A 72,089-nucleotide genomic window follows, 5' to 3' on the forward strand; every position below is an offset into this window, starting at 1 on the left:
ACTTTCTTCGCACCAGTCAAGATTTTGTAGACCTCTATATCTACTCAGGACACTCCCTACACTAACACCGGAACAAATCAACATACCCTTAGAGCCCCGACCAGGGTTATTCTATCTACTACCCAAGATCCACAAACCCGGAAATCCTGGACGCCCCATCATCTCGGGCATTGGCACTCTCACTGAAGGACTGTCTGGATATATGGACTCTCTACTCAGACCCTATGCCACCAGCACTCCCAGCTATCTCTGTGACACCACTGATTTCCTGAGGAAACTACAATGCATTGGTGACCTTCCAGAAAACACCATCCTAGCCACCATGGATGTAGACGCTCTCTACACAAACATCCCACACACAGATGGAATACAAGCTGTCAGGAACAGTATCCCTGATCATGCCACAGCACAACTGGTTGCTGAGCTCTGTGCCTTTATCCTCACACACAACTATTTCAAATTTGATGACAATATATATCTCCAGATCAGTGGCACCACTATGGGCACCCGCATGGCCCCACAATATGCCAATATTTTTATGGCCGACCTAGAACAACGCTTCCTCAGCTCCCGTCCACTCACGCCCCTTCTCTACCTACGCTACATTGATGACATCTTCATCATCTGGACCATGGGAAGGAGACTCTGGAAAAATTCCACCAAGATTTCAACAGCTTCCACCCCACCATCAACCTCAGGCTGGACCAATCTATATGGGAGGTCCACTTTCTAGACACCATGGTGCAAATAAGTGATGGTCACATTAACACCACCCTATACCGAAAACCTACCGACGGCTATGCCTACCTTCATGCCTCCAGCTTCCATCCCGGGCACACCACAAGATCCATTGTCTACAGCCAAGCACTGAGGTACAACCGCATCTGCTCTAACCCCACAGACAGAGACCAACACCTACAAAATCTCCACCAAGCATTCTCACAACTACAGTACCCACATGAGGAAATTAGGAAACAGATCAACAGAGCCAGATGTGTACCCAGAAGCCTCCTACTGCAAGACAAACCCAAGAAAGAAACCAACAGGACTCCACTGGCCATCACATACAGTCCCCAGCTAAAACCCCTCCAACGCATCATCAGGGATCTACAACCCATCCTGGACAATGATCCCACACTTTCACAGGCCTTGGGTGGCAGGCCAGTCCTCGCCCACAGACAACCTGGCAATCTGAAGCATATTCTCACCAGTAACTGCACACCGCACCATAGTAACTCTAGCTCAGGAACCAATCCATGCAACAAACCTCGATGCCAACTCTGCCCACATATTTACACCAGCGACACCATCACAGGACCTAACCAGATCAGCCACACCATCACCTGCACGTCCACCAATGTAATATACGCCATCATATGCCAGCAATGCCCCTCTGCTATGTACATCGGACAAACTGGACAGTCTCTAAGAAAAGGGATAAATGGACACAAATCAGACATTAGGAATGGCAATATACAAAAACCTGTAGGAGAACACTTCAACCTCCCTGGCCACACAATAGCAGATCTTAAGGTGGCCATCCTACAGCAAAAAAACTTCAGGACCAGACTTCAAAGAGAAACTGCTGAGCTTCAATTCATCTGCAAATTTGACACCATCAGCTCAGGATTAAACAAAGACTGTGAATGGCTTGCCAACTACAGAACCAGTTTCTCCTCCCTTGGTTTTCACACCTCTACTGCTAGAACAGGGCCTCATCTTCCCTGATTGAACTAACCTCGTTATCTCTAGCTTGCTTCTTGCTTGCATATATATATATATATATATATATACACACATACCTGCCCCTGGAAATTTCCACTACTTGCATCTGAAGAAGTGGGTATTCACCCACGAAAGCTCATGCTGCAAAACGTCTGTTAGTCTATAAAGTGCCACAGGATTCTTTGCTGCTTTTACAGATCCAGACTAACACGGCTACCCCTCTGATACTAGACCTCTATCATATCCCCATTAGTCATCTCTTTTCTAAGCTGAAAATTCCCAGTCACTTTAATCTCTCCTCCTGTTTCATACCCCTCATCATTTTAGTTGCCCATCTCTGTACCTTTTCCAATTCCAATATATATTTTTTAGGATGGGTGACCAGATCTACACACACTATTCAAGGTGTGCACATACCATGGATTTATATAGAGGCAATATGATATTTTCTGTCTTATTATCTATCCCTTTCTTAATGATTCCCAACATTGTTTGCTTTTGTGACTGTTGCTGCACATGGAGTGGATGTTTTCAGAGATCTATCCACAGTGACTCCAAGATCTCTTCCTTGAGTGTTAACAGCTATTTCAGATGCCATCATTTTGTATGTATAGTTGAGATTGCTTTCCAATGTGCATTACTTTGCATTTATCAACATTGAATTTAATTTGCCATTTTGTTGCCCAGTCACCCAGTTTTGTGAGATCCCTTTGTAGCTCTTCGCAGTCTGCCTGGGACTTAACTATCTCGAATAGTTTTGTATCATCTGCAAATTTTGCCACCTCACTGTTTACCCATTTTTCCAGATCATTTATGAATATGTTGAACAGCACTGGTCCCAGTACTGACCCCTCAAGGATACCACTATTTATCTCTCTCCATTCTGAAAACGGATAATTTATTCCTACCCTTTGTTTCCCATCTTTTAACCAGTTACTGATCCATGAGAGGACTTTCCTCTTACCCCATGATGGCTTACTTTTCAAAAGTCAATTTAAATTAAATACTTTTTTTTAAATGTATATATTTTTAGAAATCTAGACCTGTTATGTGTTTTGGTGCAACTTGCATTATTCTTACGTTAAATTTGCATAATCCTAACAAAACATTTACTTTATTCATATCTCTTTTATATATCTCATTGGTCCTGACACCCCCCCTGTAAATTCGAACACCCCCCCTAATTTTAATTCCTGGGGAAACCACTGGTGACGGGTTTGGGATGTGAGGATGTGACCGTTCACTTCCCAGCTTATGGCTGCCCCTGCTACTTAGTCAAAGGCCTTAGCCTAAGAACAAGGCCTCAGACTAGCCTAGTGAGAGAGGGCCCAGACACAGGTGGACTGTGATTTTGATTCTTAGCTAGTTACAGGGGTATAAAAACAAAGTGATAAAAATACACCTAAGTTCTTAAAGTACAGGTCTTTGCAGGCAGGCCTGAATATCTATATTCTAGCAGTAAATGCAGCACTAATAGGAGGAACAACCTCTAAATATACCTAGGCTGTGTTTTTCTTGACTTATAAATCCTTCATTTTAATTAAATATCTCCTGAGGAGAGGTTGTTTCAGAAGAGATCCCTGTCTCTGATATTGCATTTACATTCTGGTGTGAATGCGATGCCTATCATCCTTTAAGGGGAAATTAAACTGACTTATTTCTGCCTGCCTGCTAATGCAGTGTGATCCCTCATCCTGTATGAGCACAGAGTTTGTTAGTTTTGTCAGATCCCATGAACACTAGACCTAAAGCTTTTCAGTGCTATTGGAGGAAAGTTGTTTTTTTCCTCACCTTCTGGTTTACCAGATTGTCATTTTACTGCTTAATTTCTCTCTCTCAATAATGACTCTCCCTGGCTACAATACCTTGTTTGGAAGCCGTAGAAACCAAAAGCATCTAGAACTGGTTATTAATAGAATTACTAATTAGTGTTGGCTACTGTAATCTGTTGGATAGTCACAGATCTTTTCTTTCTCTAAATTCTCTTATGTGAATCTGCAGTGCAGCTCTTGAGTTGGTATCACCCAGTGCAGAATATGTTCTCTACAACATATTTCTTAGTGTTTTGTTTTAATTGTCCTAAACCATGAGCCTTCCCCCACCATGTCGCTACTTTCCTGGAGAGACAGCTCCACGGTCTTATAGCCCTTACTGTAGAGAGAGTTTTTCTGGCACTTTGTCTATGTTTTCATTTTAGTCATAGTTCATTCATATCAGCGAAGTCTTCCAAATTCCATCCTTGGATTGATGCTCAAAACTTTCATTGCCTTTTATGGGAGTTGTATGTACATATCTGGAAGGCTGAATTTGGGCCTCGATCATCATTTATTCAAAACCATGTAAAAATCCATTTTTAATGACAATCCAGAGCCTAGAGTTTACTAGAACCACTGTTACTTTCCAGCATTTTCTGAAGTCTGTTGCTGTAGTTGAGCTCTGTCCCCAACGGAGCTTCAAAATCAGGATTCAACTCCAAACTTCCTTTTCTACATTCAGGGGTGTTGGAGGGTGGGCGTTTGGTTGGGGTCCAAGTCAAATTACAAAGGGATTAAATTAAAAAAAATGTAGGCTGAATATCAAGCAAAACTCCCTGTTCCAGTGACATATCTTACTGTGGGATAGTCTTTTAAAGATAGAGGATAGTGAACAGACATCAATTCTCATCTTTCTGGATCTCCATGCAGCATTTGACATTCAACCATGACTGCTGTCTCACCCCAGGAAGGTACCATGGGCCCAGAAGAATGCACTAAAATGGTTTGAGCCCTTTCTAGAGGGATGCACCAAAATATTAGTCAGGGGAAACTGCATCTCTGCCATTAGATCCCTCACTTGTGTGGCTATCCCAAGGATTGATTCTCTCTCCAGTCCTTTTCAGCATTTACATGCAAGCCCTAGGTGACCTGGTGAGATGACATGGACTCTGCAGATGACACATAGCTCTACTTATCCTTCATCACATACGACCACACAACTACCACCAAGATGACCCAATGCTTGGATGAGATCAAGTCATGAATGAAGAACAACTGTCTGAAGCTGAACCTGAGCAAGGCAGAGGTGATGCCAGTGGGCAGAAGAAAATTTTTTGAGGACTATGCAGTCATGGTGCAGTCTCCTTTGCTTGAAGATGAACACCCAACATCGGTCAATTCAGTCCATACTCTGACAGTGGTTCCCAAAGTGGGGTCTCCCACCATGTGTTATATTGGATCTATCCCTTAAGTCAGGGCCATAACATGCCAGAATTGTATTCCAGGACTTTTGGGAACTGAGTCCAGGAAATCCTGAGACCACTAAACTGTGTATGTGTGTATTTTTGGAGGTATCACAACAGCTCCATAGCTAAGATTACTGAAAATAATTTTAGTGAATGAAAATAAGGGTGATGTGACAAAAATGGATCAGTGGTTACAAAATTAAAGCCTTAAAAATAAAAATTTCTCTATTGTTGAAAAAATATGAAATTTGGGCCAACAAGGATCAAAGTAACAACAAAAAAGTGTAGTTAATGATTGGAAATCCTTGATCAATAACTGTCACTGAGGTGAAAGCTAAAAATAGAGAAGGTGACAAACTTAATGAAAGCACAAATAAGAAGAGGAAGTATGATGCGATTTATGTTAAATTTGGCTTTACCTGTGCCATATAAGAAGATATACAGTTGCCACAGTGTGTGTTATGTTACTAAGGCCTGGTCTACATTGCGGGGGGCGGGGTCATCTAAGATACGCAACTTCAGCTACGAGAATAGTGTAGCTGAAGCAGACATATCATAGATCGAATTAAAATTAATTACTTTGCGTCCTTGCAGCGTGCTGCGGCTCCCCCATCGACTTTGCTTCAGCCTCTCACCGAGCTGGAGTTCAGCAGTCGACAAGAGAGTGATTGGGGATCAATTTATCGCGTCTACACTAGACATGATAAATCGATCCCTGATAGATCAATCACTACCCACCGATCCAACGGGTAGTGTAGACGTACCCTAAGTGATTTCTAATGAGTGTTTAAAACCAGGCAAACTCAGCCATCATTTAGTCACAAAGCAGGTTCTGTATAAAAACAAGCCTGTATAAATTTTCAAATGAAAATTAAGTGCATTGAAGGCTGGAACACAGTGTGTTATAAACACAACCCATGTCAATAGTAAAGCTCTCAAGGCTTCATCTAAAGTTAGCTATAGAATTGCTAAGGCTGGAAAACTACATACAATTGCTGAAGAACTAATACTTATAGCAGTAAAGGACATGGTAAACAATGTTAGGAGAAAAGCAAGGAAAGCAATTAGATACTATTTCCCTGCCAAACAATATGATATCTAGTAGAATACATGACATGAGTGATAATGTGAAAAAACAACTGGTGTCATGCTTGCAGCTGAGTCGGTATCTTGCCTTGCAAATTGACAGATGTTGCTAGTGTGGCTAATCTTCCTATCATATTTAACACTCTTTTCAGTGATATGGAACACTCAACATTACTTCTACACACACAAGTCCATTGGTGATCCCGGGTGAAGGTGTTGGAAGAAAATGGCCAATTTCAGCCACAGATGATATTATGTAGGGATATTAAAGAAGGTTTATATTAGACATGGTTTATATGAAAAATAACTTATTGTTGTTTGATGCCTTATAACTAAAGGTTTATGTTAGAAGTAAATGTGATTCCCAACATTTAGCCTCTAACTTGCAAGCCACCAGCTGTGTCTGTGTGAAGCCTGCTCAAAGAAATACTTTGTATAAAACTTGTTAAATGTCAATTGACTCTAAGTACCTGTTCTCTGAATTGGTAACACCCCAAAAGGTAAAGAAACAGCAAAATAGATGTGATTAAGATAGAGAATGTATGTGAATGAGTGCCTAGTTTAAATAATGAATGAATGGTTAGGGAGTTACCAGCCTGAAGAATTCAGTGTCGGCTGAAGAAGGTGTCAAGTGGGATCAACCAGATGACCCCCACCACCTCAAAGGAAGGAAAAACAAGCATCTGACAACATGGAGCCAGCCACCTGCTGATTGATTTAGCAACAGCAGAATGAAGCAACTCTCATGGACTAACATAGGAATAAATTCCTATAAAACTGGACTCTGAAGACTGAGGACTTTGAGTCTATGGTTCTGCTGCCAGCCTCCAGGGAGCATCAGATGCATCTGACACAGACTCGGCTCCATCCTCATGACCAAGATACCTGGCCAGTAACTTGGCATGAGCAACGTCTAGGCTGGTAACTATAACATCTATACAGAACCTGAATGAATGATTGTGTGAATGACTATATGTGTGTGTGTGTGTGTATATAAGAAATAAGTAGTGATAGAAATAAGTAGTAAAACAACGTTGTTTGCTTTTGTCTTTTGTCTTTTGCTTTACTATTATATTTACAATAAATATGGCATCTTTGCCTTATCCCTCTTAATAAGATTCTGCTAGTTTTTATTGGTATAACATTTATCCATTGAAACTGTTTTCTTTTGAACTGTCTTAAAGATGATATTTGGCTATCACAGATGGCCTACTTGGCAGAGTGTATCTTCTTGGTTAAATTCACCAAATTTAGGTCTCCAGAGAATATCAGTAAGCATGTCTGATGTGCAAGACAAAATCAAAGCTGTGATTAAAAAAAAATAAAAATAAATCTGCAATTGTGGTGCCATTGTGTGACAAATGACAATTTCAATTATTTTCCTGTAGTAGATTAATTTTTTTGTGAAAATGATTTGACTCTCAGTGGAAACATAAAAGATAACATTCTTCAGCATTGGGTAAACCTCAAGGACAGTTTTTGAGAATACTTTCCTGTGAAGACTGACACCAACATTTGGATTTGATATCCTTTTGTCTAAGAAGTGAAACCATCAAAGGATTTGAGTATTGAAGAACAGGAGGAACTTATTGAACGGTTGTGTAATGGAGATTCAAAGATGGACTTTAAAAAGCATTCATTGATCCAGTTTTGGCTGCAACTGAAGTCGGAGTATCCGACCTGTGCCATTTTTAATCCCATCGCCACTACCTATTTGTGTCACACAAACTGTGTGGAAGCGGTTTCTTGGCACTCGTCTCACTAAAATCAAAATATAGACACAAAATGGATGTAGAGCAAGATCTTAGCTGGAATTTTCAACTATTGCACCAAATGTGCAAAACTTTGTTCACAAAAGCAAGTCCACCTGTTACATTGAGTAACACAGTACTTTTTTAAAGTTTGTTTTCAATTTAAATAAGTTTTAACCATAGTATTACTTTTTCATATTTTATACTAATTCCTCTGATTTCTTAGTTGTAATAGTATGTTTGATTTATGACTGCATTTTCCATATTGTTCTAATGATAATACCTACCTAGACTTTGATACACAGTTTAATGGTTGCAATAAATAAATAACTTGTAATAATTGCAGACTATTTACTTTTGGTTCCTTTGTGAGTCTTATTTTAATTACAGTTTTTTTAAAAATAAGCTAACCTAACAGAATAACAACAACATGAAACTTATGTATAAAAAATGAAAAGGGTGCAGGAAATTTAGTCAGAAGGGGTCTTTGGCAGAAAAAAGTTTGAGAACCACTGGTCTAGGAGTACTCTTGGATTCCTCACTGATTCTGACCTCTATCATAGCAGCATCCACACGTAATGCTTTCTACTATTTCTGGCTAAGAGACTCCGTCCCGTCCTGGAGGACACTAACCTGGCCTCAGTTATTCACACCTTTGTCGCTTCTCAACTGGACGACAGCAATGCCCTATTCCTGGTTATGAAGACTTTGGCACTTAGGAAACTCCAGCTAGTACAGAACATTGTACTGCATCTCCTCAACACAGGCTATTGCGAGCACTTCAGACCTGTCCTCCGCTCCCTATACTGGCTTCCCATATTATTCTGAATTAAGTTCAAGGTCTCGGTCCCTGTTGTCAAAGAGCTACGTGGCCTGAACCAGGATATCTAAAAGAGCTGAAAGCTCTGGGATGACAGCTGTGGTCAATAGCTCTGCTTCTCTGGCACAGTGGAACTCTCGACAATAAGGATAAAACTCATATGGGTGGGAGACAGAACTTTCTTGAGGGCTGGCTGGTCTGAAACTGTGGCATGAATTCCCTCAGGAACTAAGGGCCATCACAAACCTCACTACCTTCCACTTCATGTACAAGATACATTTCTTTGACCTCCTCTTCTCTACCATAAATACAGAGCAACATATATATTTACCAAATATACCCCAAAAACACCCTGTCAAAACAAAACACTACCCAAGCACACATGACAAGTTGTCTCCCAGATGCTTAATGCACTACTGGAAGGTACTGTACTCAGATACTACAGTGATGAGCACAGTATAAGAACCTGAATATAATAGGGAAGAGATGAAAGCCCCATCACTTAGGACACTTAAAACTCAGCTGTACAAAGAACTGGAGACTGTAGGGAATAATCCTCCTATGGCTCCTAGTAAATGGGACTAGAGCAGTGGCTCTCAAACTTTTGTATTGGTGACCCCTTTCACACAGCAAGCCTCTGAGTACAAGCCCCCCCCCACCCTTATAAATTAAAAACACTTTAAAAAAATATTTAGCACTATTATAAATGCTGGAGGTAAAGTGGGGTTTGGGGTGGAGGTTGACAGCTCACGACCCCCCATGTAATAACCTTGTGACTCCCTGAGAGGTCACGACCCCCAGTTTGAGAACCCCTGGACTAGATGATTTAATAGGTACTTTCCAGCTCTAATTTCTGGTGAGTTAAATTATTTTGAGGTGCCTTGACAAAGAGGGTTTTTTTTAATGGTTGGATTTTCCTTTATTAAAAAAACAACAACAAAACAACCAAAAATCTTAATGTCCAGATCCTCAGCTGGTGCAAATCTGCGTAGCCTCAACAACTCAGTGGAGTTACCCCAGATTGCACCAGCTGAGGCTCTGGTCCAACGCGTTCTATACTGTAAGTAAATAAGGTATCACAGCCTGGATACACATACCATTATAACTAGATGTCAGCTGTTATGTACCACCTCAGCCCCATATCTGCCACATCTCCACCTACCAAACCATCCTGGATGATAATACGTAACCTAGTCATATACCTACCTACACCATATTCATTCAGAGCCATTCTCACATGTTCTAGCTTTTGGGTTGTCTTTCTGGCATCATGTTGATAAAACAAGGCTCCTTCTGCATGAACAGTTTGTAAAAGAAAATTATTCCCTCTGTCTGATTTGGCTCTCTCTCTGCTCTTCCAGCATTCCTTCTGCCTGCTCAGATCATGTAGTTCTGTGGAAGTGTTTAACTTTTTAGGAGCTGCACCACTGCAATATGTAAATTGTGGTTCTAGTCCAAAAAGGAATAATGTAAACATGACACCTCCTTACTCATCCATCCTACTTCCCAATATATTCAGAGCCATATCTGCTGACTTCCCTGATTAAAGCATTAGTCCTGAAATATGATTCATGTGGATGAACCCATGTGCCTGTGTTGAGTCTGATTTCAGTGGCACTCTATACAGGCATAAAGGTCTTCCTGCATGGACCAGATTATACAAGTGGGGGCCACTGAATACTTTCTATTCCTGTTAGCCAGGCAGAGGCAATACAGCTCCGAGTGTCCGAGAGTGAACTGGCTTCTCTTCTGGGTAACTGTCAACAGAACTGTTACTTGAGTTCACGATGCAGAACTTGTATTGCCTGGTGATGAGTATGCCTGAAAGTACCCAGCTTTACTTTGATTCCAGAGTGAATCTGTAGGGCTGGCAGTTCAGAAAAAAAAAAATCTTTTACCTGTAAACTAAGCAAATCTGATACAGACATCAATGAGCAGTGATGGATGTGAGGGAGTGCCACTTTTACAGAGTCAATTTTCAGAATGGACATTTTTTGTGGTTGTTTTTAAATATGGATGGTAAATTGTTACAAAAAACAAGAGTTCAAGACAAACACTCAATGGATTAGCTAATCTATGATGTTTGAAATTAAGGCTTTGACCCGCAGAGGTGGGCCATGTATGCTTTCCTTGAGCTGTGTAACTTGTTGAAGAGAACAGGGCCCAGGCATTTTCTCTGAAGAAATGCTCTGAGATGAATGCAGTTGGACGGGATTCCTGAAGGTTCACAAGCTTTGTGTGTTTGGAAATCAGAGACTTGCCTCATGCATATAAATCCCTACTTTCCCATTTCTTTCTCCCCAAGCCTCTAAGTGGAAGGGATGCCACTATACATATCTGCAGATCGGGGCGGCTCCCGGCACCAGCGCACCAAGCACGTGCCTGGAGCAGCAAGCCGCGGAAGGCGGCAGTCAGGCTGCCTTCGGCGGCATTCCTGAGGGAGGTCCGTCGGTCCCGCGGTAATTTGGCAGCAGGTAGGCGAAGGCGGAGGACCGGCGGATCTCCCGCAGGCGCGCCACCGAAAGCCGCCTGACTGCCATGCTTGGGGCAGCAAAATACATAGAGCCGCCCCTGCTGCAGATCTCAAAGCTCTTTGGTAAACAGAGTTCATTCTGAGTGGCTGCTACTGACCCAGCTGGTGTTGGTCAATGGCACAAGGAAACCCCTCAGTCCCATGCTGTGAATGTCTCTTGGATTTTCACTTGGCCTCTTTCACTGTTTGCCTTCTTGCAGAGGTAGCTGGCTCCTAAACCCAGGAGCATTATCACTGCGCCTGATTCTAGGACGCTCTTCTAAGTCAGTCCCATAAAGATGGCAGGACATTTGACTATATGATGGAAGGTGATTTAAATATAGAGCATATTACATATGTTACGGCAAAATGTTGCTTTCCTTTTCAGATCTGGCTCACCCATATTACTGCAAGGTAGCAATGCTATTACTTAGCATTTTCAAAGGATGAAGCTCGTGGATGCTGGTAGTAGATCTTTTTCAGTAGTGACCATGAATCTCTAAAATGCACAGGGTGCAGAAACACAAGTATGAACCAGGCTCCTATTTCAAAGAGCTGCCAGTCACACCTGTTTGTCCAGGCTCTCCTATCTGATTATGTCCTGGTTACAAAGACAACTGGTAAAAACTGCAAGCAGCAGGGTCAGCAGATAGATAGGAGAGATCCCAGAGCCTGGAGTTCGTGTTATTATGATGCTCATAACATTCAGACTTGTATATCTACTTCACCACTTGTAAAATGAGAAGCTGGATCAGCTTTAAGCTTTTTAGCAGCTTTTGCCTCCTCTTTCTATGCTCTGTGAACGCCACAACGAAATTCCAAAGTCAAGGGTGTCCTGCCAGTTCCAGTCTGGCAGGACTTGTGAGTGGTTACATCACAAGTTGCTGCTGTTGGGAACGGAGAGCTTGTGAATGGTTTCCTGCTGCTAGCAGAGAGGAAGGGGAGCTGGTGGTGGCTGTTCCACCAGAGGGGAGAGATTAAGCTTTCCTGTGACTTTCCAAGTCTTGAGTGGAGGCCAGTTTTTGATATGAGTGAAGGGTGGTCATTGTTCTCACTGGAGTCAGGAATAAATTATAGCCCCTCCTTCCCTCATGCACAGCATTGTCACTAGGTGGCCAGGAAGCACCAGGGATTGGCCACAGCTGGAAATGAGGCACTGGAAGAGGTGGGCGTGACATGCTGTTCAGGACATCCAGAACTGGGAGCCTCTGTGCTACCCCTCTCAGCCTCGGGAAGTGGGAACTTTGCTGCAGCCAAGCAGTGTGACAACTCCCTGACATACCAGTTTGTCTGCCTCACCAGCAAACTTCTCAGCCCAAAACTTGTCTGGCAGGTAACCATCAGTGAACTCCAGTCCCAGTTCCTCTGAGATGTCTCTCTGTGATGCACAGCCCCTGTCACTGTACATTCCCAGAAGTTATTACGTTTGCTGCTCCTTTAAAGAGACAGAAACAGCAGCTTGCTATCGTGACTAGAGTTACCAATCGTTTCAATTCAATCAAAGCACTGGGCTGGCATCGATTAAAAAGTAAAACGTTTATTTAATCAAAAAGGGAGAGTTCAGGTATGAGGGATAGGCACTGGTTTTCCTTGTCGGCTCAGGTGAAGGATCCCTTAGGGCAGTGGTTCTCAACCAGGGGCCCTGAGCAGGTTTCAGGGGTCTGCCAAGCAGGGCCGGCATTAGACTTGCTGGGGCCCAGGGTGGAAAGCCGAAGCCCCACCGCATGGGGCTGAAGCCTGGGGTTCCAAGCCCTGCCACCTGGGGCTGAAGCTGAAGCCTGAGCAACTTAGCTCCGCAGGGTCTCCTGTGGTGTGGGTCCCGGCTAATTGCCCTGCTTGCTACCCCATAACGCTGGCCCTGGCTTTTACATGCAGAAAAACAGTTGTTGTGGCACAGGTGGGCCATGGAGATTTTATACCATGTTGCGGGGGCCTCAGAAAGAAAAAGGCAGGGGTTCTCTGCGCCACTCTTTATAATCCAGGAAACCTTTGAAAAGTCTCTCTCTCAAAATTCATTGACCCTGCTTCAAGAGGCAGGAAGGATTCCTAGGGGTGTGGTCACCATCCCACGGTGAGATGGTTAAATGGTCACTTTTTCCCACTTGCTGTCCTGACGGTCTTGTTCGCCTGGCATGCAAATGTGCTTTTCTTTGTCTTTGGTCACACCTTGCTCAATTTACATTGGATACACATTCAAGCAGGTGGAACCACATTCCTTTGTCTGGAAAAAGTTTTTTGAATCAATTCTCCTGGCATGCGGGGTTTAAACACATTTTAGTCATAATTCCAGCACACGTGTATAATCCTTTGTGGCTTGACCGTACATACATGATGTAAGAATATTAATGATCAGTGAGTTGTTTTCCAGTGACGTAACATGCCACCTTTTAGATACAATTTAGCAGACTTTTTTTTTTTCCTGGTGGATGCTCTATCCCCACTCGGCCCCGCTCCTCCTCTTCTCCCGAGGTCTTGCCCTCACTCCACGGCTTTCCGCCCCTGCTCTGCCCCTCCTCTGAGACCCTGCCCTCTCTCAACTTCTTCCTGCCTCCACTCTGCTTCCTGCCCCAAGGCCCTGCTCTCGCTCCGCCTCTTCCTGCCCCGGGGCAGGGGCGGCTCGTTTTTTGCCACCCCAAGCACGGCAGTCAGGCGGCCTTCGGCGGCACGCCTGTGGGGGGTCCGCTGGTCACGCGGATTCGGTAGCGTTTCTGTGGGTGTACCTGCTGCCGAATTGCCGCCAAAGCCGTGGGACCGGCGGCCCTCCCGCAGGCATGCCGCTGAACGCTGCCGGACTGCCGTCCTCACAGTGACTGGCACGCCGCCCCCCGCAGCTTGCCGCCCCAGGCACGCGTTTGCTGCGCTGGTGCCCGGAGCTGCCCCTGCCCTGGGGCCCACCAGACAACTGATCGGCAGCCAGTTCTGGGGCCTGCTGAACAGCGGCCAGCCTCAGGGCCCCAGAACCAGAGCACTGGTGTTGAGCACCTCCTATTTTTTTTTCTGTGCGTGTTTGAGGCCCAGAGCACCCACCCATAGGTCGGTGCCTATGCAGTTTATAACAATAATGAGTTGGGGTGTACTGAGGTGACCACGACAGCTGAGACTGTCTGCTCGATACCAGGGAGCTCCTTGCCTTCCCACACAGGGATGCTCTGATGGTCACAGTAGGTCAGGGCTCTGACGTGGTACAGCAAATCCTCTTTCTTAGATGTCTGACTGGTGTGTTTTGCTCCCAGGCTCAGGGGCCCAGATTTGGGACTGGGAAGGAATTTTCCCCCCAGGCTAGACTGGCAGGGACCTTGGGATTTTTTTTGCCTTCTGCTGCAGTGACGAGGTATCCCAACCCTACACTGGGCAAGGGGTTAAGGAGCTGCTCTGGGCTCAGCCAGCCCTGCCTCACCACACCTGCGAGAGATGCACAGGCTGGAGCGGTAGGTAAAAGGGAGCAGAACAGGTTGCTTGGGTGCAGGCCAGGGAAGAGAAAGGACCTTCACCTTGCAGCTCCTGAGAAAATGCCTGAGGGAAAGGCAGGATCTCTCCCATCCACAACTGCCTAAAGGTCCCTCCCTGAGGGAAGGGAGAACCTGCTTTTGATAGACCCTGAGAAGGAGGCATCTCCCCCTCACATATTAACCAGGTTTGTTTGTGTTTGTGTTTGGTTTATGGCCTACCCCAGAAGGGGAGAGATTCAGAACTGACCTGGCTGGAGGGCCACGGCACAGGAGGAAGCGGCCGTCGCCCAAAGAGGGAGAGAGCTGCCATGCCACATCGGGCTATGAATTGGTGCCATGCGGTGAGCTGCTCCCTTCATGCTTTCCTGTACAGCCTGCAAACCGGGGACAACAGAAGCACAGGTGCTGACTTTATCATTTCCCAGGGGGTGCTTGACCCCTGCTCCACGCCCACTCCACCCCTTCCCGCAAGGCCCCACAAGTCTAGGATTTCCACTAGCAGTGGTGCGAATAGCTTTCACAATGGCAAATACTTTCTCCCTTTACTTATGCTGAGTGACAACACTAGCGATCAAAATTAATTTTTTCTACCCTAAACTATTTCACATTCCAGAGGCATAAGTAGCATTACCTCCCTAGGCAGTGTTGAAGAACAAAGGCTTGACACATGTTCACACCTGGCACAGATACATTCAAGTGGATTCCTCCTCCTGTGAATTTCACTGAGGGCTCCAGCCTGCTGAGAATATAGCAATTTAGCCACAGATATTCAGAGAGCACAAAATCACATTTAGAGCTGGTGTATCATCACTCTGTTGCAACACAATGTGATAAATAATACCTGTCTTTCTAAAAATAAAAAAAATATGGAGATACACCTATCTCCTAGAACTGAAAGGGACCCTGAAAGGTCATTGAGTCCAGCCCCCTGCCTTCACTGATTTTTCCCCAGATCCCTAAGTGGCCCCCTTAAGGATTGAACTCATAACCCTGCATTTAGCAGGCCAATGCTCAAACCACTGAGCTATCCCTCCCGCCTTTAGCACATGCTGACTAAGCAACTTGCAGTTTTTTTTACAATAAATAACACCTAGCCACATTAGTGTTGTAGGTAAACCTTGTTAGGCCGGTTTTAGAAATGAGGAACTGAGGTTAAGTGATTTTCAGTCACACATCAGGTCAGTGGGAGAGCTAGGAATAGGACCCAGGAGTCCTGATGTCCATTCCCCTGCAGTAACCACTTGACCTTGACTTTGTTCCCGCCCCAGAGTTGGGAGTAGAACCCAGGAGTACCTCCAGTTCCTATCATCCAATCTCTTGCTCTAATCACTAGGACCACTCCTTTCCCAAGTCTTGGAATAGAGCCCAGGAGTCGAGGAAAGAGAGATGACTAGTAGCCTCATGACAGATGAGAAGATTATTGTGCCTCTTTTTGGATGATCTATTAACTACTGTCAGAACAGTTCCTTCTCCAGTAGCCTGTTCAGCTTCTGAGGTGAATCCACTACCCAGGGCTTCTTTCCTTGTAGTTGTTCATTATCAGTGTCCACATGGACATGAGTTACATCTGACCACACGGAGCATGGTAATATTCTAGCTGTGCTCAAGGAACAGCCAGTGTCCCCTAGGGCTTTGAATAAATGTATTTTATTCTTCCCAGTGAGACTGACCCCTGGGATGGTTATGACCTAATATCTTTGTGGATGGCATAGCTGTTACTCAAGCAGTTAGACTGAAATTAGCATTGTCTCTCACTTGCAGCAGGAGAGGAACCGTTGCACATTCCTGTTGTAGTATTTCATCTTCCCCAGGTTCCTGGAATGTATCATAGAATTACAGAAATGTAGGGTTGGAAGGGACCTCAAGAGGTCATTAAGTCCAGCTCCCTTTGCAGAGGCAGGACCAAGTGAACTTAGACCATTCCTGACAGGTGTTTGTCCAACCTGTTCTTAAAAATCTCTAATGATGGGAATTTCACAACCTCCCTTGGAAGCTTATTCCAGAGCTTAACCAACCTTATGGTTAGACAGTTTTTCCTAATATCTAACTTAAATATCCCATGCTTGCCGATTAAGCCCATTACTTCTTGTCCTACCTTTGGTGGATATGGAGATCAATTGATCACAGCCCTCTTTATAGCAGCCCTTAACATATTTGAAGACTATCATCAGGTTCCCCCCTCAGTCTTCTTTTCTCAAGACTAAACATGCCCAGGTTTTTTTAACCTTTCCTCATAGGTCAGGTTTTCTAAACCTTTTCTCATTTTTGTTGATCTCCTTCGGACTCTCTCCAATTTGTCCACATCTTTGCTAAAGTGTGGTGCCCAGAACTGGACATAGCACTTTAGCTGATGTATCACCCATGCTGAGCAGAGTGGGACAATTTCCTCCTAGTCTTACATATAATACTTCTGTTAATACACTCCAGAATATTTTTGCAACTGCATCACATTGTTGACTCATATTCAGTTTGTGATCCACTATAACCTCCAGATTCTTTTCAGCAGTACTACCGCCTAGCCAGTTATTCCCCATTTTGTAAAAAGACTAGGAGTCCTTATGGCACCTTAGAGACTAACAAATTTATTTGGGCATAAGCTTTCGGGGGCTAAAACCCACTTCATCAGATATGACCTAAGCTGATAGTCCACAGTGAAAATGCCAAGGTCAGGGCAGGCTGCAAAAAGGAGAGCAGATTCTCCCCAAACTGGTGGTTAACACTGTAGTTAGATTCACCAACCAGTCACAAACTGCTCCTGATCTTCCACACTGGTTATCAAGAAACTTTAAAAAAAAAAAATCACATAACCCCCTTCATTGCATTCCAGTTCTCTGACTCCCAATCAGTACATTTGTCCAGTAAGGTGGGGTGTTATTTAAAACTCTGCTCACTATACAAAGTGTTCTTCTGAGCCCCAAAGGGCCAGCCACATTACCAGGTCAACACTAGTTTGTATCTTAATGTGACGCTCTGTAACTCGGGGGGGACACCCAGCACCCCCCATGTTCATCCTTGTAAAATGGTTGCGTGGTATCCAATCCAAAGTTTGTCAGGTTGGGTGTCTTCGGAAGGCTCACGATGCACTGAGCATTGTTGTTAGAGTGATGTTATAGGTTATAATTTCATGTATATAGTGATGAGGCTGAAAATGTGTCTTCACGGCTTAAAATAAGCCCAGGCAAAAACTCTCCAAGAGCAGAGAGGCAGTTCACACCTCATCAGGTCATGGATGGGACAAGCCCAGCCCAGCCTCACAGGAACAAAGGACTCTGGCCTAGGCAGCAACAAAAGGATCCGTTGGACTCTCCAGTGAGTCACCCCCCTTCCTTTGGTCAGTTTGGGACTATGATGAGGTAATGCTCACCTGACTCTGAAGGGGGGGGAACAAAGACAAGAGGGAAGGAAGAACATGATCTTTCCAGGCGCGCGCTCTCGCTCTCTCTCTTCCACTTACGCCTACAGACACCACACCAAGCGACTGAAGCACTAATCAAAAGGGAGAACCTGGCTGAAGAGCAACCAGCCAGCCTGTGGTGAGAAGCATCTAAATTTGTAAGGGCATTGAAAGGGTTAAGATCAGCTTAAAATGTGTTTTGCTTTTATTTCATCTGACCTGTTATGCTTTGACTTATAATCACTTAAAATTTATCTTTTTATCTTTTAAAATAAATGTTTGTTTATTCTACCTGAAGCAGTGGGTTTGGGTTGAAGCATGTCAGAGACTCCCCTTGGGAGAACAAGCCTGGTACATATCATTTTCTTTGTTAAATTGACAAACTCATATAAGCTTGCAGCATCCAACGGGCGTAACTGGACACTGCAAGACGGAGGTTCCTAGGGTTGTGTCTGGAACCAGAGATACTAGCTAATGTCACTCCATTGCACAATCCAAGGAGCAGCTGTGCGTGAACAGCCCAGGAGCGGGGGCTCTCACAGCAGAGCAAGGTAAGGCTGGCTCCCAGAGTCAAGGATTGGAGAGGCCTAGCAGATCACCGGTCCAGATAACACCAGGGGAACGTCACACTTACCCAAAATACCACGCTGCCAGTCAATCCTCTAGTATCTAAAACTAAAGGTTTTATTATAAAAGAACAAGAAGAGAGTTGTTAAATGGTCAAAGCAATCAGATACCTACATAAGACTTCAGAGTCTATACATCAGGTTCTTAGCAGCACTGGTGAATTTGCTGGCTTGTAAAGTCCCTCTGGAACACTTGGATGGGTTTGTCAGTCCTTTGTTCAAAGCTGCAGTTTGTACAGAAGTTACAGAGGTAAGAAGCAGGATTGAAGACAAAATGGAGAAGATGCAGCGGCCTTTTTATATCTTTTTGCCATGTGGCTTGTACATCCTCTGTCCCAAACACAAGCTCACAGCACAATGAGCATGAGCATACGGGCAGTTAGAGTCCCCTGTGCACAGGCATGTCCCTATGTGTTTTGTTGATTCACAGACGTAGCCTCTGGCTTCTCTCAATGAGTTCATTCTACAGCTGATTGCCCTTGATAGGTCATGAAGCAGGCTGGATTTCTGGGTGCCTCCCAGAAATACAGCACAAGATTGATATACAAATATATCACACATACTTATAACTCACAATACAAAGATGATACATATAAACATGGCTATCATGTTTAGCCAATCATAACTTTTCCACTAATACCTTACATGGCATATCTTGTAAGATTCATTGTAATATTGGTCTCAATAATAATATAAAATGGTCACCCATATGCCATACAGCATCACAGTTCTATTGTCTTAGTCATTGCTTTTGGACGCATATACCACTGGATGATCATCTTGGAGAAGGTCTGCTTCCACCTCATGTTACTCATATCAGTGCTCCTGAGACAAGTTTTTTTTTAATTCACAGAAGCCTTTCTTTTATTGATTATCCTGTTCTTTCAACCCAAAGCTCTTGGTAACTTTTACTCTGTGCGAGGAGGGGTCAGGAAATAAATCAGGGGAGACACGGCCGTCTGACCGATAGATGGCTGGCACCAACAGGACAACACACGAGTGCTTTCACTTAAAGCTAAACTTTACTTAGGCTCAAGCACTTACACACGTCTGCAACAGGTTAGTAAGACACCCCCAACCCTTGATGATTACCGAAGCTGAGTGGCGCTCAAGTGGCACAGCGGCAGCCCGTCTGCCGGTGGGGAACACAAGATGCATCCAGAGGGAGAGTCCCTGAAGAGCCCCTTCTCATTGCTAATAGAACTTTATGCAGCGTGTGTATTTTGGCAGCACAGTGGAATTTATGTGAGTGTGATATGTTATGCAATAATAAATCCCAGCCATTACAAACGTCTAATTCTTAAAGAACAGCAGTTGCATCCTGTTCAGCAGGCCAGTTATACACCCATTTCTGTGAAAGCCTGTGCCCCAGTTTCACCACTTTATTATAGTTATATATTTTGTACAAAGTATGCCTTGGTAGGTAACATTTGAAAACTCATAATCTGCTGAACATTTTATTTTTAAATTGGAGATATACCTATCTCCTAGAACTGGAAGGGACCTTGAAAGGTCATTGAGTCCAGCTGCCTGCCTTCACTAACAGGACCAAGTACTGATTTTTTTGCCCCAGATCCCTAAGTGACCCCCTCAAGGATTGAACTCACAATCCTAGGTTTAACAGACCAATGCTCAAACCACTGAGCTATCCCTCCTCCCAACAGCATTCTCTTGTTAAAATGTGTATAGCAACACTGTGTGTAAACTATGAGATTTTGCTGTATGATTGTTACTGATGTAACCCCTTTGCCAGGCTGAAACGATAGCAGCAAGGGCCAGGTTCAATACCTAGGGGTCCCTTCCCCACAACGTAATGCAAACCAGCTCGAGCCCCCACCCAGTGACCTGGGAAAATCTTACACACACCCCTGGGTGCCTCAAGGAGGCAATACTTCCCCTCTCGCAAGCACAGACTCTTGGTGTAGTAGAAAAGGTTTAATTACATAAGATAAACAACAACAAGCATTAAATTTGGAAAATACCTCAACTAGAGTTCATAGGTCAAGCCGTGAGCAAAGACCCACCCTAGCAACTTGGGTCGTATCCTTCTCTCTGGGCCCTTGAGTCCAGCAACCCCCCAAATCACCCACAGTCCCAAAAGTCCCACAATTCAAAAGTCTCTGTCCCGGGTCAGGCAGCCCCAGAGTTCAAGAGTCTCTTTGCAGAGGTCCCCCTCCCCAGCCTAGGTAGAAAGGGGCACCTTACGTGGTTAGGGCCAACTGCCCTGCCTCTTCGTGGGGTTCTGCTTCCACTAGTTGTCCCCACAAACAGCTCAGCTCCACTTACTCTGTGGGCTGCTCCACTCTGCCAGCTGCTCTGGTCCACCAGCTGTCCTGTGATCCGCTCCAGCCGTCCTCATGAGCTGCTCAGCTCCACTCACCCAGTGGCTGCACAAACTGCTCCACTCTGCTCTGCCAGTATTGCTTCAGGCTCCCCCACTCATTAGCACAGTGCTCTCAGCTCAGCAAGTCCAGCTCTTCAGTGATTTCAGCTCCACTCATTATCCAGCTCTTCAGTGATTTCAGTTCATAGTAGGGGAGCTCCAGTACCAGTGAATTCAGCTCAGTAACCTGCATCTAGATTCTTAAGGGAATCAAAAGTTAACTCTGACATTCCACAGTGGAGAGAAGCATAGGTGGAACTGGTGCTTCTGACTCATACAAGGAGCCTGCACCACCAAGTACAGATACCTGTCCCCAGCCTCTCTCTCTCTCCAATGGGTTTTGGAACCCATGTCCCCCGTCTAGCAAGCGCTATCCTGCTGACAATGAAACCCCCCATCACAAGACAATTTTGTAGTTCCCCATTTACCCAATCAGGGTGACAACATTTCATTGCTCCTGCCCCAATAACAACGAAATTGGGGGTCCCACAGCTGTGAAAATAATCATCCCATGCTGCTTTGCGGTATGCTAAGTGGGGTGGGAGTGCCAATGCAAATAACCAAAACTTCTTTCCGCACTCCCCATAATTTACCACCAGATGTCAGGGTGGGGCTCATCCTGACTTTGCTTACACTGAAATATGTTATAATTCTGGGTAACACCCAAAAAACAATTTCTCAAAGACAAAGACTCCCTAACATGCCAGCAAGCTGCTAAAGCGCCATTACCTGTTTAATTGGCTATTCATCAGCCACGGGGTAATTTCCATTTCATCCCAGAAATGCTTCAAACCTCACATACATGAGAGACCATTTGTCTGCACCCCAGTGTGGGGTAATTCTCAAAGAAAGGAGGAGGGTATAAAAAGAAAAGACAGTGACCTCCACATGACCTCTCCCCCTTCATCACTATTCATGGCAGTGAGATCGTTTGAAAGACAAAAGCAGCATAATTGAACTGGGAGAGTGGTCCTGGCCTGATGTTTTCCAGCCAGTGCAGACTGCTGTAGGCTTTTGGAGAAATAAACCCCTTTTTTGCTTTTAAACCTATTAGCCTTGGTAACGTTGAGGAATGAGCTGCACATTTATTCTTTTATTTCTTTTCTAATCCATTCTGATTTATAGGCATCTAGACTTGTAATTGCTTAAAATCTATCTTTGCCTACTGAATAAACTTGTTTTATTGTTTTATCTAAACCAGTGTGTTTTGGCTGAAGTGTTCTGAGAATCTCTACTTAGGTCAACAAGCCTGGTGCATAATTATTACCTGGTGTTGGAAAGATGAACTGTCTATTTAGCGGGCTACTGAGCAGTACAAGATGAACATTTCTGGGGAGCAAGGCAGGAGCTGAGGTATATGCAGGTGTCACCCGGTCTGTAATTCATGGATGGCTGGGAATAGCATTCATGTATCCAGGTAGGAGTAATTTTACATGCTGGTGGCTGTGTGTGTGCACAGAGCCTGGAGAGGTTGCTGTTCACCAGCAAAGCAGTGTAAAAAGCATCACAGGCTGGAGCGCGAAGGGGACACAGCAGTCCAGCCCTTCAGATAACATCCTGGGGAATATCATAGTCCCATTGGTAATAGGACTGTATGTGGTGCATGTATTTTGGCAGCAAACTGATATTATGTGAATGGGATATACTGTATTATGCCATAATAAATCCCAACCATTAAAAACCTCATTAAATTCTTAAAGAATATCCATTGCAGCCTGTTCAGCAGGGCAGTTATACACCTGTCTCACCACAGGCAAGACTGCAGGCTGTTCTTGAACGTGGATCTCCCTGTTTTTGAAACTCTGAATGGTACCTCTTCCTTTATACAGACATTCCGGTGTGCCTTTGTGTCTGCAGCGTGGCTTAGTTTTCAATTTTAGCAGTGGGTGGGCAACTAATGCTTTTGTAAACACTGGACCCTTATTTCTTGGCCCCAATCATATAGAGTTTAAAGCCAGAAGGGACCACAAGATCAGAGAGTGACCTCCTGTTCATCACAGGCCATCAACAGCACCCAGCACTTGTACATTAAACTCAACAATCAAAATGTGCCACAGGCAGAGAATAGGAGGGACCAAGGTGCACCAGTGCCTCAGGCCTCCACCATCGCAGGAATTAAGTGAGATGTACCCAGATAATCCTGGCAAGTGACCCGGACCCACATGCTGCAGAGGAAGGTGAAAAACCCCCAAGTCATTGCTTCACCTGGTGGAAAATTCCTTCCTAGCCCCACATATGGCAATTGGTAGATCCTGAGGATGTGAGCAAGTATCAGCCAGACAAGCACCTGAGAGAGAGAGAGAATGAGAATGAGAATGTTTGCTGCCACCTCAGAGCCCTTGATGGTCCTGCCAATGTCGCATCTCCAGGCCTGGCCATCCCTGATGTTTCGGATTAGACAATTGCCACAGTATTCTTTTACTTCCTTTTTCATTTGTGGCCACCAGCCGAGCGTTTTGAATCTCTGCATTGTTTGGTCTGTTCCCTGTTTCCTCCTGAAAGTACATTGTGGAGTAAATATATCAGATCCTTCCTGATTCGTTCTGATAAAATACCAGTTTGGATAGTATTGCCTTTGTACCTGAGCAAACAGCTTTCTGTTGCAATGTTGATTCATAAGGTGTTGAGGGTGAATCCCGTGACCATTTTTTTGTATGTGTTTAATCACAGGTCTGATAATGCTGCACTGTGCTTCTGTAGTACTGCAAGTCAACCACTGTCTTTGTAAAAGCAGCAAAGAATCCTGTGGCACCTTTTAGACTAACAGACGTTTTGGAGCATGAGCTTTCGTGGGTGAATACCCACTTCATCGGATAAGTGGGTATTCACCCACGAAAGCTCATGCTCCAAAACATCTGTTAGTCTATAAGGTGCCACAGGATTCTTTGTTGCTTTTACAGATCCAGACTAACACGGCTGCCCCTCTGATACTTGACACTGTCTTTGTGGTGCTGACTGCTGAAACAGACAGGGTTTCTGGAATATTAACTGGAGGTGTCAGGGTGCTCATGATTTTGTGTGAAAAAGTCTAATTTCTCGCCCCCTCGAGCACTCCAATTTTGCAAGAGGATTAGCCACAGAATTGATTTTACTCTGGCTTTTATCATTAAGAACAAAGTGAGGGGAAGGAAAGGGAGCAATGCAAGAAAGGAGAGAGGCATAAGCCAAGGGAGATCCATCAAAGGATATTAAGTTGTGAGAGTGTCAGAAGGAGAAACTCTGGGAGAGCATTCCAGACCCATGTGGAGTTAGGAAGGGCAACTGTAGATTAGTAGAAGCAAAATGTTTCAGTGTACACAACACAGTAGTGAGATTAGCATATTGGTTTGCGTGGCGTGTGCAAGAAAAATAAATTGTGCTCTTTCTTGTGTAGTAACCTGCAAAGAAAAAGGTGTGGTAGGACCAGACCTGCAGCAGAGGTTACAGGTTTTTTCCCAAGACAGTAACTGCCTTTGTGTGTTCCTCTGTTCAGCACTACTGCAATTCCTTCTTCAGAAAGTGGCACAGGGGATCAGAGTTATAGGCAAAGTTAGGTATCAAATGTCTATGGTAGCCAGAAAGGGTTTATAAGGTAGAGACACTGATAGGTAAAAGCAAATGCAAAATCAGGTTTACCTCTTACTGAGATGGTCTCTGTCTTAAGACAAAATAATTTCTTAAAGGAAACAGATTGAGTTACCAGCTGTGCCATGGTTGTGTTACACTTTAGACCAGTTTGTTGTAGTAGCTTTAGAAGCTCAGGTAACAGCTTGAAGTGCTCCTCCTGAGTATATATAGCAAGGCATAAGCTATTAACATATGGGGGGAAAAACCTAGATGGTTTAGAAAATAACAGTGCACGTTTCACTTGTCCAGGGAAGAGAGAATGGTAATTGTGAAACTCTTTGTGGCAGATGTATATAAAGTTGCAACAAGAACCAACATAAAAAACCAAATAATTATGTGATACACACACACACACACACACAACAAGACAAATGTGGTGTTGCATACAAGACAAAACATTACAATTTACATTAATTAAAATAATATTAGGAAACCAAAATTAAACAACAAAAATTAAACAAATTGATTTAGGCAGCTTTCCTTTTATTTAAAACTTTCAGGAAATGTTCAAAAAAGTATTCATTCGTTTGAGACTTTTATGTAGTTATGCTAGGATTACCAAAAAACAAAAAACAACGTTACGATTTTGCTGCTTGAAAATCATATTGCATGTTTGACCTTTGGATTTAAAAATTGTTAATTGTTAGTTTTACTGGACTTATTAAAAAACTTATTTTTAGCATTTTTGGTACTTTGTTTTTGCTTTTACTTGCACCTGATTTAATACTTTTTATGACACTATTTTTAGAAATTAAGTATTCTGTTTTTTACCGTGCTGACTGCCCGACAGAACTTACAATTTATGCTAAAGGAATTTTTTTCATCTCTCCTTCAACTCTTTGCAAAACCAGATGTGTAAGCTTTGCTTTAAAAACAGAGGGAGGGGGAAAAGGTGGGTAGAGACAAGAGAAAGCTTTATCACAAAAACATTCTTATACATTTAAAATATAAATATCCTCTAAATTAACAGTTTCTCTAGTATTTAAGATAACAAGATAAACTAGTAACAAGTTTAATTATTTAGACACAGTGTCAGGATACAAAGAAAAAAACATTTGAAGAACTTCCTCCCTCCCCCATGTACACAAAGACAGTTCAGCTACTATGAAGTGAGCATGCAATACACAGGACAGAGCTGAATATTGATTTAACAAAATTCATAGTTCTTATTACCTCATAAATTTAAACAACAAAACAAAAATTAACCATTTAAAAATACAAAGATTAGTCTTAATTAAAAACCAAAATGGATTCAGCAGCTAATAACTGTTAAATCAGCCTTAACATACACAAATGCAAACACCATTTTCTTACAATTACAGTGCTTCTAACGAAAAACGGATGACAAGGTGTTGGATTTAAATCCTAGATCATAGTTCAATTATGATTTTTCAGATAACATATGACATTGTAAGTCCACTTTCAGGCAACAGAAATAAATGTAAGACAGGAATACATAAGCCAAGCGGGTACTCATTAAAGAAGTTTAGAAAGTTTGGTCATTACACAACCCAGAGAAGAAAAAAAGCAAGCAAGATTAGCATAGAAGGAGCAGCTGCATCAACCACCCACAGCTATAAATACGTTTGAGAGAGGGAAAAGAACAACTTGAAGAAGGATTTAGGGGCTGTTTGTCCTCCGATCATTCTGACTTGTTCCTCCAATATTTTTATTTATTTATTTTACTTTCCAGCCTTGCCATTGCTGTAACTGGACATCGTACTCCCTGTATTGTGTTTATGAGATTCCTAGCCTGGTTTTTCCATGGTGACTTCTCTTAAGCTTTCTGACTAATTTGTTCCTGAACTCCTCCAATTTTATTTCTTGCCTCTTGCAAATTACAAGACAAGGAGGCATTTACTTACACCTTACAATTATTGTTTTAACTTTTTCCTTTGCTCTTTGTTTCTCTTTCTTCTCTATCCTTTGAGTGTTTACGGTGATTTTCTGGCTGCCAGCAAGGAGTTGGTTTTGGGCAGCCTGTTCTCTGCAGCCTGACTTTTTATCTTTGTTCTCCGGTTCTAACATATTCAGACAACAAGCATAACCCCAAGAATTATTTTGACATTTTGCAGCCTGGGCAAATAAAATATTCCCATTGGTAGGACATATTTTTACTGTTTCTCGGTTTCCTTTTTAAACAATTTACAAACATATTTCCAAAGATTGCTTTTATTAATTGCTCTTTAGTGCAAATAAAATGCCGTTAGCCTTCTTGGCAACAAGGGCACACTGTTGACTCATATCCAGCTTCTCGTCTCCCTGTAACCCCTAGATACTTTTCTGCAGAACTGCTGCATAGCCACTCGGTCCCTAGTTTGTACCGGTGCATGGGATTTTTCCATGCTAAGTGCAGGACTCTGCACTTGTCCTTGTTGAACCTCATCAGGTTTCTTTTGGCCCAATCCTCTAATTTGTCTAGGTCCCTCTGTATCCTATCCCTACCCTCCAGCGTATCAACCACTCCTCCCAGTTTAGTGTCATCTGCAAACCTGCTGAGGGTGCAGTCCACACCATCCTCCAGAACATTAATGAAGATATTGAACAAAACCGGCCCCTGGACTGACCCTTGGGGCACTCTCCTTGATACCAGCTGCCAACTAGACATGTAGCCATTGATCATTATCTGTTGAGCCTGACGATCTAGCCAGCTTTCTAGCCACCTTATAGTCCATTCATCCAGCCCATACTTCTTTAACTTGCCGGCAAGAATACTGTGGGAGACGGTATCAAAAGCTTTGCTAAAGTCAAGGAATAACATGTCCACAGCTTTGCCCTCATCCACAGAGCCAGTTATCTCCTCATAGAAGGCAATTATGTTAGTCAGGCATGACTTGCCCTTGGTGAATCTATGCTGATCCTGGTCACTTTCCTCTCCTCTAAGTTCTTCAGCATTGACTCCTTGAGGACCTGCTCCATGATTTTTCCAGGGACTGAGGTGAGGCTGACTGGCCTGTAGTTCCCCAGATCTTCTTCCTTCCCTTTTTTAAAGATGGGCACTACATTAGCCTTTTTCCAGTCATCCAGGGCCTCCCCCGATCGCCATGAGTTTTCAAAGATAATGGCCAACGGCTCTTCAATCACACCTGCCAACTCCTTTAGCTCCCTCAGATGCAGCGCATCCAGCCCCATAGACTTGTGCTTGTCCAGCTTTTCTAAATAGTCCTGAACCACTTCTTTCTCCCCAGAGGGCTGGTCACCTCCCCCGCATACTGTGCTGCTCAGTAGTAACAGCTTTGATTATCTTTCCATTTAATTTAAACTGAATCAACTTTTGACCACTCAACCCAAGGTTATTTCCTACGATCAGCTCTTCTATGATGTCTCTACTATTTAGACAAAACAAATCTAAAATTGCATCACCTCTTGTTCGTTTGGTGACTGATGAAGAAAACTGCCATCTATCACCTCCAGGAACAACTGGGCCCTGCTACTATTAGTAGCATTTGTTTGCTAATCTATATCTGGAAAGTTAAAGTCTTCATTTATGACACAATTCCCAAAAGTATTTTTCTAATAATACAGCAATTTCTATCCATATCTAAGTTTGCCCATGTGGGTCTACAGCAAACCTCTAACACAGGGGTGGGCAAACTTTTTGGCCCGATGTATAGCGGCCCATGAATGCTCACAAAATTGGGGCTGGGGTGTGGGAGGGGGTGCAGGCTCTGGGGTGGGGGTAGGGATGAGGAGTGTGCTCTGGGCTGGGACCAAGGGGGTTGGAGGGCGGGAGGGGGATCAGGGCTGGCACAGAGATGTGGGAAGGGGTGCAGGTTCTGGCTGGGGGTGTGGGCTCTGGGGTGGGGCTGAGAGGTTTGGGGTGCAGGAGCGTGCTCCATGCTGGGATTGAGGGGTTTGGAGAGTGCAAGGGGGATCAGGGCTGGGGCAGGGGGTTGGGGCATGGGGAGAGGATCAGGGGGTGCAGGCTCCGAGTGGCTCTTATCTCAAACGGCTCCCAGAAGCAGTGGCATGTCCCTTCTCTAGCTCCTATGCAGAGGCGTGGCCAGGTGGCTCTGCACATTGCCCCGTCCGCAGGCACCACCCCTACAGCTCCCATTGGAGTGCGTAAGAACTGGAGAGGGGCTATGCCCTGGCATCCAGGAGCCACACGGTGCGGCCCCAACCCAGCGCCCCGGCTGGAGCGCCACAGTGGGGCCGAGCCGCGTGGTCCAGCCCTGACCCAGCGCACTGGCCGGAGTGGGGCTGAGCTGTGCGGTGTGGCCCCCGACCCAGCGCCCTGGCCAGAGCAAGGTGAGGAGCGTGGTTGCGGCTTGCGGCTTGCAGGCCAGCTTAAAACGGCTTGCAGGCTGTAGTTTGCCCACCCCTGCTCTCACACTATCCCAACAGACAGATGCTCTTTTACCGTACTTCCCCAAAGTGATTGTGACCCCCAACAGATTCTGTTTTTGACCATACTACCACTTCTTATTTCTTTTGTTGATGTAAACTGCTACCCTGCCACCTTTCTGTTTATTCCTCTCTCTCCTAAACAGCATATACTTTCAAAAAGCTGTATTCTAGTCCCAGCTGTGTGTCATGGTTAGAACAGGTGAGTAATACCACTGATGGGTACCAGGATCCTCTGTCTCCAGTGACTCCCCCTGCCAAAGTTAAGGGCAGAACCCAGGAGTCCTGGATCTTCCTCATCCCGTGCGCTAGTGACTGCATCACCTGCCTGCCCCACAGGTGAGGAGAAAACCCAGAAGTCCTGGCTCCCCATCACCCTGATCTCTAGCCACCCCCACACTGTCTATCTGCCCCAGCGGTGGGGGCAGAACCCAGGACTCTTGGCTCTTCATCACCCCATGCGCTAGCATGGGCGCCAACTTATATGGGCTCGTGGAGCTAAAGCCCCAGGAATATTCACAATCAGGGGCTCTGCTCCACCAATATTTGGAGCTAGGTTTCGCCCCTTTAAATCCCAGTCGCAGCTGGGAGTCAGAGGGCTCTGGGCTGCCAGCAGCAGCGGGGAGCCCAGAGCCTTTTAAATCCCAGCCGCGGCTGGGAATCAGAGGGCTCTGGGCTGCCCGCTGCGGCGGGGAGCCCAGAGCCCTTTAAATCCCAGCTGCGGCTGGGACTCAGAGGGCTCTGGGCTGCCTGCAACCGCGGGGAGCCCAGAGCCCTTTAAATCCCAGCCGCGGCCGGGAATCAGAGGGCTCTGGGCTGCCCGCTGTGGCAGGGAGCCCAGAGCCCTTTAAATCCCAGCCGCGGCTGGGAATCAGAGGGCTCCGGGCTGCCTGCAACCGCGGGGAGCCCAGAGCCCTTTAAATCCCAGCCGCGGCTGGGAATCAGAGGGCTCCGGGCTGCCTGCAACCGCGGGGAGCCCAGAGCCCTTTAAATCCCAGCCGCGGCTGGGAATCAGAGGGCTCTGGGCTGCCCGCAGGGGCAGAGAGCCCAGAGCCCTTTGAATGCCAGCCGCGGCGGCTGGGATTTAAAGGGCTCAGGGCTCCCCGCGGCTGCCAGCAGCTCAGAGCCCTTTGAATCCCAGCCCCTGGCCGCTGATTGCCCCCTCCCCAGAACCCTGCCCCAACTGCCTCCCAGGACCCCCACCCTCTATCTAAGCACCACTGGTCCTTGTCCCCCGATTACCGACTCCCGAGACAACTGCCCCTAACTGCCCCTTGGGACCCCAGCCCCTATCTAAGCCTCCCTTCTCCTTGTCCCCAACTGCCCCCTCCTGAGACCCCACCCAACTTCCCCCCAGGACCCCACCCCCTACCTGTCCCCTGATAAGCCCCCTGGACTCCCATGCCTATCCAATTGCTGCCTGTCCCCTGACTGCCCCTCTGAACCTCTGCCCCATCCAATCCCCCCTGCTCCTTGTCCCTTGACTGGCCCCTGGAACCCCCTACCCCTTCTCCAACCTTGTAATCTTGTGGCACTGAGGCGTTGTAGCTTCATTTTATATCGGCTTACAGGGCGGGAGCGGGGGGGGCCCACCATTTTGGGCCCCACGAAAAATTATACAAACCTGCCGCCTATGTGCGCTAGCAACCGCACCAGCTGCCTGCCCCACAGGTGGGGACAGAAAAGGACCCAGGAGTCCTGACTCCCCCGGCTCTGCCCCAGACCACGTGCTTCCCATTTCTGCCGCCAAAGCATCTCCCTTCTGGCACAACCTCATCATGGCCCTGTGATGTCATGGCAGGACGTCACCCGATGACATCACCACTCAGCCTTCCCCACTCTCGGCGCGGGGGGGCGAAGCTGAGGCGCAGGGAGAGACTGGCCCTTTCCCGGTACGGCCGGTCTCCACGGTTACTGCGGAGGTGATGGGAGCGCTCTGGCCCCGCCTCCCAACGCATCAGGCCTATCAGGAGGCTCAGGCTCCCAGGTGGGGGCGGGGCTTCAGGGGCCGCGCGAGCCGGTTTGATAAAGGAGCAGCCGCGGCGTGCGCGAGGCTCCGGCCCACGTACCATTGGGCTGCTGCGCGGGGGGTCCAGGCAGCGAGCGGAACCAACCATATTCCTGCTGGAGGGGTCAGTACCGCTGCGGCAGAGGGGCGGGACACGGTGGTCTGGCCCCGGGCAGCTGCCTCTGAATGAATGGGAGGGGGAGGGGCGGGGGGCTGCCGCGGGCGGGCCCCGCCGCTGGTTCTCCTCAGCTCGGGCTCCCCGCGCCCTGGGGTCCGCCCCTCCCCCACCCCAGCGGAGCCGACCCGGCTTTGGGCTGGTCGCCTCCCCCCTCCCAGCCGCCTTCCTGCCCCCCCAGCTCCGGGCGCCCCCGCCCCCCCAGCTCAGCCGAATAGCGGCGGCGGGGGCTGAAACGGGGGGGGGGGTTCCTGTGGCCGGGGGCTGAAACGGGGGGGGGCGGACTGCGGCTGGGCGGGAGGGGGCGCGCTGGGACTGGGGGAGGGGAGAATTGGAGAGACCCTCCCCCTTGCGCGGCCCAGCGCGGGGGTGAGAGCCAGGACTCCTGGGTTCCCTCAATCTGTGCGTGGTCTTGGGGGAATTAACCCCCCCACGTCCTCCCCAGGTGCTGCCACTCCCAGTGAGGGGCGGGGGGATCTGTGTCCCCAGCTCGCTCTGGGAGCCTCCCTGGGATGAAATGGGCTCTAGCAGGAGCCTCCTTTATAAAGTGTGTTGAGAAAAGTGCTACCTAGGCGCTAGGGGTTATAACCTTGTTTCAGAGAAGCAGCCCTGTTAGTCTGTAGCCACAAAAAGAACAGGAGTCCTTGTGGCACCTCAGAGACTAACAAATTTATTTGAGCATAAGCTTTGGTGGGCTACAGCCCACTTCGTGATCCGATGAAGTGGGCTGTAGCCCATGAAAGCTTATGCTCAAATAAATTTGTTAGTCTCTGAGGTGCCACAAGGACTCCTAACCTTTTAAAGGTGTGAGTTGAGGCCAGGCGGTGAGTTGAGGCCACTTTTGCATGGCCCGGACTCTAAGGGTTAAGAGGATGTCTTATTTGTGTTGGCAGGTTGGCCTGGATTGAGGTTCTTGCACCAACCCGTTTGGGTCCTGCAGCAGCTGAAGGGATGAAGCAAGACCTATAAATCAGTGGCTGGGCTGCTGCGTGCCATGCATTGCAGCTTCAGCATAAGCTGGGGCTCTTGCCAAATGCACCTAGTCACGGCTAGTGTTAACTCAGCGTTTGGCTCTTAAGTGCCATGCCAATGCGTTAGAAAGATCAAATTGCTTTAAAAATTAAAGTGAAAAGCTTGCTGTGTCATACTGAGGTAGCAGGCATGGTCTTAACAAGGAAGGTAGCCAAAGAGCTGGAAAAAAGCAGTTAGATTAATTCTGACAGTTACTTGTGTCACTCTAAGTGCCAACACTGGCAGGTTAGAGACTTTGACTTTACAGATAAGTATTATTAATAATACTTAATATTTCTCTAGTGCTTGTCATCCAAGTATCTAAAAGCATTTTACAAAATGGAACCTGCTGGTTAAGACTTCAATACTCCTGGCAGTTACTGCATTTATAGTCTCTGATTATTAAGGTAGTTAGAAGCATCCATTTACTAGAACTTAACCTGGGGGGAAAAATCCTACCTAGTTTAGTGAATCATTGTCTGATGCTGTTTTCTTGTATGGATTAGACTGAAATAATTGAGTTTTTAAAAATACCTGTTTTCTGTAAATTGTCAGTTTAGACCTATCATCATGGCAACAGAAATGAGTTTCTGTTGTTTCTGTCTTCTTTAAGTATCCTGTAATTTCTAAAGCAGACCTTAGTAACAGTGGGGCTTTTATGAAAAACATGGCAAATAGTTACAGCTTTTCTTTTTGCCTTACTGTAACATGTTTTTAAAATCATGCTTCAGTTGGTAACTGAAGGAATCTAGTTTTCCCCCTTGGTTTCAGCAACCAACTTCAGGTTAAGTGCTGCTGTGTTGGGGTGGAGGGCATGAAAGGCACTACTGTAGTTCCTTTCATGCTGAGGGCATGCTGTAGAGAGCCCAAGCAGATGAGCAAAAGACTGCAGAGGAGTAGGCGAAACCATGGTAATCCGCTCTCTCAACTCTCCGATCCTTCCAGAGCAGAAGTACAGTGGGGAGGAAGCAAGGACTGCAGAGGGGCAGGAGAGACCATGGTCCAAGAAGGTCCCAGTGTAGAGATAGGATCTTTCTCATGTCACCTACTTCAAGAGCTTGATATTTTTAGTAACTTGTAACTCAGATATGATCTGTCTTTCTTTGTTTTAAAATACAATTATACTGAACCTCAGTCTCTCTCTCTGGGTGGGGGGAGGGAGGGGGCAGCAGTGTGGCACATTGTCATCCATGGTGGTGCAGACTGATTGGGGCACATAGTGGGAAAAGAAGAGGGGGAATGTGTTTTGGAGAGGCTGATCTAACAGCTGTTACTTTACAGCCCACACGCTAGTTAGAGATAACCAGAGCGCATTGCACTCCTGCTGCTCTTGTCTTCCCTGCCCTGACATGTTCCTTGTGCTGGTGCAGCAAGGAAGGAGGTGTAGGCGCTGGCTACCCCATTTGAGGTTCCTTCACTTGCAGGTGGCTTTTTTCCCCATTCTCCTACCTGGGTTGCACAAATGTTATGATTGTGGTAGATTCTAAAAATCTTGATTGTGGCTTCCTGACCTTTTTGAAATAATGTGATTGGCCTCTGGTGGACAGTGTTGGACACAAGCCTACCATAGTGCAGGCAGGTGCTTTGCAAGCTTCCTCCTCTGGGTCCCCCAGCACACCTTAGTCCAGTAACACCCTTACTGTTCTAGTCTGGAGCTACTCTTGAACAGAGACTGAGGCTTGGTCTACACTAGCAAATTAGGTCAGTTTAATTATGTCAGTCAGAGGTGTGAATCATGCACACCCCTGAGCGGCGTAGTGAAACCAACCTAAGTCCCTGTGTAGACTGCACTAGATTGACAGAAGAATTCTTTGATCAACCTACCACCTCTCAAGGAGGTGGATTACCTGTGCTGACAGGAGAATCCCTCCTGTCGGCATAGGTGGTTTCAATGCTAAAGCGGTACAGTGGCGCAGCTGTGCCACTGTGAGTTTTAACTGTAGACAAGCCCTGACAGTTGAATGGAGTGATAGTGTCATCCTTACCATATAGAATAGAATGAACCCGTCCAACTAATTTCCAGTCTAGCCAGAAGTAGATTTTAGATATGGGTCATTGAAACCCCTTCTATCCGAATGTCCCACCACCCACTCCAGAAACAAACACAAAACCCCCAATAACCTTCACGCAACTTAACAGAGATACTAAAATAGATAGGTAGTTCTCTAGTGAACAAAGCCTAATGCTGTAACTCAAGGCTTATAAATACTAGCTAGCAAAAGAATAATCTCACCAAAAGTAAAGAGACTAAACCAACAATTTCTGAAGAATTTAAACTTTCTTTTAAAATAATTCAGTGTCTAGTCCCTGCAGTTATGAAGGTAATCTTCTTAATGTGACCTAATGCTTCACAGCTATGTTCCAAAGTGTGTAGAAACAATTCTTGTGCCTCTGCAGTTGACAAAGAAAGCTGTAAACTGCAGCATATTTAGAACTGTGATTTCTGTCTTTCACTGCTACTATTCCAAACGCTATGTATAGCACTGAAAATAAAAATCATGTTCATTTCATACTCTTGCTGCAGCAGAAGAGGCAAGCACCAAGGAGCTAGATATGGGAAAGGAGGATTTAAAAAACCATGCTGGGGTGAGGGTAGCAAAATCCCCCTTTTTAGTCTTTCTAGTACCTGACCAGGAGGTTAAAGGAGTAGTGGAGAGCTGCCCCTCTCCTCCCTAGAGATAGACTAGGGGAGTTCACCCACGTACTCCCCACTTTAACACACCACCAGCTCACTTGGTCCTTTTCTCTCCATATATTTGTATTTTCTAATAGTGAAAGCACCCACTCCTCCAATGACACTGTGTATTCTTGGTAAAATGAACATCCTCTAAAATAAATGTATGCATGATTGTAGCTGGGTCACACAACAGCTGTACAGCCTACTGAAGCTACAGCTGAGATTTTATGTTCTGGGATTTGATCTTTCTTTTTATGCCTTGGGGTTGATTTCCAGTTTAATTTATCGCTGAAGCTTGCAAAAACTTTACTTATTACAAATTAAACTCATAAGTTCCCTTATTATCTATCTTAGAGAGCTATAAAAAATCATTAATATCCAAACTAGGGCTGTCAAATAATTAAAAAAATGAATTGTGATTAATACTTTTTAAAAAAATCTTGGTGATTAACAGTGCGATTAAAACTGTGATCAAACAATAATTGAATACCATTTATTTAAATATTTTGGGTGTTTTTCTACATTTTCAAATGTATTGATTTTAATTACAACCCAGAATACAAAGTGTTCAGTGGTCACTTTACTATTTCACTGTGAAAAAGATAAAAGAAATAGTGTTTTTCAATTCACCTCATACAAGTAGTGTAATGCAATCTTTGTGCAATTTACAAATGTAGAATTTTTGCATCACTGCACTCAAAACAATATAAAACTTCAGAGCCTACAAGTCCACATTTGTAAGTTGCACTTTCAGGATAAAGAGATTGCAGTACTGTATTTCTGTGAGGTGAATTGAAAAATACTATTTTTTATCTTTTTTTCCAGTGCAAATACTTGTAATAAAAATAATATAAAGTGAGCACTGTGCACTTTGTATTCTGGGTTGTAATTGAAATCAATATATTTAAAAATGTAGAAAAACATCCAAAATATTGATAGTAAATGTAAATTGGTATTCTATTGTTTAACAGTGCAATTAATAGCAATTAATTTTTTTAATTGAGTTAATTTGTTTTGAGTTAATCGCTTGAGTTAACTGTGCTTTCTTGACAGCCCTAATCCAAACTGATATTGGGGAAAGCAGCCAGCTAACTTATAAACATGTTTTAGTCTTTTATGTCAGCAACAGGTGCTCATGTTACCCTGTTAGCACATGTAAAGTTTGTCAGACTCCAGAAAAAGGATTGCAGACTGAAATATTAACTTGTTAAATTCTTGTCAGTTGTGAGGGTATTACATATTTTTTTCATGATCTTATTAAAAAACTTGGAATTTCCCTGCTATTCAGCACTGAATTGCTGCTTTGCTTTTTAACACAAGCCTGTTCACTTTTTTATTAATGCTTTGCTCTATCAGTTATTTAAAAGCTATTCTCTTTAACTGTTTTTCAGTGATAATCGTATGTTGTATACTCCCTTGAGCTAAGAAATCTTGTTACGTATTTTCAATATTCTCTACCTATCACCTGATGAAACAAGGTGGGTGAGGTAATATCTTTTATTGGATCTACTTCTGTTGGTGAGAGAGATGAGCTTCGAACTTGAAAGCTTGTTTTTCTCACCAAAAGAGGTGGGTCCAGTAAAAGATATTACCTCACCCACATGTTTCTCAAATATCCTGTGGCCAACAAGGCTACAACAACACTGTATGTCATGTGGTGAAGACCTCTTAAATCAAACAAATGTGATTCTTAGGTGTTCCTGGCTGCTGTTGATCTCTCCCTCCCTCTTCCCCTTTCTCTTACGTACAGGCCAACTCCTACTCTTTTTAGGATTTTGATTGGCCTAGCAAAGAGGCAGGGTTCTATAAATTCCACACACACACACACCCCTTTCCCTTCTGCTAAATCACCAAGGGAAAGAAAGAGGTAAGCTCAGATAGAAGCAAAAAATGCTGATTTATTGTATAATCTTAAATGTTTATTTCATTTTATTAAAAATAAATGTTAAAATTCAGTACACACGCTTCTTTGGAGAAACTCTTTGGTTTTATTTAATTAGGATAGTGAACAAATTGATTCTTTTATTTATTTCCCTCACAAGCTAATCTAGTGGATGAGGAGCTTGTCAGAGAATCTAGATGGCAACAGATGTTTGACATTTGAAATGAGACAAGAATATTTTCTCTTTGGGTTGGTCAGAAAAGAGAAGGCTACCTGAAAAAAGGAGTTTGTTACATTCGTAATAATACTTAGCACCTTCCATCTTCAAAACTACTAATTACTTTAAGTGGTAAGGTGATGCAGGTGACTTTAAAATAACAGAATAACAGATTTCAAAATTGCCTTTTCAAATTAAGACCTGGATATTGAGAGAATTGAGTTTGTGCCTCATGCCTCTTTTCTGTTAAGTGATGCTACTAATTTATATTGGAGTCATGATGCAGTTTTTGCTGGAAACTGGTTGTGCTGGAAATGTTTTTAAGACAGGTTTCAGCGTGGTAGCCGTGTTAGTCTGTATTGCTGTCTGAATTTCCAGCAGAAGCCTTTTGTTCCTTACTATGCAACATTAAGAGTTCATATGAGAAGGGGAGAGGAGAAATCCTCTTTAATAGCATCTATAAAACCATCTGTGAGGTTACTCTGAGTCAACCTGTCTGACAGAGAATTGAGATGTGTGGGAGGGAGATGGGAAGGGCTTCAGTGATTGAACTCAACATTTTTCATTAAAACAAAAAAGTATAATTTCAGAATGGATACGTAATGGATACTTGCTGTAGCATGTGTAGGATTTCAAGTAATGCTTAAAGGTGTGGCTTCTGCTGCAATGCAAGTAGTGACCTAGCCTAAGGACCTATATTGAGAGTAAGCATGAGTGGAAAGGCTCAAGTGTAGCTTGACATAAGTAAATGACAGAAGTGACCTTGTGATGTCGCTAGACTGAAGACTGGTGATAAACAAATGAAGTAAATCAGTTAACTAGGATGAAATAAGAAACTGTAAACAAGTTATTGATATTTTAGGGTACTTTTAAGGAGCATATGTAACTGACAGCCATAAATATTAACCACAGTAAAGCCATAGCAGCTAGTGATACAAATGCTAATGATTGTGAAATAGGTGGATAATTAACCTTTGAAAAGTGAGGACCCTAAATAGTGGAGTGTAGAAGTTCAAATAAGGAGAAAAGGGGTGAATTAATTATGAATAAGCATAGGATAAAATGGGTGTTAGTGTAACATGATATATGAGAGGGTGGTACTCAGAACATAGCTGGAAAAAACAGGATGACTAGACCGTAGACACTGGGATGTACCCATTCTTCTGATTGGGGTTTCACCACAAGGGACTGTAATAAAGATTTGGTATTTCTTGGGGGTCTGCCATCTAATAACTTGCATGTTGTGGCTTGTCTAGAGGTGAACGCTAATCAAGTAAATATTAACTATTCAAGTAAATAAAGAAGGCTACAGTGCTCAGTCTCCCTCCCTGTTTCCTCACTAGCTATAGATCTAGATGGAGACAGACACTCTCTCTCTGACTGGCCTCTAATTGAGTATGAACTACATGCACTGTGTGCCATTTTTGTTATGAAACAGTATTTGATTGTAAAGCAATTAGGTTAATTGTGTAGATTAGACTCTATAAATAGGGCTTCTGATTTTTGGCATTAGCCAATAAAGACACAAAATCCTAATAAAAAATAGATTTTTATTAAATACCAGAAAAATACTGGAAATGGTAACTTGTGCCTAAGGACTTGTCTACAGGGAGCAATAATGCAGTCAGGGGGTGGGGGGGGGTTGATATTTAGTTCACTAATGTGTTGCATGTTAATTGGTCTATGTAGATCCTATTAGTGTGCACTAAAGGATCCCTAGTGTGCTTTAACATAGTGTTGTTTGAAACAATATTATGTTTAAGTGTACTAGGGTATGTTACTTATTACCACATATTCAAAGAGGGAGCTCCCTCAAAGCCCCCAATTTTGCACATCTGCATAAAACTAAAAAAATGCTTTAAAAAAAACAACCTGAAAAAAGGGATTTAATAAACCCTGGAAACAGAAACCTTATATATAATAAATCATTCTGCTTTTTGCTTGCTTCTCTGGTTCCATTCATTCTGTAAATAGTGTGTGTTTGGGGACAGTGATGTTCCACAGATGATTTACTCCAGTTTCCACTGATGTTATTGCTTCTTCTTGATGCAATGTTAAGAAAAGCTAGGCCATGAGAATGTTTATGTTGACTTGACTTTAGGTAGTCTCTAGAACAGTGGTCCCCACCTTTTTGTGGCCAGTAGCACATTCATGTTTTCAGAAGAGTGTGGCGGGCACCAACAATTACTCATATACAGGGCCAGCCAGCTCCAGGCACCAGTGGAGCAAGCACGTGCCTGGGGCACCTCGTGCTACGGGGCGGCATTCCATCCATTCTGCAGAGTCGGAGCGTTTGGGGTGGGTTTTTTGGTTTTTGGGCATTACGGAGAGAAGCCGGGAGGACAGAGAACACTGGTTCCTGCAGCTCCAGAGTTCTGTCCCCAGCAGGCACGGGGCCACGGCTTCTCTCCCATGCTGGGCGCGCATAAATGCCCCGGTGGGTGCCATGGTGCCCGTGGGCACGGCATTGGGGACCACTGCTCCAGAATGTATCCATTTAACCCATGTAGTGACAGCTTCCAATCCTAGTAGAGGTACTGTTGCTTTTTGAGCTTGTGCCTCCATTTGCCGTAGGAATCGTGATTTCTGATGCTCACCACAAAAGGGACTGAGGCAGAAAGCTGAAATGACACCACCCTGGGTTCTCACTGTCTGCTACACTGGACTCTTTATACTTGTGAATATTTTCTTCTGCTCATGCTTGTGATGCTACCCTTATTCATTCTATTTCATATGCTGCATTTAGCAGGTCATAGCACTAGTTCAAGTTTCAGTACTTCAGACAGGACTGGGGTTGCATAAAACTTTCCTTAAACACAGACTGTTCTACACCGTTCTAAATGTTGAGAAACTGTTGGTTTTTTTTATAGACTGATTTGTGACTAATACTTTACCTCTTCTCACAGCATATTTAAGACAAAAATGGCAATTGTAAAGAACTTGGGCAGAACCCTTAGTCAGTTGCTACAGAGCCCTGGTTGTGGATGTCAGACTTCCATTGTGCCAGTTAGATGTATTGGTGTCTCACCACGTCAGGTGACCTCAGATGCCAGCTTCCATTCAGTATCTTTTTCAGAGACTGATCATCCTCGGGTATTAATTACAGGTTAGTCATTTAATTACTTCATTCTTATTTTTGTTTCTCAGTTGGCAGTCATTTTTTCTACCGAGGCCTGATCCTGAGAGTTGCTGAGCGTCTACAAATTCCATGTAAACAACCAGGAGTTTTGAGTATTCATATCTCTCTAGATTATTATTATTATTATGTACTATTTTGTATTGCAGACGTACCTGATGCCCCCAGTTAGATTTAGCACTATATTGTGGTCTTTTTGGCCAGTTTATTTTAGTAAAAGCATCCCTTTCTCTTAAAACAGCATATTAAGTTTCTTAGTTCTGTGTAAACAAAACTCTTCTATTTTGGTTCCCATAACAATGTAATTGAAGTATTAAGTTTTGAACTTCTATTGGTCTATAAGGACACATAAGTAGCAGTCAATATTTCAATATCATTATCTTTTCTTTGACTTGGCTTTTGTTTTTACAATCTCTTTTCCTCTTTAGGGGGCCTGGGCCAACTTGGGGTGGGACTCGCTAAACTCTTGAGGTATGTTATGATTTTGTAATTTTATACATAGTAAGAAGTTAAAAACTCCACACTCAAGATTTTCAGAAGTGACTAGTTATGTTGAATGTCTCAAGTTGAGCACCCAAAATCTTATGAAAACTGTAGCTAAGAATCTTAGAATCCTGAATGGGACATTTAAAATTTAAAAGTCCATATTCTAAAATATCCTTAGAACTGCTGCTATTACTTCAGAAAATCCAAGCTGTAACTAAAATTCAAAACCATAATTTTACACCTTTTGTGTTTGTTCTTATACCTTTCACTGAGTTTAGAGCTGAAAAAATGACCAGTCCTCCTTCCTTTTGTTGGTATTTTTGGCCTTAGTCCTGCAAATGTATGTAATTTTGTACATGTCACGTCATTGGGTTCAATGAAACTACTTGGGTGCATAAAGTTAAGCATATATTCTGAGAATCTAAGGCCTTAGCTTGTGGTAAGTTTCCTTTTTTGTTTTTCATTCACTATCACACTGCTGGGTTTGAGTTCCCAATACCTCAGGCAAATGTTTAATTTGTGTATCTCTTTTCATGATCGTTTTTGATTAACAATACTGTTGATATTTATTTTTTTAGAGAACCACTTTGGGTTTTCTAAAACCTGCCAACTTACTAAACACCTAAACTTTTGGACCTTGCCATAACTGATGGTATTTCTTGAAGAGAATTTCAGTGATAGGTTTATTTTTAAGTTACTATCTCTTATAGTGCAGTAGCTGCATCATAGTTAAGGATAACAGGAATGTTAAGATTTTATTTTGCAATTGAATGGGCAAGAAACCATGAGATATAAACTTTGATGATATTTGAATTTTTCATGGTAGTTTGATGTAAAGTGAATTGATGCAGAGAGAATAATAAGAGCATAAAATGATCCATTCTGGCACTTTTTCACTGGATTATCTCACTTTTTTTTCTTTGTATTGCTTTCACAAGAAATCTAAAACACTCTAGGAGCTGTCCATCATCCGTGTTCTTGATCTCATGTGCTAATTCCTAGATATCAGCTATACATAGAGGTCCTGCTCCCACAATGTGGCAATGCTCCCACAAATAGAGGTAGTATTTGTCTATAGAGCATTTTAGCCATAATGGGAGCACCAAAACAAATCCCTCAAAGTCGATGAGGACAGTGTGGTGGTCTGAATGCTGGTGGGTTTTTTTTGGGGGGGGGGGCAGCTTTCACTTCTGTTTTCAACAGATACCAGAAAGCAATATGTATCCCAGCTTTATCAAACTTGCACTCTAACACAAAACCTTAGCAATGACCTCAGCAATGTTCAGGCAGAGTAACTTCCCGAATGTCAGATGTGCCGCTATATTGATATAAAAGCATATGAGGTCACTATTGAGGTTTTGTGTTAGTGGCAGTTTGGTAAAGCAGGATTACATATTGCTTCCTGGTATCTGTTGGAGATGGAAATGCAAACCTTAAGGAGTGTTGGAGTATGATATCAAGAGTGTAATAATAAATAATATATGGAGATATACCTATCTCCTAGAACTGGAAGGGACCTTGAAAGGTCATTGAGTCCAGCCCCCTGCCTTCACTAGCAGGATCAAGTACTGATTTTTTGCCCCAGATCCCTAAGTGACCCTCTCAAGGATTGAACTCACAACCCTGGGTTTAGCAGGCCAATGCTCAAACCACTGAGCCATCCCTCCCCCAATATCATAGGCAATAACAATGTGCAAAAGAATGTACATGTTCCTTAACATCTTACTGGCATTTTTTAACATGGGTGGATGGTGTGTGCTGCTGCAACCTTTAACTGCTACTAAACCTAGTTTTTGTTTGCAAATTTTCTGAGGAGAGAGAAACTTTGACACCAAGTCTGGAGCCTGGTCTACACTTAAAAATTAGATCAACCTAGATGTGTTGCTCAGGGCTGTGAAAAATTTTGGACCTTGTGCAATACACTTAGGCCAACCTATCCTTATGTGTAGGTGTGGCTAGGTCTTCTGTCAACCTAGCTACGATATCGCCTTTTGGAGAAGCAGATTAATTACATCAATGGGGGGAAAAACCCTCCCACTGATATAAGAACCAGCTCTACTACAGCAACACAACTGCAGCCCAGTAGCTTACTCCTGAGGGAATTCTTCACTACTGCATGCACATAATTAATGCGCAATGCAATTTTTTTTATTTTTTTGTGCAGAAAAAAAGCTTCTGCCAAAATGTTGGTGCCATTCTGCCCTTTGCCCAACAGAGGGCGCTGTGGTGATAGAACACAGCAGCAGCTCCCAACCAGCTAGGAAGAGAGAGAGCCTGTTGGCCAGGTCAAGAGACAGGCTATGAGGAGCAGTGAGCGTGGTGCTACTGGGCATCAGACGGAGGCTCAGAAGGGCTAGTGGGGGAAGACAGCCTGGGGCAGGGGCTGAATGGGAGTGGACACGCAGTGCCACAGAGGGTAGGGAGGTGCAGTGCCACATGACAGCATAGGGGGTGCAGGTACACAAGGACAGAGGGTAGCTGAGTGGGGGCACAGACACATGGGGATGGGGAGGGAGGCGCAGGGCCACTGGTGATAGGGGAGGAGGTGCAGGGCCACATAGGGACAGGGGAGTGGCTGAGTGGGGGCACAGAGACACATGGGGATGGGAAGGGGGGTGGGGGTGGCTGAGTGGGGGCACGGACACATGGAGACGGGGATGCGGTGCAGGGCCACATGGGGATGGAGGGGAGTGGGTGTCTGGGTGGGAATGGAGGAACACACAGACGGGGGTGCAAGGACACGTAGGGATGCAGGAACATATGACTGAATGGGAGAGGCTAGGGGTCAGCCAGGGTTTGCATGGGGGAAGAGCCCTAAAAATCCCTCCCTGCTTCCCAAAAACACCTGTTCTATACTTTTTCCACCTATACCCAACAACCCTCCAAGTTCATGCCCAGGCTCCTTCCCAGCAATTTACTTCCCTCTTCCTCAGCTCCTCTGTTACCCCTCACTCCTGCAAGCCTTTGCACTGCTTCTGCGGGGTGCGAGAAATACGGTTCTGTATTGTAGTTTAAATGAATTATTACTCAGAGTTCTGTATTAATATGCCTGTTAAGGAATCTATTTGTCAAAAAACATTTCCTGAATCTTTTTTGTTGTCTGCATTGTTACAGACATACTTGCTGACAGGTATTTTGAAATAAATGACCAAAAATAATTGAAACTGGTGTGATTATATTGTGGTGTTTTGACATATAAAATATGCAGAATTTTAAAATATTGTGCACAGAAATTTTAGTTTTTCATTGCAGAATTTTTTGGCACATATTTCCCCCAGGAGTAGTAGCTGTACCACTGCAGCGGCTGTAATGTAGACATACCTTGAGAATTAATAAGATTGTCTAGTGCAAGCACTGATGTCAAAGTCATAAAATGTACTCTGCCCAAATGACTTCTCCAGATTAGTTCCTTTTAAAACTACTGTAGCAGAACAGTGACTGGCACATTATCTTGAAGAGTACAAACTAATTGTACCATGTGCCTTCCTTTTCAGGAAGCGTTTTGGAAAAAACAACGTGATCCTGTCTGACATTAGAAAACCACCAGATGATGTCTTTTATAATGGTAAGTGACTGGATTAGTGTATAGAGAAGTCTTCATATTGCCTCTGATGTTGCTCATCTGCAGCAAGACACAGCCAGGCATTTGAACTATGTATAGAATCATAGAATATCAAGGTTGGAAGGGAAGTCATCTAGTCCAACCCGCTGCTGAAAGCAGGACCAATCCCCAACTAAATCATCCCAGCCAGGGCCTTAAAAACCTCTAAGGATGGAGATTCCACCACCTCCCTAGGTAACCTATTCCAGTGGTTCACCACCCTTCTAGTGAAAAAGTTTTTCCTAATATCCAATCTAAACCTCCCCCACTGCAACTTGAGACCATTACTCCTTGTTCTGTCATCTGCTACCACTGAGAACAGTCTAGATCCATCCTCTTTGGAACCCCCTTTCAGGTAGTTGAAAGCAGCTATCAAATCCCCCCTCATTCTTCTCTTCTGCAGACTAAACAAGCCCAGTTCCCTCAGCCTCTCCTCATAAGTCATGTGCTCCAGCCCCCTAATAATTTTTGTTACTCTCTGCTGGACTCTTTCCAATTTTTCCACATCCTTCTTGTAGTGTGGGGCACAATACTCCAGATGAGACCTCACCAATGCCGAATAGAGGGGAATGATCACATTCCTCGATCTGCTGGCAATGCTCCCACTAATGCAGCCCAATATGATGTTAGCCTTCTTAGCAACAAGGGCACGCTGTCGACTCATATCCAGCTTCTCATCCACTGTAACCCCTAGGTCTTTTTCTGCCGAACTGATCACTTTCCTCTCCTCTAAGTGCTTCAGAATTGATTCTTTGAGGGCCTGTTCCATGATTTTTCCAGGGACTGAGATGAGGCTGACTGGCCTGTAGTTCTCCAGATCGTCCTCCTTCCATTTTGGGCACTACATTAGCCTTTTTCCAGTCATCTAGGACCTTTCCCAATAGCCATGCATTTTCAAAGATAATGGCCAATGGCTCTGCAATCACATCCGCCAACTCCTTTTGCACCCTTGGATACAGTGCATCCAGCCCCACGGACTTGTGCTCATCCAGCTTTTCTAAATAGTCTTGAACCACGTCTTTCTCCCGAGAGGGCTGGTCACCTCCTCCCTATGCTGTGCTGCCCAGTGCAATAGTCTGGAAGCTGACCTTGTTCGTGAAGACGGGGGCAAAAAAATCATTGAGTACATTAGCTTTTTCTACATCCTCTGTCACTAGATTGCCTCCCTCATTCAGTAAGGGGCCCACACTTTCCTTGACTTTATTCTTGTTGATAAGATACCTGAAGAAACCCTTCTTGTTACTCTTAACATCCCTTGTTAGCTGCAACTCCAAGTGTGATTTGGCCTTCCTGATTTCACTCCTGCATAACTGAGCAATATTTTTATACTTCTCCCTGGTCATTTGTCCAGTCTTCCACTTCTTGTAAGCTTCTTTTTTGTGTTTAAGATCGGCAAGGATTTCACTGTTAAGCCAAGGTGTTTGCCTGCCATATTTACTATTCTTTCTACATATCGGGATGGATTGTTCCTGCAACCTCAATAAGGAGTCTTTAAAATACAGCCAGCTCTCCTGGACTCCTTTCCCCCTCATGTTGTTCTCCCAGGGGATCCTGCTTCTTAAATTAATCGGAGAAACCACTTTTCAAAGTATTTCTTTGACCTTGAAAGTTCTGGGTGATACATTCTGACTTCTGTGAAATCTTCCCAGAAATTGAATTTTTTCCTTTGCAAAATTTTCCCTTGGTGCAAGATACACTAACACACGCTTTGAATATCTCCTCCCACTCTTCTTCCCTCCTGATTTTTGCTGACCAAAATAAATCTTAGTTTAATTGGCTCTGGCTTTCATCCCAGTGAGTTTAACCCTCTTGCTCCTGCCCTAAGTGTTGCTGCAATTTAAATTTTCCCAAAAGAATAAGAACTGGGAAATGAAATCCACGTTTTGTCCATACTGAAATCGCTTTCTTATATGTGGTATATGCTGAAATCCATACAAGATTGCCAGTGTGGCTTCACATAGTGGCAGTAGTGCCTTGGAACTTAGTTAGCCTCCTTTCCTTCCCTTTTGCCATAAACAATAAATTAAAAGGAACGAGTCTAGAATAATATTATGTAAGCTGGTCTCTGACCTCACACTACAGCAGTGGTCTATACCTTACTTATGCCCAAGATCACTTTTTGAATTTAAGGGCAACCGGGGATCTGCTCCGCCCTTCCCTCGTGTCCCCACCCCAATCACTTGCTCTCCCCCACCCTCACTCACTTTCACTGGGCTGGGGTAGGAGGCTGCGGTTCAAGAAGGGGTGTGGGCTCTGGACTGGGGCCGAGGGGTTCGCAGTGTGGGATGGGGCTCTAGGATGAGCCTGGGGTAGGGGGCTTGGGGGAAGGAGAGGGTGAGGGATACAAGCTCTGGGAGGGAGTTTAGGTGCAGGTGGGTGCTCTGGGCTGGGGCAGTGTGTTGGAGTGCAGGAGGAGGTTTGGAGTGCTGGCTCCGGGAGGGAGCCAGGGGTTGGTGCGGCCTCCTGCTGGGCAGCACTTACTTCTGGCAGGCTCCCTGTCTACCCTGGCCCCTTGCTGCTCCCATAAGAGGCCAACGCACCCCTGGAAGGGGCAGCGGCACATGGCTCCACGCACTGCCCCTCACTGCAAACACCATCCCCGCAACTCCCATTGGCCACAGTTCCCCGTTTCTGGCCAATGGGGGCTGTGGGTGGTGGTGCTTGCAGGCAGAAGCAGTGTGTGAAGGGCACGCCCCCCCGGACCACTTCTGGGAGCAGTCTGAGGCCGGGGTAGACAGGGAGCCTGTCTTAGTGGCTGCCATGCTGTGCTGCCAAGATCGCGATCGACTGGGAGATCCTCTAGGATCGACCCATCAATCGCAATCGACTGGTTGGTAACCACTGCACTGTAGGTATATGCCAATAGATGGTAGTATATTTGAAAAGAGGGCCCCAAACTGGCCTGTGGTCTGCAGATATGGCTAATTACACAGTGTTAGCTCTTCTAGTCTTCAGATGCTAAATGTAGACAAAATACATTAAATACTCTTCTGTGAAGTGCTGAAGCTGCTACAAAGATGTTATGTGATTGCACATGGAAGAGCAGATGTCCATGAGAAAGTGTCCTTAAGATGTGACCCATGCTGTGAAAAATTTTGCAGAGCCTTTGTGATAGAATCTTTGAGAGAGGGAGAGTGAGCACTCTAGTGGCTGCTGCCTATAGAAGGCAGAAATCTGATGCATAAAGTGTACTGACAGGTACTTCTGAATAAAGACCTGGGCAAGAACCTGCAGACTCATTGGGCGTCTTGTTGTTTTTTACTGAATTTTATCCCAAAGTCTCCATCTTAGCATCCAATTTTCTGTTTGGTCCACTTCTTTAGGTCCTTTTATCTACTCTGATATCTTGGACTACAAGAATCTCCGTGAGATAGTGGTGAACAATCGAATTACTTGGCTGTTTCATTATAGTGCTTTGCTCAGTGCTGTTGGAGAAGCAAATGTTCCTTTGGCCAGAGCTGTAAACATTACTGGTAGGTGATTACAGCACTGTTTGACTAGCCTTTCAAGTCCATGACCCCTCTAGAGGTTGGAGGAGATTTTTAGATTCTGATCATTTCTGTTTGTTCCAGGTTTGCACAACATTCTAGATATTGCAGCTGAGCACAGTTTGAGACTCTTTGTCCCTAGCACAATTGGAGCCTTTGGACCCACCTCTCCCCGAAACCCAACTCCGGATCTCTGCATTCAGAGACCCAGGACAATCTATGGAGTCTCCAAGGTTCATGCTGAGCTCATGGGAGAAGTAAGAACTTTGTATGGATTGTTAGTCTTGATGGAAGGTGGATCACTGCAGTGTTCTTTCCTCTTCCTATCTTCTCTTCCTACAGACCTATTTTCTTAGTAGTATGAGGCAGCTGTTGATGCTTTTCCTGAGAGGTTTGGGATGGAGAAATCATATAAATTTCATGTGAGGAATTAGCATGAAGTTGGAAGTTAACAAACACTTGAGTTTTAGAGTGGTAGCCATGTTAGTCTATATCAGCAAAAAGAACGAGGAGTATTTATGGCACCTTAGAGACTAACACATTTATTTGGGCATAAGTTTTTGTGGGCTAAAACCCACTTTGTCAGATGCATGCAGTGCAGCTACTCTTTGTGACCCTAGGAAAATCATTTAACCTCCCTGTGCCTCAGTTACCAGCATGGCATGGCTTGGAGAATGAGGAATGGCACATTAGTACCAGGAAGTCTTCCTACAATATATTTTCTAATGACTCCAGGGATCAGGATGAATACAGATCATCAGAGTGGATTAAATCAAATCAAAATAACTGACTGTTCTTATTTAATTCATATTTCTTATTTACATGTTGCATATCCTGGCATGGTAAAGGGGGGAAGGATAGGAATGATGGCGGGGCACACAGTGCCTCTGGTATTTGGGAATGGAGGTCACTTAACCTCTGACATGGTGCCAACGGCATGAGGAAGCAGGACGGGGGGAGAGGGTGGTGTCACACAAAGCCTTTGGCTTGTGGAAATGGATTGTAGCACAGTCCATGGCATGGAGGAGTGGGGGTGGAAATTGGGTACAGCGCTGTCGGGGACGTGGGTGTGCACAGAGCCACTGGCATGATTAAAAGAGTGATGGAGGGGTTGTAGTGAATCTGTGAAATAAAGAGGGAAAGGAGCTTGTGTGTGGGAGGGGGGAATGGAGGGATGCAAGGAACCGTCGGTTTATGCAGTGCATTTAGTCTATAGAAGCAACAAAGTATGCAACCCCCTAGTTTCATGTCTAAAGCCTTGCTTGTCTTCTCCTTCAACAGTACTACCACTACAGGTATGGGCTAGACTTCCGATGTCTGAGGTACCCTGGAATTATCTCTGCTGACTCTCAGCCTGGTGGGGGAACAACTGGTAGGAAACTCTTTTTCCATGTCTCAGTATTTTAGGTGAGAACATTGCAGTGTGCGAGCTGAATGCCCCACATAGCAAAGATGAGAGGGACATCCGTGTGTAATTGTCTGGTGACCTCATTTACTGAGAAACAACTAACCAGTCACTTTGAAATGCAGTCACGTAAATGAATAATGGCCATCATACATAGGTGTAGTCACAGGCAAGAAATCTGTTGTATCATATTTTAATACCAAATATTGTGCACTTTCTATGTGTTGTACAATATGTCTGTCGATGTCTAACTTAGAGTGCACCTGCATATATCATCCAGTGAAAGTCATTTGAGGGCATTTTTGCTGATTAAGCCTAATCTAAAAATTCTCATGGGGGGGGAAAGTGAAACTTTCAGGGACTGTAAGGTTGTGTAAAGTGAAACACTGCTTCACGTAAACAACTCCGGAAATGCTGTTGAAAATACAAATCATACTTCTGGTGAAATTAATCTGAGGGGTGCTGGATAGTCCCACGGAACAGGAATGAAATCTGATTCCTTTCACTGTTCAAAGCCAGTCCATGCAGCAGCGACTCAAAGTCATTACCATCTGGTTGCTGTTTGGTGGCTTGTGACATGAGTTCGTAATCTGTCCTCCTTCCTCACCTCAACAACTATGCACCAAGTTGTGCCTCAGTCATCTGCCACCTTCCACCCCAGAGATGGCTGCATTTCTATAATTCTGAAAAGAATTTTTAATATTTATTTATTTGTATTACCATAGTACAGGGGTGGGCAAACTTTCTGGCCCGAGGGCCACATCTGGATGGGGAAATTGTACGCAGAGCCATGCAGGGAATGTAGGGCTGGGGGTGGGGGTGCAGGAGGGAGTGCAGAGTTTGTATGGGGGGGTGCAAGGGATGCAGGGTGCGGGAGGGGGCTTAGGGCAGGGGGTTGGGGCACAGGAGGAGTGCGGGCTCCAGCCTGGTGCTGCTTACCTCAAGCCGCTCCAGGGTGGCAGTGGTGCGCAGCATGGTTAAGGTAGGCTCCCTGCCTGCCCTGGCCCCATCCCACTCCCAGAAGTGGCCAGCATGTCTGGCAGTGGCTCTGGGGGGTGGGGCGGGGCGGGGCAGGCGGCTCCGCTGCATGCTGCCCTTGCCTGCAGGTACCACCGTTCCCAGCCAAAGGGAGCTGCGGGGGGCAGTGCCTGCAGGCGAGGGCAGCGCACGGAGCCCTCTGTCTGCTTTAGCCCCGCTGCGCCACAGAGCTGGCAATCCCGCGGGCCGGATTGAAAGCCCTGACAGGCCAAATCCGGCCCGTGGGCTGTAGTTTGCCCTCCTCTGCCATAGCATGTAGAAGACCATGTCATAGACCAGGACCCCATTATGCTGGTGTACAAACACAGTACAACAAAAAGACAGTCCCTGCCCCAGTGAGCCTATGATCTAAGTGTAAGATAAGAGACAACATATGAATACAGATGGGGGAGTACAAAGAAACTTTTTTTTCCTTCAGACTATGCAGTCCAAATTTTCCATGATGCCATAAAGAATGGCAAATTCCAGTGCAACTTAAAATCGGACACACGCCTCCCAATGATGTATATCGATGACTGCCTGAAGGCTACACTAGATGTCATGGAAGCACCTGCCGCTTCACTTAGCATGAGGACGTACAACATCAGTGCCATGAGCTTCTCTCCTGAGGAGCTGGTGCAAGAGGTCAAGAAGCATATTCCTGAGCTCCAGGTGACCTACAATGTGGATGCTGTCAGGCAAGCCATTGGTTAGTACCTGCTTTTTCATTCCATTTTAGTGATCCTGTATCAAACTTGTCTGGGCGAAGTCAGATGCTGGGACAAAACAATATTTCCCTTTTTCCCCCTCCATCTCCTATATGTGTTCTCCTTAGTCACTTGTTTTGATCTTGATGACATCTGGAAGGGTTGCTGTACTGTGTGAAACTCTACTCTGGTACTTGCTTATGAAATGTTGAAAGATCTTTGCTATAAATCTCATGCTTTGGGTTTTTTTTCCCCTTCCTTATAGCTGACAGTTGGCCGATGAACTTTGATGACAGCAATGCCCGGCGGGATTGGGGATGGAAACATGACTTCGATCTTTCTGAACTGGTGACCACAATGTTTAACATCCTTGGCTCTGACTCCCGGGTAGCCCAGATTAACTGAAACTCCTTTTAAAACATGGTTTCCAAACCCCGACAGAGGACCAGGGAGAAACTGCAGAATTAGTTCATTATGCTCTAAGTCTTATAGCAGGTAAATTATAAACTTTCCATATATTGCAATAGAGTTGGGGTTGAAGTACTATAGTTTGAATTCAGTGTGGTTATTTGAGACCGTGCCAAATTATTTAGTAAAACTACAGCACCATGAAATGAGAAACATATAGGATTCTTGAATTTTAGCATTTAAGAAGCTAGAAAAAAACATCTCACTACACGGCTGGTAATCTATGCAGTCATTCCAATGCCTGAGTATCCTTCTGAAAACAACACATAGCAACATTACAAAGCCTTGTACTGAAGAACATATACTGAAGAATTGACAAATTATACATTAATTTTAATTTCCTGAGTGGAGATAGCTAATTGTGGATTGTAGGAAGGTGGGACTGTCCCTTCTTTCTCCTACCAAGAGTTAAGAGATCAAAAGAGCCATTTTATTTTTAAACTTGGCAATGGTCATTAAAGTTATTCATTTAAAAAGGAAACCTTTTAGTAATAGTTCAACCTTATAGGTAGCTATAGTGCTATGTAAACCTGCAATTTGTTTACAGATGAGATTCAGAATGTTTGTAGCATTACTTTTATGTCCATAAATGTAAAGGAAAACAAGACTTGAATTCATTACACTTTTAAAAATACACTGTTTTCAAAACAAGCTTTTTCGTGTTTTTAGAAATTCTGTTGACTTCAGTTTAATTGTGAAGATGAATTTGGGACACTAAAATCTGTGTTGCATATCTGAATCTATAGCTATCCTATTTAAAGTAGGCAATTCCCAGGAATGAGTTCACCTTGAATTAGCACCACATTTAGCCTGTTTCCAGTCCCATTTACTACACCATTGTGATCATATGCTGCAGAGAGCAAGTTTTTAAAGGTAGGTTGAGACTTGAGTCAGTTGTAAAGCTGAGCCAGTCTTGAAAATACCTGTTCCGTTCACTTCACATTGTGCGCTATGTATATGTGTATTTGTAGATACTATTTATGTGTAGGTATAATAAATCTGTATGCTTCAGAGGAATGGAATCCAGAAGCTGAGACTGTACCAGCACTTCTTTATTTCACAAATTGAAGAAATGGAGCCAAAGGCAGCCTTCTAGTTTATCTGAATCTAATACTTGAAAGTACAAGTTTCTCTAGTTGCTGGGTTATGTGAAAGGTTGAATGTTTGTTTGTTTGTTTGTAATTGATGGGACTGAGTTGTGAGTGATGTCCCATAATCATCTATGTAAAGAGTGGGGGGAGTGTACGACCTCACCTTGCCACCAACTTCTAGCTACAGTTGATAAGGGCTATTCTACTACTTTAGTTTCATACATAGGGGCTTCTGGGACTGATGCATGAGTTTTAATGGGGGCAGAAGGTTAAGGGCCACTTCTGAGGCTTGCTAGCTTGGTCTTTCCTGACATTAAGAAATCAGGTTCCTCATGCAGGACACATGTTCCTTTGGCCTTTGTCTACCTCTCTTTTTTTATTACTGGAGAAAACTTTGTTACTATAGGTGACTCTGTGCTCCTCTCCTTTTCTCTTGCTCTTTGTTACACATAAGAGAACTGACCTAGTTTAACAGTAGTTAGACTTCTGGAGGCCACTTAAACCTGAATACACAAAAGGAGTTGAGCATCAATGCAATGCACAGAACTTCTGCTGAATCCTGTAGGTGCCTAAACTCACTTGGCAACCAAGTTTTTGCAATAAAAGTTCTTAAATGTCTGTTTCTGCCTCCATCTCCTGCCTAAACCCAAGAGCTATTCACAACCCAGGGGAAGGTGGGCATTTGCTCACTTAAGTTGCATGTGTGGCCTGATCTGGTAAGCTCAAACAACAAAGAGTGGGAGCGCATGCGTGCATGAGAATGACTGACTGTTGCCTGGTGATTACAGCACTCAGATGAGTGGTAGGAGAACCAGGAAACTCCCTCAGCTCTCCAATTACTCTAGTTTATCTAGAGTGCAACAGCTTCAATAAGAGACCAAGAGAGCCCCTCGTCAGAATATCCGATAGCCCAATGGTTAGGCAGATCTCAGTTCAAATCCTTTCTCCTCATCTCTTCATCTGGACTGTAGGAGTGTCTCCTACAGCCCAGATGAAAACTTTTAGCTCAGCGATTAGAGTAATGATTCATAGATTCTAGGACTGGAAGGGACCTTGAGAGGTCGAGTCCAGTCCCCAGCCCTCATGGCAGGACCAAATACTGTCTAGACCATCCCTGATAGACATTTATCTAACCTGCTCTTAAATATCTCCAGAGATGGAGATTCCGCAACCTCCCTAGGCAATTTATTCCAGTGTTTAACCACCTGAGAGTTAGGAACTTTTTCCTAATGTCCAACCTAAACCTCCCTTGCTGCAGTTTAAGCCCATTGCTTCTTGTTCTATCCTTAGAGGCTAAGGTGAACAAGTCTTCTCCCTCCTCCTTATGACAGCCTTTTAGATAGCAGTTTCCAGGTATGTCCCCTTTCTTCTCTTTTCCAAACTAAACTAGATGAAATCCATCTCCCCTGCTTCTTGCTAAAATGGCATAGGCCCCTAACACCGAGAGGGTTTGTAATGGAGAATCCCATGGTGAGAGATGTGCCTCCCTGCAGCCCAGACACAGGCACCTATCACCAAGACAGGGGCAGGACTTAGCACACACCCATGTCATGAGCATTTCCCATTGTCTGTCTTAGGCAGCACTCCACATAGCATGCTGGCTTTTATGAATTGCACTCCAAGGTCTAACTGCTGGCTTTGTGAATCTCAGTGGTTTTCTAGGTGCTTAAGCTAGGCATTGTGACAGTCACAATGCATAACTGCTTTTGTGAATTCAGGCCTTTGCTACTGGACCTTAGACAGAACTCCACTATTTTATTACAGAATCAACCCAAACCTAGTATAATTTTTCTTTTAAAAGCTCTACATTGTTTTCATTAAAATTTGTATTTAACATAAACACAACTTTTAAAATATCCTGTTGTAATAATTGGGGTGGCAAATTTACCCTAATTGTAAGCTCAATTGTGAAAAGTATATGAAAATCCATAAAATGTTACAATAACCTATCATACATGTTGATGGAAAGCAGGTCAAGTTGCTTTCAACAATGAATGTTACAACATTATAAATACGTGCAAAAGAACCAGACAACCACTAAACTAGTCCAAACAAAAAAAGGCACATTAGCATAGTCCTTGAGTTATATCAAAATCATACTTAGTAAAAAGAGAAGATGTAGAACTGGAAATTAATGGCCCCAAATGGTTATATTAGACATTAGGCCTAATTGGTGGACAAAATAATGAGGGGATGGGCTATTCCATCCCCATTCCCTTTGTGGGTCCTTAAAGAGAGAGACTTTGGGGTGGGGGGAAGAATATAGAAGAACAGACAGAGGCTACTGAAGGTAGGGATGCAGCCATAATGGTGAAGCTCCCATCTCCTGAAACCCCAGGCCTTCTCCATCTTAATCCTGAGATATCCTGACCGGGACTGAGATGACATAGCCACCTCTACCAGCTCCAGCTGAATCCCAACCACCACCTGTGATGAAACGGGATTGGACTTTCGCAGCAGCAACAGCTCCTCTCAACGAACTTCTCTTTTCCCCCATAGGAGTGTTGTTACCATCTATGATACTATCTAGGAGACTGTCAAACTGAGGCGGTTTTCCTTCTTAAAATCTCTCCCCAGCTGAAGGGATGCTGTTAAAATGGAGGAAATGGTTTACATTTCACATGCTTAACTTTTTTCTTTCCTTTACTGTGTCTTCAATAAAAGGTTAAAAATCCTTTTAATGGTATATTTGTGTAACATTCCCAGGGTACATCTGGATGGTTGAACAGCCGTGTCCCCTTAATTCTCTAGCCTAGGGTGCCTTTTACACTGCTGTACTGTCAGAACATCCACACCTGGCCTGCTCTCACAGCCTTCACCATGCAAAGTCACTCCCAGTTAAATACATGAGCGCTCTGACCAGTCACTCATGAATTACATACAGGGCAACACCTGCAAATTTTTAGTCCCAGCCTTTTCCCTCAGAAATGTGCATCATGTACTGTCCAGCACACTACTGAACCATGGAAGCTCAGAGAAAGTCTGTCAGTTCATCAAAGAAAAATTATATCTGCACCAGCCTTGCTTATCCCAATTGGAGCTTCCCATATGCTTCAATCCAAATACACTAAAATAAGTTTATTAACTCGAGAGAGATTTTAAGTGGTTACAAGTGATAACACAAAAAAGTCAACATTGGTTACAAAAAAAAATACGTAGTTAGGTATTTGCTTGCACAAGCTGAATGGCCTTAAAAACAATGGTTTTGTCACCCTATGCTGCTGTAAATTTCATAGGCTGGAACCACTACACCCTTAGTTCAGCTCTTTGAGAGTTGTTATAAGCAGAGAGACAGAGGAGGAGAGGTGAAGTCAAGTATTTTCCTCCCCCTTTAGAACTCAGTTTTTGTACTAGAAACAGCCTTGCTGAGTTATGGGAGACAGAGTCCATTGTGGATATGAGGTTTGAAACGTTCCTGTGATGCAATGTAAATTTCTTATTCACACCTTCCTGTTGCTGGAGAATGGCTGCCTAAGTGAGTGATAGCCCACTTGAGTTCATTGATACCTGTCCTGGGGGGCCAGTATATGTCTGTCTCGGAAAAACTGGTGTGGGCCTGCCTTTCTAAATCTGGAACATGTTACAGCAATGTTATACAGTAGAAACATACAACTTTACATACAGTGTTGATTCACATTTTATCAGGATAATAATGCTCACCACGCTGACCTTTCAAATGGTACCTCACAAGGCACACGTTGTACAAAAGTAATTGTAATCTTGTAAAAGTGGTGACCATAATAAGAGTCCAATTCCTTCTAATTTTTTCCATCCGTGTGTGGACTGAATTTTGGTATGTGCACCAATATCAAGGTAATATGTGGATATGCACCACCAGTACAAACAAACCTAGATATAATGTATATCAGGGGTTGGCAACCTTTCAGAAGTGGTGTGCCAAGTCTTCATTAATTCACTCTAATTTTAAGGTTTCGCGTGCCAGTAATACATTTTAATGTTTTTAGAAGGTCTCTTTCTATAATATATAACTAAACTATTGTTGTATGTAAAGTAAATAAGGTTTTTAAAATGTTTAAGAAGCTTCATTAACATTACATTAAAATGCAGAGCCCCCCAGACCCATGGCCAGGTCCTGGGCAGTGTGAGTGCCACTGAAAATCAGCTTTGGCACATGTGCCATAGATTGCCTACCCCAATGTATATTTTTTTTAAAAGTTCATAGATATGGAAGGAGAGAATATTAAAACAAGGGATAATTAATAAGGTGCACTGCTTAAGATGTTTGTTTAATGAAATCAAATAAAAAGAAAATTACCACTGCCCTTGGAGTACATGTATTTTATCATCCTTTCTAACAACTCAAGCTAGTAAACACAGCAAAATGCGGCATACTGAAAAGTTATATAAATAAAGACATAAATTGTGCCTCTAGTGCATATTTTTTTGTTTTCACTTTAATAACCTACTCCTACCATAGATCACTAAATTTTCCAAAAAATTATCTGCCAAAATGCTACTATGCTGCAGACTTTTGCAGTCCAGAAAACTATCCCTCTTGCATGCATATTATCTGCAAACATAGCTCAGCTTTAAGATGCTAAACAAATCTGAGTCAACTAAAGATAGTTGTGCTCTCATCACAAATATTAATAAAATATTTTCTGATACTGGAACGGTGAGTAAAAGGCATTTGCTCAGGCTTGTACAATTTCTCTGGTATGTCAACTCTTCATTTAATACTTCACACACAGAGAACAGTAAAAATAAGCAATAAAGCAGCACAGAGAGCAAACAAAACCACAAACAAGTGACGCAGAAACAGGTAAAGGTTTCCTGGCTTCACACTGTGTCTCACCAGCTCAAAAACTTAGAGTAGGCTCATTAAGTTTTTACCAAGTCCCTTAAGTAAAAGGAGCACATTAACACAAGGCTTTGGAGTTTGCAGACAGATCCCTGCTTCAAAGAGCTTGCAAATAAGGTCTTCATCCTACAAAGCACCTAACATCAAACCCCTAGTGCAGGGGTGGGCAAACTTTTTGGTCCAAGAGCCACATCGGGGTTGCAAAACTGTATGGAGGACCAGGTAGGGAAGGCTGTGCCTCCCTAAACAGCCTGGCCCCTGCTCCTTATCCACCCCCTCCCACTTCTCACCCCCTGACTGCCCCCTTCAGAACCCCTGACCCATCCAACCCCCCCTGCTACTTGTCCCCTGACTGCCCCGACCCCTGACCGGTCCCCCAGGACTCCCATACCTACCCAACCCCCCATCCCCTGACTGCCCCAACCCCTATCCACACCCCTGACAGGACCCCTAGGACTCCCATGCCTATCCACTCCCCCATCCCCTGACTGCCATCCTCCCAGAACCTCCACCCCATCCAACTGCTCCCTGTCCTCTGACTGCCCCCCAGCACCTCCTGCCCCTTATCCAACCCCCACTCCCTGCCACCTTAACATGTGGCTCAGAGCAGCAGAAGCTCACAGCCCCACCGCCTGGCTGGAGCCAGTCATGCTGCCTGTGCTGCCCAGCAGGAGCACAGGCCAGAACCCTGGCAGCATGGTGAGCTGAGGCTGCGGAGGAGGGGGCTAGCCTCCCCGGCCAGGAGCTCAGGGGCTGGGCCAGATGTGGCCCGCAGACTGTAGTTTGCCCACCTCTGCCCTAGTGCTTGCTACTTATGAGTCAATGGGAGTACTCTGAAGAGCCAGAACTATACCAGATAGCAAAGATCTAGCCTTAATGGTTTCCAATACCTCACCCCAACCAAATTTTAAAACTTAATGGAAATCACTTATCTGGAATCCAAGTGATTTCCGTTGAGAGAGGCATCTCTCCTGGCCACTGCAACCCTGGGACTGGGACATGACAGGTTAGAACAGGGGTTCTCAAACTGGGGGTCAGGACCCCTCAGGGGGTCACAAGGTTATTACATGGGGGGGGGCGCGAGCTGTCAACCTCCACCCCAAATCCTGCTTCGCCTCCAGCATTTATAATGGTGTTAAATATGTTAAAAATGTTTTAAATTTATAAGGGGAGGGGGGTTTGCACACAGAGGCTTGCTATGTGAAAGGGGTCACCAGTACAAAAGTTTGAGAACCCCTAGGTTAGAAAATACAAGAGTGATACTGCAAATCAAACTTTAAATCTGTAATACATGTTCCCAGACAAAGCTAAATCCAAACATTTTAAGCAGCTGGTGGAGGTAGCATTCATTTTAGGAACTAGATTAATTAACCGGTGTGCCAGTTAAGAAATTCTGAAATTCCATCCAATGCAAAAGCTCGGCATAAATAATATTGTCACTTTTGTGATTATTAAATGGGATTTTTAATGACGTTTTGGGGAGGAGAAGAGATGATTTATCTGGATTCTTTTAAAAAAACTAACTCCAGTAAGCAGTAACTGTGGTTTTTCTCCAGCAGAAGTCTCAGGGTACGTCTATACTATCCACCGGATCGGCGGGTAGTGTTCGATGTATCGGGGATTGATTTACCGCGTCTCATCTGGACGCCATAAATCAATCCGCTAATCGATGCCCGTACTCCACCTCCGCAGGAGGAGTAAGCGGAGTTGACGGGGGAGCTGCGGCAGTTGACTCGCCGCTGTAAGGACGGCCAGGTAAGTCGAACTAAGATACTTTGACTTCAGCTACACGAATAGCATAGCTGAAGTTGCGTATCTTAGTTCAACCCTCCCCCCCCCGCTAGTGTAGCCCAAGCCTCAGTCTCTCCCAGCCCTAGGGTCGGACTCTCCTCTTTCCCAAGCCACCACCCAGCAGGAGATCAGTCGGTGGAATAATCTTTCACACTCTCTTTTGCATACGCGCAAAACTTTTCCTGATCTGCTTAAATGTTTGCCTCCCTTTCTTAAGTTCATCCAGTGACTCCTAATTACTCTCCTTAATGCTTTGCCATATTCAGCAGTCCCACCCAGTGATGTAACCTGGACTGTCATGCTTTCCCATGGCACCATTCAGCTAAGTGATATGTAGTTAGCTTTTCCAGTCATTCTCTCGTTACACAGCCCGTCACTCTTCTAGAAGTGCCCTCTCGTCTGTCAGTACCTTGGTGCTCAGAACTGAATGCACTGGCTCATTACAGCTCGGGGGGAGACAGACACTGGAGCATTTGGTTCTTTTCCCTCCTGCCCAGCATCCCCAAATACAAACGAAAGTACAATACTTAGACCCAAACCAGATCCCCCTGGTCCCACTCTGTCTCTAGCCCCAGCTCTTCCCCCAATCCCCAGTTCTGCCTCCAGCTCCATCTTCAGCCCAAGCTCTGCTGCTGAGGGGGTACAGACAGATTCCATTAATGGCAAGGGGGGGCAGGACTGAAAAAGTTTGCGCACCACCACTGCCTTAAATACATTCTGCCTACACCTGAAAGCTTTCTGCTTGGTAAACTCACTGTGGACAATGCTCTGTTAGATCTTTTTATCCCCTGGTGCATTATTACAACCCTGCATCACTTCTTCCAGATGTGGATAATTTATGTGAACTGAGTGATGCCTTATTTTTCTTTGAGAGACTGTCGGTGTGGGTGTGGGTGTGACCAGATGTCCCAATTTTATAGGGAAAGTCCCGATTTTGGGGTCTTTTTCTTATATAGGCTCCTATTACCCCCCACCCTGTCCCGATTTTTCACATTTGCTGTCTGGTCACCCTAGGGAGGAGGGAAAGAGATTTTCTCATTAATGCTCAGATGAATATTCAGTGTTGAGCCTCAGTTACTTTAAACATCTGTTGATACCATGCTTCAGTTTACGTCATGAAGTGTCTTCTCTCCATTATAAATAAAAACTCCAGTTAGTACTACTGGATGCTAATAAACATGAATCAAAGAGCAAATATATTCCTGCTTTGCACGTCACTTTGGGATGTGAAGTTTTATAGAAGCTGTGGGGAGCAGGTCATAGTATTAAAAATGGGATCTCAGCCTGTAGCATTCCTAAGACAGTATCTTTGATTTTTACAGAACAAGGTTCACTGATTACTTCAGCTGAGTTTGGCCACTGCAGGAATTTATCATTTTACTTTAGTCTAGTTTTAAAAATAAGCTGTACTGTCATATACAGCCATTCTGAGATGAGGCTGCAGCAATGGTCAAGGAATGCTGATGTGTCAAACTTTTAAAAAGGTAGATAAATGGGTCTTTTTACTTTTCAAAACAAATGGGTCTGTTTTAGATGCATAATCAGTCTATTTTCAGAGGGGTAGCCGTGTTAGTCTGGATCTGTAAAAGCAGCAAAGAGTCTTGTGGCACCTTATAGACTAACAGACGTTTTGCAGCATGAGCTTTCGTGGGTGAATACCCATCCGACGAAGTGGGTATTCACCCACGAAAGCTCATGCTCTAAAACGTCTGTTAGTCTATAAGGTGCCACAAGACTCTTTGCTGCTTTTAATCAGTCTATTTGTATCCTCGCCATTTGTTTCTCCTCCGTTCTTAACACAGCTGGGTTCTAACACTTTCCGTATAAAGGGAGTTGTTTAACTGCTGTATCTTTACTCATCCTGTCAATTTGGACAAGTTTTCATGCTCCCTTTCTTGCTTTATGTCCTAGCCTCTGGTTTCAGTTCTGGAGGTGTGCGCTTTTCATGTGTGTGAGTCACCTTAGAAAAAATTATTTTTTCATTTTTTTTCTTTATGGAGTGAATTAGGACTTTGCGTGTGTGTTCATATGTCCAGGCTAGAAGATTTTCAGAGGAACACAGGTTTTTACACCGTGTAAATAAAGTTTAGTAAATAGATGAAGCCCTTTTAAAATAATTGACCAAAGAAAAAGACAAGAGTTTTAAAACTGCAGGAAAGGAAAAGGTTTAAAGCAGCAAAAAAGAAAAAAAAGGGGGGGGGCGGGGGGGAAGCCCCTCACCCTATGGGCTGTCCCCAGGCAAATGCCAACAATTCTGGGGGCACCTCAGGCAAGCCACACCTTGGCTGAGCCAATCAGAAGAGGTTTTACAAAGCCATTGCCTTTCATGGCTCTGTGCCAGGACCCAGCAGTATACTAATCCCTGATTGGCCAGCAGTTTTCAAACAGCACAGCCTGCTCCCTGTTTAAAAGGGAAGCTCCAGACCTCAGTAACATTTTCTGTAACCCTGCTGTTTAGTAGCAATGGTGCTGTGAGAATTGCCAGCACAGGTGCAGCTCCATGGGTGCTCCGGGGCTAGAATAGCACCCACCGACACCCCTGCCGATCAGCTCCTCCACCTCCCACCCACTGCGGATCAGGGGAGGGCGGAGCGAGGAGAAGACTCGGAATGGGGTGGGAAGAGGCGGGATGGAGGTGGGGCGATGGGGGAAGGGGTGGAGTGGGGGCCTGGCCTGGGGCCAAGCACCCCTGGGGAAATTAGAAAGTCGGCGCCTCTGATTGCCAGGGTGCAAAAGCAACCCCAAACTGCTCTAACGAACATAAGAACGGCCGTACCGGGTCAGACCACAGGTCCATCCAGCCCAGAATCCTGTCTACCAACAGTTGCCAATGCCAGAGGGAGTGAACCTAACAGGTAACGATCAAGTGATCTCTCTCCTGCCATCCATCACCACCCTCTTGACTAATTTATGTAAAAGAGTTGATAACCCTTTTTACCGCAAATAAGAGCCTGCCTTTTAAAAAAAAGCTTTTCACAAATACACTGTTGAAACAAGAGCATTGAAGCAATTTTGTAGCTTTCAAAGGTAAAATAACCAAACTCCACCTTTTAGGCTCAGGGAAATGAACATGTTTAAGATGCACCATGTCCTTTTAAAAATAAGTGTTTTGCTTGTTTTTAAAGTGCCAGACAAAGACTGCTCTACTTGGAAATTGTAAAGGAAGCTTTAAAATGTAGGGTACTGTATAAAATCCCCAACTGATCGATTTTACAATTTTAAAAAATGTTAAACGTCAAAAGCCAGAGCTTTGTGACTGCATGAAGGTCAGAGAAGCCCCTGACAGTTCTCCGCAGAAAGAGATCCAAGGTCCCATCCGACCCCAGCCTTCTCCTTTCCTGGCTTTTAAAAATTTAAAACTCTTATCTTCTTTTGCTCAACATACAGTTTGTAATCCTATTAAATAAATTTTTAGAAGTTGAATGTGTAAAACAGGACATGGGGATAAGAGAGATGTCCTGGGTTTTAGGGGAATATTGATAAATCTTTTTTAGTGAAACAGTTTTGTAAATAGCCATTCTTTTAGTTGTTCTGCTTTAGGGAGGGCAATCATTTGTTATACAGAAACTTTGAGGCATTGTTTCCCTACAATCAAGAGAATAATAAATAAACAAGGCTTGGTCTACACTGCATATTTACTTTGGTGTAACTATGTCGCTCAGGGGTATGAAATCCACCCCCTGAGCAACATAGAAATACCGTCCTTAACCCCCTGTATAGACAGTGCTATGTTGGCAGGAGGGCTTCTCCCGCCAACATAGCTACCGACTGTCGCAGAGGTGGAATTATTAAGCCGATGGGAAAGCTCTTTCCCTCCTTGACTTAGAGCGTCTTCCCCATATGTGCTACAGCTGCGCAGCTGCCCCAAAGTAAATTTATAGTGTAGATCTGCTGTAAGATAAAGAAAAACTTTTTAGCGGGGTTATATGCTTGGAGATATTTTTAGCAGTGCCTGCAAAGCAACAATGACCGTTTTTGGTTTTGTTTATTATTACATTCAAAGAGCCCTAAAGAATTATTACCTTGTTTCAGTCCTTAGTAATATTGTCTTTAAACAATGGCTATCTTGTAGAAATATTGCTTTTTAAAGCTGTGTCCTGGATGCAAAAGTAATGCCAAATTGCTCTAAAAACTAATTGAGGTAAAAAGAGCTGATAACACTTTTTACCAGAGATAAGATCTCTGCCTTTTAAAAAAGTTTTAATAAATCAACTTTTAAAGCAGAACATTGAATCAGCTTGATAGTTTTTAAAGGTAAAATAACCAAAGTTCATGGTTTAGGGCTAGTGAAATAAAAAAATATATTTGTAAATTATGGAGAAGCGCAAAGCCTTTTGCTAAAGAACTGAACAATTTCCGTGAGGGAGAGACTGTTCCTATATGAAGAAACATAACCCTTGCGTCCCCTCCTCTTTTAAAAAAAACCCAATCAACTTTTGCAATAAAAGAATTTATGATCACAGGGTTAAAATTTGAAAAGCCTGCAAAATAGTGCTTATCCCCTCAACTTTTAAAATTTCTGCTAAGCCAGGTAAAGTTTTAACAAAAAGATTTCTTAAAGTTTTTAACATGAAAAAACAGCACTGAGCATTTCTGACTGAGATGTAACATAACATAAAAAGAGCTGTCTCAGGGATGTTTTGTAGAGAGGTTTAATGAAATAATACTGTTTAAGACACACTACTCTATTCTCGTCAAATTGCATGAATTTATTTGTAAAGTACCAAACAAAAACTGTTTTATTTGTAAACTGTAAAGAATGCCAGGGTGTAACAAACAATCCTCAGTAGAAGGGGTTGATAATAAAAAGACGAAAGCCATGTTTCAGCATGAAGGGTTGAGCAATTGCAGGAAGGAGAGAAATGATGTAACGAAGGAGCATGTTTCCTTACGCCCTGTCCTGCTTTTTAAAAATCTGTTAGCTTTTGCAGTGAAATAATATTTAATCACTGGGGTAAAATTAAATACAAGGATTAAAAGCTATACTACCCTGAAAGCTAGAGCACAGTATGGGAATGAGTGACTAGTAAGCGTTACTGCCGTCATTTACAGACAATGTTTTCCTGTACTGATTTGCATCTGGGGGTGTGGTGCTTATTTAAAGGGTGCAGCAACAGCACCAATTCTGTGGGTTTGGTGGGGGCTGTGCTTTGATAGGGTTTGCATGACTAGTCGAGTCACTGTGTGTTGATCTTTTTGTGTGACCCAGGGACCCCCCTGACAGGGAGCTCCATATAAATGCGCTTTATATAGTCATTTTCAGTTGGCATTTTATTTAGCACACATGCTTTTATTTTATTTTTATACAACATATCCCAGTTTGTTCCCAGACTGTGCCCTAACATGTAGGGGTTTTTTTCTTACCAAGATTTCGTAATTTGCAGAACGAAGATGATGATCAGTGTTCTGCATTAACCTTTTATCTGTCAGTTTGATTATTTCAGCCAGTGCTCTATCTGGGTCCTCTGCCTCTGTCATTTTGTCCACCAGCTCTGCTTCCTGAGCTAAATAGTCCTTAATTAAAAAAAAGGATCCCATCTCAATGCTATTTAAAACACTCCCCATGCACAAATTTCTACTAATATCTTCGATTTTACCATTCACATTGTAATTGGTTCCCCCCGGGGTGCCACTTGGAACTGGATACCCCTGAGCCTGCCTGACCCACCAGCCTGGATTCCCTTTACACTGTACTGCTGAGGCAAGCCAGCCAAGCCCTCCTTCAGGCTTCAGACAGCACTTGACCAGCACACACACAGGTAGGGACATGCCCAGCTGTAGCTACACAGGTCTGTCGCATCTGACGCGCATTTAACGTGCGCGATTTCAGCTTTACGCGGCTGGCAAAAACAAAACCAAAAAAAGAAAAAGAGAAAAATAACAATCTGTAGTGCGGGCGATTCCGCCTGCCATTCAACTCAATGTAATTTTGACTATACGCGGTTTTCGCTTTACGCACTAACCGCAGAACGGAACCCCCGCGTAAGAGGAGACTTGCCTGTACACACACATGCTGAGATCAGCTCTGCATGGGAACTGCCCAGCACTCAAGTGCACACCCCCTCTGGAGTGTAAACCCAAAATGGTACTGTGTTGCACTGCATAGAGAACTGCACAGCGTAAGCTCATGAAATTCCCCCCCTCCCTCAACGAGGAGGAAGATATGCACAATTTTTTGCCTCCCAGTTATAAATTTTAGAGAAAACAAAACCAACTTTATTAGCCACAGAAGATACATTTTAAGTGATTATAAGTTAGCAAACAGATACCTAGCCAATTAAAACAAACACGCAGTCTACGCTGCATATACTAAAGAAACTTGTTACAAGTAGCAAATTCTCACCCTAAATGTTGGTTTCGGTGGATTGCAGAGATTCTTGAAGGCCAGCTGCACTGGCCTGCAGCTTAAAACTTCAGCTATTCCATTCACAGACTGGATCACCTTCTAGTCTGGGCCAGGTCTTCTCCCCCCGCTCGGTCTTTGTTTCTTAGACGACGTTCACAGCAGTCATCTTGGGTGGGGATTCAGTGAAGAACGAACCATGATTATGTCACTCCCCTGCCTTAAATAGGTTTTGCACAGAGGTGAAAGTAAGCCGGTACGGAGTACCGGTAAAAAAAGGTGCAGTAGTGTATCGGCAAATAAGTGGAGCATTCAATACTGGCTTACTTTCACCCCTTTGGCTGCATAACAAAACGTTCAAACTCAAAGCGAATAAAAGCTTGGAAGGGAAAACTCACTGTCACATTTGTTTGTTGTTTCTCTCCCTCTCCTCCTCCAGCCAGGCTGCCCGACGTGGCTAGGCACTGTGTTCCCTGACCCTCCCACTCAGCAGGGGCTGCAGGGGCTCCCCTCTAGCTTGTAGCAGGGAGCAGGGGGACTGGCTGAGGGAGAAGCCTCCCCAGGTAGCCTGCTGCCTGCATAAGAACAGTTTAAATTTAGCAGTTCACTCTGGGAACCAGGATTAGGGGCTATTTCTGGCATCCTTGTTAATTTCACTCAGGGTTGTTGGAGGTGTGTGTGACCAAAGCTGGGGCAGTTCTTTTCTGCCCCCTGGATGAGGCGATCTTCAATAATATAATACACAAAAAATACAATCAAAATCAGGAACCATTTCCAAGTTCAAATCTATCCCATTCCCTCCCCAGCAGAGGATCATGGTTGTGATGTCCAAACTGCTTGCAGATCCTCTTCGAAATGTTACTGATTAAAAAGAAAACACATGGAGAACTTGGTGGGAAGATGTGTTCTGCTGATCGGGGTTTATTTTGGGCAAAGCAATTTTGGTAAAACAACTAAAGATTCCCAGGGAAAGCAAATAGCCCGATAGACAAAACCACAAAGGGATTGGAGGGAAAAACTGGATATTCAGGGAAATTATTGTGCCTCCTTTGAAAAAAATAGTAGTTTTCATTCCACCCTCTATATATTGAATTAAACACCTGAAATGTCCTTAGGACATAGGGGCTCAGATCTCTTTTTGTTTTGTCCCTGTCAGTGTCCTGCAGAGTGCTAGGCTGAAATTGACAAAACTTTCACTAAGTATCTTGTATATTTCATGGTGGCTATTCTAGTTGTTCTTCATTCACCCGTCTTCCCATACTACTAGTAGTAAACCCCCATCAGCAGAACACATCTTCCCACCATGTTCTCCATGTGTGTTTTAAATGAAGCTTCTTAAACCTTTTTGAAAACCTTGTTTACTTTACATACAACAATAGTTTAATTATATAATATAGACTTGCATAGAGAGACCTTCTAAAAACATTAAAATGTATTACTGGCACGCGAAACCTTAAGTTAAAGTGAATAAGTGACGACTCGACACACCATTTCTGAAAGGTTGCCGACCCCTGGTATAGCTTTTAATCATTGTATTTAATTTTAATCCTGTGATTAAAATTATTTCACTGCAAAGTTAACAGATTTTTAAAAACTAGGACAGGGCGTGAGGAAACACGCTGCTTCATTACATCATTTCTCTCCTTCCTGCAGTTGCTCAAACCTTCATGCTGACACATGGCTTTTGTTTCTTTACACTTTAATTTCTTTTAAAAAATACATATGTAAATATGGTTTATCTATAGTGACATTTCCCCCTTCACTTTAAATAAAATTGTATTGTCAACCCCATCCACTGAGGACTTTTTATGTTACACCGGAGCATTCTTTACATATTATAAGTAAAACAGTTTTTATTTGGTACTTTACAAAGAAGTTAATGCAATTGGAAAAGGGTAGGATAGTGTATCTTAAACATTTTTATTTCACTAAACTGCTATAAAACATTCCTAAGACAGAACTTCTTGTTATGTTACATCTCAGTCAGAAATGATCAATGCTGTTTTTTCATGTTGTATTTTACATTTTAATTCTGCGATTAAAAATTATTTTGTTGCAGAAAATAACTTTAAAAAAAAAAAAAGAGGGGGAGGCATGCAGGGATTATGTTTCTTCATATAGGAATGGAGTCTCCTTCACTGAAGTTCAATTCTTTAGCAAAAGGCTTTGCTTCTCCATAATTTACAAATGTCATTTTTTATTCACTAGTCCTAAATCATTCATTTTGGTTATTTTACCTTTAAAAGCCACAGGGCTGCTTCCATGGTCTGTTTTAAAAGTATATTTGTTAAAGCTTTTTTTAAAAAGGCAGGGTCTCATTTTTGGTAAAAAATGTATCAGCTCCTTTTACAGCAAGTAGTCTTCAGAGCCGATTGGGGTTACTTTTGTACCCTGGATAAAGCTTTAAAAAGCATTATTTCTACAAAATAGCCATTATTTAAAGACAATATTACTGAGGTATGCAATAAAATAATAATTCTTTAGGGTCCTTTGGATGTAATAATAAACACAAAGAAAAAATGTACTTGTTGCTTTGCAGGTACTCTACAAAATATCTCCGTGCATGTAATCCTCCAATATTTTTGTTAATTTTATTTATATATTATTCCTTAGACTGTTGGAAAGTAATGCCTTGTAAAGTTTCCATATAACAAATGCTTGCCCCTGCTCAAGCATAACAACTAACAAAGCAGGATTACTTACAAAAGCGGTTCACAAAAATATTTATCAATAGTCCCCTAAAATGCAGGACCGCTTTCTTTTCCCCATGTCCTGTTTTACATGTTAAACTTTTAAAAGTTTATTTCTTTAGCGAAAGCAGGTAACAGTTTTAAATTAAAAAAAAGTCACAAAAGGAGCAGGGTGTGGTCGGCTTGAGTGGGCGGGTGAGGCTGTTTCTGCAGAGAACTGTGTCAGAGGCTTCGCTGAACTTCATGCAGTTGCAAATCTCTGGCTTTTGTTTTTTAATATTTCTATTGTTTAGATTGTAAAATCCATCAGTTGGGGATTTTATAGGTACCTCACATATTAAATCTTCCTTTACAATTTCCGAGTAGAGCAGCCTTTGTTTGGCATTTTAAAAAGAAGCAAACACTATTTTTAAAGGAGAGCGTGGTGTATCTTAAATGTTTTTATTTCACTAAAAGTAAAATGTGGAGTTTACCATTAGAAGCTGCAAAACTTCTTCCATGCTCTGTTTCAAAAGTTTATTTGTTAAAAGCTTTGTTTTAAAAAAAGCAGGTTCTTATCTCCAGTAAAAAGGGTTATCACCTCTCTTACATAAGTTAGTCTTTGGAGCAGTTAGGAGTTTGAAAACTGCTGACCTGTCAGGGATTTAGCATAATGCTGGGTCCTGGCACAGAGCCATGAAAGGCAGTGGCTTTATAAAACCTCTTCTGATTGGCTCAGCCAAGAGGCGTGGCTTGCCTGAGGCTACCTCTTCCTCCCTCCAGCCCCCTGGACTTTCTGGCATTTGCCTGGGAGAGCCCTTGGAGTGAGGGGCTTTTTTCCTTTTTTTGCTGCTTTAAACCTTTCTCTCTCACGTTCTGTAACAAGCGGGGAGGCTTTCCTGCTCTTTTAAACCTTTCTCTTTCACTCTTTTTTGCCTTTCTTTTGTAAATTTTAAAAGGGCCTAAGCTCGCTTTACTAAACTTTATTTAAACTGTGTAAAAACCTGTTTTCTTCTGAAAATCTTCCCATAACATGTAAAAAACATACACACGAGCAGGCCTACGTTGCCCCATAATGAAAAAAAAAAGTTTTTTTCAAAATGGCCACTGCGCCAAAAGTGTACATACCCAAAATGGAGAATGGAGGGTGGGATAAAAAGGGGGTGTGGAAACCTGTCAAAATGTGTATGATGAATAAAGATGTAGTGGTTAAACTACTAACAAAGTCTGACATAATACAAAATTGTAATGGTTTTGTTACCAAGATGTCAATTAACTTCTGGGGACGAGACTTTTCCTGTGGTGTTTGGCTGCTGAAGCCATTGTGCTAACTGCTCAGAAAAAGAGATATTAAGAGTATATGTTCCAATATTGGAAGTCATGGATGAGGCTTACTTTAATGAAGATGTATCTAATCATTGTCATCATTGTCATTGTCATCATTGTTTATACTAGAGTGAAGAACTTTGGTATGTGTGTAAAGTGATTGTGGAATGTCTCATGAATGATACCAGGTAACACTGAGAACCTTTGATTAGGGTGACCGTATTTCCCTATGCTGAATACGGGACACCTGGTAAAATGACTCATACTCAAGCGAGTTCAATGGCAATCAGTCAGAACTATGCAGTACAAATGTTCAAATTAACATCAAGTTGACTGAGCCCCTGGTAAAAAGAAACACTGCGTGATTGGATTCTTGTTATTTACCTTCTTATCTTTAAGGCTTTAGGGTTCACACGGGGAGAGGTGACACACACACACTTGTACACGTCTGTACACCTCCCTCACACCTCCCTCCCTGCCTGGCCCTCTCTGCCCTCCATGTCTGCTGAGCTCCCGGGACAGACCCACCTCTCCTGGTACTTGGTGCCGCATCTTCCAAAGACAACACGTTTGTATGTGATCTTACATGCCCCGCTCCTCATATTTCTGCCGGAAATACAACCTAGATGGAGCTACTATAAGGTGGGTGCAGAACTGGTTGGAAAACCATTCCCAGAGAGTAATTATCAGTGGTTCACAGTCATGCTGGAAGGACATAATGAGTGGTGTCCTGCATGGATCAGTTCTGGGTCCAGTTCTGTTCAATATTATCATCAAAATGATCAAAATACAAAAGGAGCGCTTAAAGACGATAAAGTCATTGCGGAGAAACTAAATGGATTCTTTGCTTCAGTCTTCATGGCTGAGGATGTTAGGGAGATTCCCAAACCTGAGCTGGCTTTTGTAGGTGACAAATCTGAGGAACTGTCACAGATTGAAGTGTCACTAGAGGAGGTTTTGGAATTAATTGATAAACTCAACATTAACAAGTCACCGGGACCAGATGGCATTCACCCAAGAGTTCTGAAAGAACTCAAATGTGAAGTTGCGGAACTATTAACTAAGGTTTGTAACCTGTCCTTTAAATTGGCTTCGGTACCCAATGACTGGAAGTTAGCTAATGTAACACCAATATTTAAAAAGGGCTGTAGGGGTGATCCCGGCAATTACAGACCGGTAAGTCTAACGTCGGTACCGGGCAAATTAGTTGAAACAATAGTAAAGAATAAAATTGTCAGACACATAGAAAAACATAAACTCTTGAGCAATAGTCAACATGGTTTTCTGTAAAGGGAAATCGTGTCTTACTAATCTATTAGAGTTCTTGAAGGGGTCAACAAACATGTGGACAAGGGGGATCCAGTGGACATAGTGTACTTAGATTTCCAGAAAGCCTTTGACAAGGTCCCTCACCAAAGGCTCTTACGTAAACTAAGTAGTCATGGGATAAAAGGGAAGGTCCTTTCATGGACTGAGAACTGGTTAAAGGACAGGGAACAAAGGGTAGGAATTAATGGTAAATTCTCAGAATGGAGAGGGGTAACTAGTGGTGTTCCCCAAGGGTCAGTCCTCGGACCAATCCTATTCAATTTATTCATAAATGATCTGGAGAAAGGGGTAAACAGTGAGGTGGCTAAGTTTGCAGATGATACTAAACTACTCAAGATAGTTAAGACCAAAGCAGATTGTGAAGAACTTCAAAAAGATCTCACAAAACTAAGTGATTGGGCAACAAAATGGCAAATGAAATTTAATGTGGATAAATGTAAAGTAATGCATGTTGGAAAAAATAACCCCAACTATACATACAACATGATGGGGGCTAATTTAGCTACAACGAGTCAGGAAAAAGATCTTGGAGTCATCGTGGATAGTTCTCTGAAGATGTCCACGCAGTGTGCAGAGGCGGTCAAAAAAGCAAACAGGATGTTAGGAATCATTAAAAAGGGGATAGAAAATAAGACTGAGAATATATTATTGCCCTTATATAAATCCATGGTACTCCCACATCTCGAATACTGTGTACAGATGTGGTCTCCTCACCTCAAAAAAGATATTCTAGCACTAGAAAAGGTTCAGAAAAGGGCAACTAAAATGATTAGGGGTTTAGAGAGGGTCCCATACGAGGAAAGATTAAAGAGGCTAGGACTCTTCAGCTTGGAAAAGAGAAGACTAAGGGGGGATATGATAGAGGTATATAAAATCATGAGTAATGTTGAGAAAGTGGATAAGGAAAAGTTATTTACTTATTCCCATAATACAAGAACTAGGGGTCACCAAATGAAATTAATAGGCAGCAGGTTTAAAACAAATAAAAGGAAGTTCTTCTTCACGCAGCGCACAGTCAACTTGTGGAACTCCTTACCTGAGGAGGTTGTGAAGGCTAGGACTATAACAATGTTTAAAAGGGGACTGGATAAATTCATGGTGGCTAAGTCCATAAATGGCTATTAGCCAGGATGGGTAAGAATGGTGTCCCTAGCCTCTGTTCATCAGAGGATGGAGATGGATGGCAGGAGAGAGATCACTTGATCGTTGCCTGTTAGGTTCACTCCGTCTGGGGAACCTGCCATTGGCCACTGTCGGTAGATAGGATACTGGGCTAGATCGACCTTTGGTCTGACCTGGTACGGCCTTTCTTATGTTCTTATCAATTATTTAAATAATGGCATAGAGAGTACACTTATAAAGTTTGTGGATGATACCAAGCTGGGAGGGGTTGCAAGTGCTTTGGAGTATAAGGTTAAAATTCAAAATGATCTGGACAAACTGGAGAAATGGTCTGAAGTAAATAGGATAAAATTCAATAAGAACAAATTCAAAGTTCTCCACTTAGGAAGGGACAATGAG

At 43.7% G+C, this 72,089-nt stretch overlaps 1 protein-coding gene across 1 annotated transcript; it reads left to right on the plus strand.

Annotated features, from left to right (window-relative positions):
* Window positions 1-30,829: 30,829 nt before the first annotated feature.
* On the plus strand, window positions 30,830-52,226 carry LOC123366765 (L-threonine 3-dehydrogenase, mitochondrial-like). The gene is given in 10 exon segments (XM_045010465.1): window positions 30,830-30,922; window positions 30,924-31,051; window positions 39,796-39,995; window positions 40,454-40,496; window positions 44,006-44,076; window positions 47,436-47,585; window positions 47,685-47,857; window positions 48,882-48,972; window positions 50,462-50,731; window positions 50,995-52,226. Coding segments are annotated over 10 exon segments (1,344 nt in total). The 5' UTR covers window positions 30,830-30,844; the 3' UTR covers window positions 51,135-52,226.
* Window positions 52,227-72,089: the final 19,863 nt, after the last annotated feature.

The sequence above is a fragment of the Mauremys mutica genome, chromosome 3 (genome assembly GCF_020497125.1).
Source record: "Mauremys mutica isolate MM-2020 ecotype Southern chromosome 3, ASM2049712v1, whole genome shotgun sequence".
Lineage (NCBI taxonomy): Eukaryota > Metazoa > Chordata > Testudines > Geoemydidae > Mauremys > Mauremys mutica.